This window comes from Peromyscus maniculatus, chromosome 3 (assembly GCF_049852395.1).
Source record: "Peromyscus maniculatus bairdii isolate BWxNUB_F1_BW_parent chromosome 3, HU_Pman_BW_mat_3.1, whole genome shotgun sequence".
NCBI classification, from domain to species: Eukaryota; Metazoa; Chordata; class Mammalia; order Rodentia; family Cricetidae; genus Peromyscus; species Peromyscus maniculatus.
This window is the reverse complement of record NC_134854.1, coordinates 129,139,972-129,212,060: the sequence shown is the minus strand read 5'-3', so window position 1 is coordinate 129,212,060 and position 72,089 is coordinate 129,139,972.

Sequence of the window (72,089 nt, the reverse complement as noted above, 5' to 3'; positions counted from 1 at the left end):
ACTCATAGGAGGATACTAGATGTGGAACAAGGATGACTGGACTGCTACTCACATCACCAGGGAGGCTACCTGGAAAACAGGACCCCAAGAAAGACACGGGGATCACCCATTGATGTAGAAATGGCTGAGATCTACATGAACAACCTGGACATGAGTGGGAGTAATGAAGGGCGAGGGTCGAGGGAAAGAGAGCCTGTGGGAGCGGGAGATCCCAGCTGGATCAAGAACAGAGGGAGAACAAGGAATAGGAGACCATGGTAAATGAAGACCACATGAGAAAAGGAAGAAACAAAGTGCTAGAGAGGCCCACAGAAATCCACAAAGATACCCCCACAATAGACTGCTGGCAACGGTCGAGAGACAGCCCGAACTGACCTACTCTGGTGATGGGATGGCCAAACACCCTAATAGTCATGCCAGAAACCCCATCCAACGACTGAAGAATCTGGATGCAGAGATCCATGGCTAGGTCCCGGGTGGAGCTCCGGGAGTCTAATTAGCGAGAAAGAGGAGGGTTTATATGAGCGAGAATTATTGAAACCAAGGTTGGATAACGCACAGGGACAAATAGCCAAATGAATGGAAACACATGAACTATGAACCAAAGGCTGAGGGGCCCCCAACTGGATCAGGTCCTCTGAATGGGTGAGACAGTTGATTGGCTTCATCTGTTTGGGAGGCATCTAGGCAGTGGTACCAGGTCCTGGGCTCATTGCATGAGTTGGCTGTTTGAAACCTGGGGCTTATGCAGGGACGCTTGGCTCAATCTGGGAGGAGGGGACTGGACCTGCCTGGACTGAGTCTACCAGGTTGATCTCAGTCCTTGGGGGGGGGGGAGGCTTTGCCCTGGAGGAGGTGGGAATGGGGGTGGGCTGGGGAGAAGGGGAGGGGGCAGGAGGGGGAAGAACAAGGGAATTCATGGCTGATATGTAGAACTGAATGGTATTATAAAATTAAAAAAATAAAAAAATAAAAATAAATAAATAAATAAATAAATAAATTTTGAAACCTTATTAAGTTCTTTGCCTAAGATAAAAAGCCAAGTCAAATAAAGTGTATCTGACTCCAAATACCATGCTGTTCTGAGTATAATGATTCTATTGGGACTTGAGGCTGAAGAACAAATATTTGCTAAATACCTATGTGCCGGACCACAATGTAGATGCTACATCTTGTTTTGATGCTTTTCATTCAGTGCAGCTAAAAAGGTTTTCGTTCCTAATAGTTTAGAATACTGTGCTAACCAGAGGCTCTGAGAACTATGTGGGGGAGGTAGGGTATCAACGCAAATTGCATCACTCTTCCATTTAGTGGTTCTCAACCTTCCTAATGCTGCAGACTTTTAATACAGTTCATCATGAATGTTGACCCCCAGACATAAAATTATTTTATTGCTTCTTCATAACTGTAATTTTGCTATTGTTAAGAATAGTAATGTAAATATCTGATCTACAGGATAGCTGATAAGTGACCCCCAAAGTGATTGCTACCCACAGGTTGAGAACCACTGCTCTAGATTGAAATGTTTTTGTATATGGCACAAAAAATTGGGGGTGTTAAATTTGAGAAGGTGCAAAGAAGTTGAAAATTCACTTCCATTTGGTCAAAGGAACCAGAAATTATGCTTACACTACTGGAAATAAAATTTCATTACTGGCTTCCTTTGTCTAGCCTCAGTCCAGTATTGAAGTAATGGGGGTCTATAGGGTCTCTTTATAGACAAGTCATCACCATCAATGAACAGGACAATTTATATTATAAAATTGTAAAACTAGTTTAGAGATTCTCCATCCCTGAGAAAAGAAAATGTTCCATCACTAAATTGGAATAATTGCTGGGTTTTGCAGTTTCCAGGAAAAATCTAACTTAATAGATAAAATTTTCATAATTTTAAGCTTTTCTTTGCCAAATTTTTGCAGCTTTTTTGCACCTGCTACTGCTTGTCTACTGGTGAGTGCTAGTTGGTAACAGACAAAATGACTGAGCAGCGAGCAAAAGTTACGGCAAACAGCCAATCACTTGATTCAATGGTGTGGCTTTTCATGGCTGTGTTTTTGTGTTTATGATTTTATATTGTGACATAGAATAGAGCCACTGTTTCTGTCTAAAATCAGCCATAGAATTAACTGTATCAATGTTTTATAATGCTCTATGAATACTAGAATAACTTTCAAGTGTTCTATCTGTAGGCATTCTCTTTCAAGACCATGGAGAAGTGCTACTTAGTGGCCTGTTCAGACTGCTTTCTTATAGCACCCAGGGCCACCAGCCCAGGAGTTGTATGGCCCACAGTAGTCTGGGCAACCCCCAAATCAATCATCAACCAAGAAAATGCACTAACAGCTTGCCCATAGGGCAATCTAGTGGGAACATTTGCTGAATCAAGATTCCATTTAGAAAAATGACTATAGCCTGTATCAAGTAGCCAGCCCATACCTAAATGGAATTTAGTATTTGCCAAGTAGCTATTGAGTCTTTATGCTATTCCCTATCCTGAGATTTATTCCTCCTTAGACATAAGCTTTTGCTGACCTTCTAGATGCAAAGAGGTTCCTCAGCAGGACTTGACTTCATGAATTTGTAACACAAACCATAAGTTTCTTCCCTGATAGAGAATCAGGTAATAATGAGCCCAGTCATGACCTCTAACTTTAAGTTAGCCACTGGCTAAGCGAGGGAGACCTCCACACTAAGAACACTCTAGTTAATGAGCTCCTAATTATTCAGTCCAGTGGGCTCACTAGTCTCCTATGCTTTTTGTAGTTTCTAGATCATTTAGTATTTATTAAGCTTTCCCATCCCTAATTTCTAACCTACTGATATCTTCCTACTTTTAAGACCATTAGTTTTGTCACTGGCTCCTTATAGTCCCTTCATGGGGTAGGACATTCTCATCTCACTTTTCCTGCTCTCCTTGTGTGGTCTCATCTAGTGTATGCCCTGTCTATTTCTGTTCTCTATGCCCTGTATCCTAGTGCTCCAAAAACCACATCAGCAGCCCAACATCCCCTCTGAGCTCCAAGCCAATTTCTATATTTACCCACTAGATGTCTCTACCTGAATGTCCCAAAGTGAACAGGTCCTACTTGAATATGTCTCAGTGAACCTCCTGTCTTAGTTCGTTTTGTATTTCTCTAGAGATCCATGATCAAGGCAACTCTTAGAAGAAAGTGTTTATTGAGGCTTACAGGTTCAGGGGCTCAGTTCATGACCATCATGGCCTGGAGCATGGCAGCAGGCGGGAAGGCATGTGCTGGAGTAGTAGCTAAAAGCTTATATTCAAAAATAAGAGGCAGAGAGAGCTACTTGGAAATGGGGTGAGCTTTTGAAACCCCAAAGCTTGTCCCCAATTACACACCTTCTCCAAGGCCACTCCTCCTAATCCTCCCCAAACAATTCTATCAACTGACACCGAGTATTCAAATATATGAACCTATGGGGGCCATTCTCATTCAAATCATTATACCTACCTCTTTTTAAACTCTTCTTCCTCCTGTGTCTTTATTGATGGTGACAAAAATGTTAATGATGATGTTATTAATGACTAGTAATAAGAAGGAGAAAAAAACAAAACAAAAAAGGAGAAGGAAGATAAAATATTTGTGTATATATGTATGTATATGCAGTTCTAAATGCTTTATATGCTAAATCGTTCAGTTCTGATATCACTTATGTTTTCGGGGTACAGTTACTATAGTGCTCTTACATATAAATAATAGAGGCAAAGAGAGCTTGAGTGACTTACTAAAAATTACATGTCACGACACAAGCTCATGGCTCTCAATTCACTGGTATACTATTTCTATCTCAAAAAAAAAAAAAATGGTACCACTACCCATACAGTTAACTGCAAATGAGTCTAGATAACTAACTCCTCCTCATTATCCAACTGGCCAGCAATAGAAACCTTTATACACTTGGGAAAAATGTCTTCAAGGAGAGGAAAAAAGGTCTTTCTGTTTTGCTAAAGTTATGCAACATGGAAAATGAAAGCATTTAGTTTTGTTTTTTGTTTGTTTGGTTGGTTTTTTATCCCAGGTTGGGATTTCTAGTCCTATTTCTTAATGTCATAAAACTTTTGTTCTGTGCTAGAATAACCCAGATGGCTTGAGGACAGTGGTTCAGTATACATTTGAATTCTGAACTTGAACTTACACGGGGTAAGATACACTGGTCTCATTCTACGGAACATTTTTTTCTTTAACATGGAACACAGAACAGAGGCTAGAGCCCTCTGTAGTCATTAAATCAATTTCAGGTAGGCTCAGGATCACAATACAGATAGCTTTGCCTTACTAATAAATACTCTTTGTCATGGATAATGAATTCCACTATGAACCTATTAAGGCAAGTTTTCTTCTGAAAGAAGTGAATAGTATTTGATGTCTTCTATATTTTTCAAGACTGAATATTGAAAACATGTTATAGATAGAATTTTGCTAAATAAATGTTACAGCTATGCAGACAGAATGAAGTTTGTTTGACACCCATTTTTGGGAAGGGATTATTTCATGAAGACTCCCCTAGTATTTAAAGAATAAAAACTAAAATGTCTATTCTCTATTATGTATTGAACAACTTCTTGTTCAAGAAATAGTTTTGTTGTATCAGGCATGGATATGGATACTAAGAATTTAGCTGAGATGGACATGAAACTCACCCTTGAAAAGCAAGGAAATTGTAAATTGATAATTTACACAAAGTAATCAGACACATCAAATTAATGATAGATCATAAAAATACTATAAAGAAAACCTAAACTATACATGATATGATCTAAAATACAGTTCAGAATGTGTCCCTAAAGATGATCAATAAAGATCCACAAATGGAGCCCCAAGGGCAAAGAAAAAGTTAGAAGTACCAATCCCATGCATCCACCTACTTTACCTTCTGTCCTAGGAAGAAGGAGGAACATGTGTCTTCCTTCTGTTGTGTCTCTTCCTGAGGTCACCTTCTTTGCTCCATCTACCAAGCAAAACATATTTGTGAGTGGAGGGAGGTGTTACATCATTGTATATGGCCACATGTGTTTGCATGGACATGTACATTTATAGGCACAAGCATGTAGAAGCCGGATGTCAATGGTGCCTTGCAGGTAGATAACCTTGCCTTTCTCAATCACGGTCCACATTTTTTAGATAGGTACTCTAACTGAACCTGGAGCTTGTCAATTTAGCCAGACTGTCTGACTAAGATGACCCCAAGGATCCTTCTGTCTTTGCCTTCCCAGTTCTATGATATGCACACACCACTAGACCCTGCTCTTAAAAACCAATGTAGGTTCTGGGGGATTGAACTCAGGTCCTCGTGTTAACAATGCAAGCAGTTTACTAACTGAGCCATCTCATCTCTTCCAGCCTCAGAATGCTCTATTGAGCAAAAGATAAAGTCATCCCCAAATCTGAACCAAGAAGCTCAGATGGTGAGGGTTCTATGACACCAAGTAGCAACCTTCTCTGAATACTCACCTTGCCCCCTCCTACCTCATGGAGGCTCCTTCTACATAATGGGAAAGATGGGTGTGAAGAAGTCTATCTCTTCAGATTTTATGAGCTGAAAACAAGTTGTCTCTCCCACAAGTAATGTCTCGGGACCAAATCTGTTGTTCTGATTTTGGTCATTTTCTTGTATCTGAACAAGTCATCATTTTGAGGCAGATGAGTTCTACTCTATTGTATGCCCAGTCAAGGTATATTGGCATGAGAGCAAAGATGTGATGATCAACAGCCGACAAAAACTACATACACAGGTAGATGGGTTTCCCAAAAGACAGGTAGGATTACAACGAGGAAGAATGTTAGAATACAAGCAAAATCCACCACAGCATCAGTTGTATGTTAATGTTCTGCACTGAATTCTGGGGCGAGACCAGACAGGACTCCCTACCACGAGGGATGGTTAGTCCAGACTCCAGGGTCATCTCTTGGTACCTGCCACTTCAGTTGTGCCTAGATTGCTTTTATAGAGTTTTCACTATATACACTTCTCCCTTACTTTCTCTCCTTTTTCCCTTCTGGAATCATTTTTTGTAACAGGAGAATGACAGACATTTGATGAACTGCAAATGGGTAACATCATCTAAGCTGTGGTCCAAGAACAACTAAATTAAGTACCACAATACAGCCCATCAAATATTTAAAATGCTGCATTCAAATGAAAGGTTTATTGTTCCAAAAGTACTAATGATACAACCATACTTGTTGCAAATTGCTGTTTTATGCAAAGGCTTTGGAATACCAGCTGCTATGTTTCTGAACTATTCATACACACACACACACACACACACACACACACACACACACACACACGTGTGTGTGTGTGTGTGTGTGTGTGTGTGTGTGTAAAACTTTATTCTTTTTGTCTTTGACCCAGATATTTCAATCAAAGATTTATTCTATTGTAAATTCCAATGACTTTCCTCCTGCCAATTTGGCTGACAAAATCCTCAGAGGGGACATGGGGGAAAAAAAGGCTTAGATTAAGTTTCTTTGGGACCCAGATATATTATTGATCTAAAGAGAGAAGTTATTTGAATTTTCTTCAAGATCCAGGTATGTGAGAGAATGGCAAGCATTTGTGATTTGTGCTGGTCAGATAAAGCTAAACATAAATCCTATTAGTTACATGCAGGGTTAATTCTGTTTTTATAAGAATGAGCTCAGTAGTTTGATCACTAACAGTAAAACAGTACTGATCCAGCGACTGGTATCAGGAATCAAGGAAAAACACCACAATACAGATGTACTACATGAGTGATATACACAGAAATTTCCCTGTGTTTTACCCTGTGCTCTGAGAGGCCTCGGTACCTGAGTGCTGTAGAGATAAAGATTCTGAAGTGTCCTGCTTGCCACGTGCTTTAGTGCATTGGGAAAAAATAAGAACACTGCTCTCCATCACAGAAATTATCTTCCAAATACTAGCAGAAGCAACTGGAATAGTTGAGGATGCTATAAACACGGGGCTTCAATAACTATAAAGATGACAAGGTGACAGAAAAGATGTTCCCATGTGTGCTTGTGCTAAATAGAGGCACCCAAGGCCTACCCAAATCATATGAGGAAAGGGCTTGGTTGACCAGAGGAGACATGATATATGAGGCTCACCCAACAGAGTAGAAATGGACCATTCCCTTGTAGATCCTCCCAGACTCTACCTCTAAGGCATCCTCATGACAATCCAATCCTCTTGTTACTGAGGATAAGACATACCTACTTATCATTTATCAAAGGAATCAGTTGAGTATCTAGACTTCACGGTACTTGTCCCAAGGTACACCAGCAGAACATCTTCCCCAGAGAGCAAACATAACATAATCCAGGAGTGTCTGAGGGACAGGTACACACTGGAGTGACTAATTCTCAGTCAAGAAGGAAGGCAGGCTCCATCTGGCAAACAGATGGAATCCTCCCTGTTAGCACAAAACATAAATTAAATCTCTGTATCCGCCAAAACAGAAAGTTGACATTGATTTTTGTGGTTTGCTTTCCTCCTTAAAGAAAAAAAAAAGCCATTTGTTTATGAAGTAAAACTTCATGACAAATTTTTGCTACACATTATGATTATAACACCTAATTTCCTAATTAAACATGCTAATTGTGAGTAGTTACCTTGCGTAACTGCAAAGCACAGAAGTATAATTATGTAATAAAAAAGCATTTGTGAAAGTTCCGTGGGAAGGGAAGCTGGCAGAGGAGACAGGTGCTTAGTGAAGATGAGTGAGCACCACTGAGGGCCCCACTGGGTCTTATTTGACACTGAGTAACAATTAGAACTTGGCGGTGAGCTTGGGTTTCTCAACTTTTAAGTCTGAACAAAGTTCTTCTGTAACTGGGGCATGGTGACAGAGCCACTAGGTACTGCAAGGGAAGGGAACACTTCTTTATAGACCAAAAGGATCCTACTTACTTCCTGGTTGAGATTAGGATGAGCCAAAGCCTTACACATGGACCCCATCACCATCCTCTGAAAGAATCCCAATGACTCTAACATCCTGTTTTTTTGTAAAACAGAATCACAAGCAAGAAGCAGTTTGGGGAGATGATAGGCCAGTAGAATAGAGTTCTATAATAGAGAGCTGCCAGGGGAAGAAATAAGGACAATGGTAGAAATGCTATTAAGCCTGAACTTAAGAACTTGATGAATTGGTCTAGGAACTCATTGGGATATGCAAAAAGGGATTTTGAAGATATGTTCCTAAAGCATTTGGGTGAGGCTCCCTTACTGTTTTCAAGAGGCATGGATAAGGCTGGGCAATCCTTTAGCACATCTTTTGATGTCCAGATTGTTCTGCTCATCATGCACTTTTACATGGGTTTGGGACAACATGAGGTCCACATATGTGCTTAAGCTCTGCACTGATCTTATCCATATTTACTCCTGATCTTTTGTTTCCTCAAAGCTTCTCTATATGTATGACTTACTCAGCTTCAGTGTGTGGTTACACAGATAGAATAAAGGCATATATAAACCTGGGCATTTACATTCTAGCTTCTTTTCCCACAAACCATGATTACCATCATTCCTTCTCAGATGCTTGATGCTTTATAAGCCTTCAGGCTCAAACACTCTCTGTGAATCTTCTGGTTTTTACTCTCTCCACTCACCATCACTATATCTGTTAATTGAGGATTTATGTTTCTAACCAGTAGGCTAAAGTGCAAGAAAAGTTAAAACTTAAGCTTCAGTTTATAAATGAAAATGATAAGAAGGTTCAACCAACATCATATGAACAAACTGAGGTAGTGCCAATGTAATATTGCATAATTACGTTCCCATTATTCCCTGCAAGAATATTCCTGCCAGTGAAACATCCATTCAAAATATTAGCCATGAGCACAAAACTGCCAAGATCCACTCGTTTTCCTCATCTCATGGTGTATGCATAGCTGAAACTGTAGCCTACTAGCAATGAATTAAGTCTCATCACATACAGATGTCAGAAGGATTCATGGGTGACATGAGAGAGACACTTTGATGGTACTGTGTCAAGATTCTGCTCCTGGTTGCTGCATTCCCTGAGAGGCAAGACATAGCTGAGCTTGACATCCGCTCAGATTGCTGGCACAATAGCAGGGACTTGTGTATTTACACAGGGAGGGAACTCACAAGCGCTGTGATTTATTTTCCTGGAATGAAACATAGCAAAAACTTCCCTAACCTCCACATAACCAAGCAGCACCCAAGATAACACAAAGAAACAAATAAACCACCAATGGCCTACCAGGCCTTGTTGGCAGCATGAGCTGACCAAAAGCAATTTCTTGAGAGAAAATAGATTTATGTCTGGAGAGTTCATTTCGGTTCATACGACAAAATGAAGGAGCATAAAATGAGGCTTATGCAATGTGGAAAAAAAAGATATTTATGATACCACCATTCTTAGCTCACAGTAGGAGATCCAGAAAGATTGGCTAGATGAGTATGTTTTTTATAAGCAAATGTCTGTTAGTTAATGTTTTAAATTTTCTCTCCAACTTTGTGATTATCATAATCCCATGTTTTACAAAAAGAGGAAAATGCTTGTGTGTTGAAGGGTGCACTGTGGAGACCAGACACTGGTGACAAGTGTCTTCCTCGGTGACCTCCTTATTTTTTGAGGCAGGGTCCCTCACTGAACCCAGGTCTCTTGGGTTTAGCTAGTCTGAGTAGCCTGTAAGGCCCTAGGGACCCTTCTGTCTTTACCCACCTAGTGTTGGAATTACAAGGTCATGCTACTATTCATGTGCTTAGTTCATTTTTTAACATGGGTGCTGGGGATCCAATTGCAGGTCCTCATTAGTACATAGGAAACAGTTAACTGATGGAGTCATCTCTCCAACCCTGAAAATGCTTCTTTATATGCTGCAATGTAGAAAGCCAATCTTTTTTTTTTTGAAAGATAATATTTTTTTATTATTATTATTTTACAACACCATTCAGTTCAACATAATAGCCACAGAATCCCCTGTTCTCCCCCTCTCGCCCACCCCTCCCCCCAGCCCACCCCCCATTCCCACCTCCTCTAGATCAAGGTCTCCCCCGAGGACCGGGGTTGACCTGGTAGACTCAGTCCAGGCAGGTCCATTCCCCCCTCCCAGACCGAGCCAAGTGTCCCTGCATAAGTCCCAGGATTCAAACAGCCAACTCATGCAACGAGCCCAGGACCTGGCACCAATGCACAGCTGCCTCCCAAACAGATCAAGCCAAATGACTGTCTCACCCGTTCAGGGGGCCTGATCCAGTTGGGGGCCCCTCAGCCTTTGGTTCATAGATCCTGTGCTTCCATTCATTTGGTTATTTGTCCCGGTGCTTTATCCAACCTTGGCTTCAACAATTCTCGCTCATATAAACCCTCTCCTTTCTCACTAATTAGACTCCCAGTGCTCCACCAGGGGCCCAGCCGTGGATGTCTGCCTTCAGATTCCTCAGTCCTTGGATGGGGTTTATGGCACCACTATCTGGGTGTCTGGCCATCCCATCACCAGAGTAGGTCAGTTCCTAGAAAGCCAATCTTGAAGATTTTTTTTTCATTTAAAAAACCTGGAGTAAGACCTGTAGTAGAACACTTGCCTAATATATATAAGGCTCTGAGTTTAGTTTGCACCACTGCAAAATATAAAAACAAAAATCACTCTTATTTTCAAATAATTTTAGACAGAAAATTTGCAAAAATACAATTCATATGCCCTTGACCCAGTTTTCTTTTATGTTAACATCCTGCAGAACCATAAGCAACCATCAAACCAGAGATCTCAAGCTTCTACACTACTCCTTATTGACATTCCTCTGGATTTATGCTAATGTTCTTGTTCTGCCTCAGGATCTAATAATGTAAGATAACTTCTTGGATTCAGTTGTCATGTCTTGTTAGAGTCTTCCAATCTGTAAAAATTTCTTCTTTCCTTTCCTTCAAAACATGCACACACTGGACTACAGCATTCCTTCTTACCTGAGGGAGTACATTCCAAGATGTTCTACAGATGTCTGAAACCACTAACATCTTTATGTTCATCTTACATACACATGCCTATGATAAGCTTTCTTTATAAATTAGGCACACTAAGTGGTAACAACCATCCTTAATAATGAAATAGAACAGTAATAGTAATATACCATAATTGAAGTATTTAAGACTTGTGAATTTTGTGATTTCTAGAATATTACATTTAATATTTTTGAACTGTGGCTGCCCCTGAGTAATTGAATCGAGAAATAGCTCTACCACAGACAAGGGAGGACACTGTCATCGTAAGTTGCTGTATAGAAAGCCTCTCCCTGACCAATTTGTGTTTATCAGATATTTGCTAATTCTTAAATTGAAGAGGTACCACATCAGAAGGGACCATGGAGGTACCACATCCATTTCCTGATGTCTGATCAAGTATACATGTTGCCTTCCAGTGATGTCAACCTCCATCATTTAAGTAAGGTGGTATTTGCCAGGGTTTTCCACTACAGTATCACTATTTTCCCTTTGAGATGATCAAATCTTTGGGGGAGACTTTTGAAATTATACAAACATTGCTTCTACTTTCAAGTTTAAACTTGCTCTCACTAATTTTAGCATCCATCGGGTTTCTAGCTGGTGGCAAACAGCTGTGTGTACTCTAAATATGACTTGCTATTTCTCTCCTTACTTTCATACCCATTAATTGGAATTCTTCTCCAAAGAGGAACTGACATTCTTGTTTGTGTACACATGCTCATGTGTGCATGTGTACATGTGTGCCTGTATGTGTAGAGAGCAGAAGACAGTCTCATCGGTTGTTCCTCAGAACACCTGCCACCCTTTTTATTAGACGATTCTCTCATTGGCCTGGAACTTATTAAGCCGGCAAAGCAGGCTGACATTGAATCCCAGAGATCTGCCTGTTTCCTCTCCCCCAGCACTGGTCTTACGAGTGCATATCACTGTGTACAGGGGTTTTATTTGTTTGTTTGTTTTTTTCTTTAAATGTGGGGTCTGGGAGACGAAAGTCAAGTTTTCTTGTTCATGAGACAAACACTTTACCAACTGAGGCATCTCCTCAGTCCATATTTCTCCACTTTTCTTCATGTTTTCAGTGTGTCAGTTAGGACTAATAGATACATACTCTGCTGCCTGGCTGATGGCCTAATAGTGTCTCCTATGATTGTTTATTATTTGCTAGAGAGGATCCTACTTTAGCCTCTCTTATCCAGGTGGTCCCTGTGCTCTCAGGGTTTCAACATTCTTTTTTATTTGTTTGTTTGTTTTAGGTGGTGAATACCTCTTTACTCCCTGGCACTTCAAAACTGTCCAGGCTCATCCTGAATTTTTCCTGTCTGGGTCCTGGGATCAGGTGATTTGCCAGTGTGCCCTCTGTTGGAAAACAATGTTTAGAATGATACCCTGAAGTGTCCCAAACTTTTTAAAATTTTTCTTTACTGAATCATTGCATCAGTACATCTCCAACTCTCTAACACCCACCTCCGCTCACTTGTCAAGTCAAACCAGACTTTGAGCCCCAAGCACCAATCACACATTGACATGTAGTCCTGCTTTAGGGGAGTAATTCTTTTAATTAGCTATCATTAACAAATGGATAACAAGCTGTCAAATTAGATGCTAGCCTTAGCCCCCAGCCGGTCCTTGACAGGCACTGACAATCCACCTTTGCTAACTCAGATGGAGATACTAGGGGAGGGCAAATGTAAGGAGGAAGGAGAGTCTGATGGGGGAGACTAGAGTGCCCTGGAGCAAGTGTAAGGAGGAAGGAGGGTCTGATTGGTGGGGGGCTAGAGCGCCTTGGGACAGGTGTAAAGAGGAAGGAGAGTCTGATGGAGGAGGCTAGAGTGCCCTGGAGCAAGGATAAGGAGGAAGGAAGGTCTGATGGGGGAGGCTAGAGTGCACTAGGGCCTTGAGACAGGTACTCAGGAGTGTGAGAAAAACAGTAATTTCTAGCAGAAGGGATGTTTGTTACAAGCACTGAGAGACACACACTACTTACCTCCCCACAAGAGCATCATCCCAGCTCTTCTACTTTCTATCACCCCTTTACTCCACTCGACCAGGTTCTACACCTCAGTTAGATTTGTGTTATTTGATCTTCCACTAGAAAACTGGGATGCTAGAGTCACTACAAGTGCCTTTGAATCCTGTTTTCCCCAAAGGTTGTACAATACTTGCTCAGAGAGTTCACCGCCCAGAACCTGTTTCCTGAGTTGAGAAGAGAAGTAGAAGTAGATGCTACATCACAAATGTCGTATTGTCAGTGCAAAGCACTCAGCATCACTCTAGGACCTGGTAGATATTCACAAAATGACCACTCATGGTGCTTCAGCTGCAACTAAAAGTAATACAAAAGGCTCAAATAAATGTCAGCTGTTATTGGACCTGTCGTTGGGACTTTTCCTCTGACTTCCATTGAACTGGCAAGTGTCACAGGAATCAGTATACAGCCTACAAAGGGGGAGAGGTCCTGGTATTTTGTCAAACTGATGGTCTCACAATAAGATGGAGAATTCCTCTCCAGTTATTAATTACCAGGCATATTTGACATAGCTAATCAACTTTGCATGGGGTGCTAAGATAATGAAATTTCCTCTAATCTGTCTTTATGAAACCAGCAACAGTAATGGCATAGGGAAAATTCAATCTCTGTTAGTGTGATTAAGTAGGATATTAATTACTTTTAAGGCTGTAGGCACCTCTGGGACCATGTTTAGGCTTGTATCACCTGCAATTAGACTCACAGAAAACTGAGACTAAAACTAATCTTTGTGGAGATTTAGCTTAATAAATTTGATTTGCACAAAAGAGAACCAAAGAAAAGAAAGCTTTTTTTTTAATAAACAAAGTATCTCCTCACAGATAGTTAGCTTTCATTGCTCAGAAGCAAAAATTTTGTCTCAATGATTCTATTCAATTTTTAAACTTAAAAAATTATTTAAATTTTATTATAAAGAACTACTAAATAAAAAAAATCACAAACAAAGTTAACCAGACCCAAAGTATCTACATCTCAGTGAGCTTCTATGCATTTAGAGTAGCCATTCTAAAGCTATGGAGCTTCACATTCGATTTTATAATTTCACTATTAAGTATTTTATGCATTTATCCACCATCAACAAAAAATACTCATGACAAAGTCAAAGCAGAAAAGCCAACCAGCTTTGTACCTGCCCCCAGGACTCGTGCTCACTGTTTTAAAAAGATTAATTTATTTTTACTTTATGTGTATGACTGTTTTGCCTGAATGTATGTTTCTGTGTCATATAAATGTCTGACTCCCTCAGAGGCCAGAAGAGGATGTCCAATACGCTGGAACTAAAGTTACTGCCTATGGATGCTGAAAAGGAAGCAAATACTGTTAACTATGGAGTCATATCCCCAGCTCCGATGACTATATCCTTCAGCCAGCTTCTGGATTGGATCCCAGGCACCAGCTGGCTGTGTAGTAAAAAGAAGTCAAGAAAAACTATAGAGAGTCAAAAGAAAAAAAAATAGGAAAGAAAAGAAAAACTGTGTGTAGGTGTGTATGTCTGCATGTTCACACATGCTACAGTGTGCATGTGAAGGTCAGAGGGCAGCTTTAAGTATTGGTGTTCACTTGACATCTTTTCTGAGAGAAGGACTTTGGTTTTGCTGCTGTGTACACCACACTAGCTGGCTTGAGTGCTTCCGGGGGCTCTCCCGTCTCCATCTCCCACCTCACGGCAGGAGGGTCAGGGTTACAGCCATGTGCTGCTGCATCTGGCTTTCCGTGGGTTTTGACAATTTGTACTCAGATCCTCACACTTGTGCAGCAAGCACCTTACTCACTCAACCCTTTCCACAGATACAAGAAAGATTTCCTAACCATGGTAACAACATCCTTTGAGCTTTCAGAAACACTGACACATCTTACCATCTCCAGTCACTCTGGATGACCACCGGGAGAAGAGAGTTTTAGCTCTAGGTTCTGCATCAAAAGTGCTTGGATCCTTTAGTAGCAATCAAGGAAGTCTTTGTAAAAGAAGTGATGTCAAAGCTGGGAGGTGAACAACAGTAGACTTTACTCACAGATCCAGAACAACAAGGGTAGAGACTCTACGTGACCAAATCTACTAGTTCTATTTATTGGGGTGCTCCTTATCACTCTCCCTAGTTGTCCCTTGACTTTGTATATTGAACTCTGCAAGAAGAAGCACATGGAGGAGACACTTTCAAGGACTTACCACATGGCTAATGAGCAAGAATAGTATACATTTTGTGGTTACAACTTTAACTAATAGGCAGAAGGGGAATTCAAATTTTATCTCCTAGTGACCATAAAACAGCATCGCCATACTGTAATGATTAGCATAATCATTAAAAAACAGTTTAGTTAAATTTAAGGAAACCTAGACACATGAAGATACAGTGTCTTCATCAAAGCAAGTCAAGTCTAGATAAAACAAACCTCCTAAATTGACTCTGATGCTTCAAAATAAAATCCTTGAAGCACCAATTACCACGGACTCTGAAAAGCAATTATTATCAGCCTCTGCTTTTCCACCATGAATTCTAATTTAATTACATCGTCTAGGTTTAAAATGGAACGCTGTACTGTGAGATAGGGAGAAAGGATTGCAGGTTCAGAGGGAAATGGTGAGTTCTTAAAGAACATACTGAGGGGAGTTAGTCATGGTCATTCTGTTTCCAAGGGAGCAGGATTATGAATTCATCAGTTGTTAGTGGTCATTAGCACAAAGGAATTCTAGTCTTTGTTTGGGGAAATATGCACCTAGGAAGACTGGAAAGAGGAAAGACCTGAGTCTTTATGTTTAGCGTCCTTCCTTCTCAGCTCCTTGGTGCTTTCCTGGGAGCTTGTCCTGTTCCCAGCTAGATCAAGTTTACAGATTTGTTTTATCGATTGTGAATATTTAGCCACTATGTTTGGCTTCAGTGCCTGTTGATGAAGTGGCCATTCACACAGTTTCTCAAGACCTTTTCACGTCTGTAACGCTCGAGTACAAAAGTGGATGCGTTTGTCTCTGGCAGGAAGCCAAGCTGTATTGACTTTTTACAGAAAAGGCCTTTCCTGTCATTCTCATACCGTGTCATTTATCTGGCAGCACAAAGATTCCTTGTGTTTCTAAACATGCTGTCCCTATGGATGGGGCTGACAGATTGACCAGGACTTGTCCCAGTGGTAAGCATCCTGTGTTCATAGGTCTTCTGGCTTATTTTACAAGATGAGAAAATCCATGGGAACAATTTTTAAAAGAACTCCCTCGGGGTCACCAAGATGTCAGGAAGAGCAGGGGCTAGAATTGGGGCCACCTGCTTTCCACTTCCACCGAGGCAGGGAATATTCCATTATATTCTATGGCAATGCGGCCCATTGCATTCTGAACTCAGCATTTGCCATTGACATGTAAAATCAGGATTATCTCCATCTCACAGCATTTGTTTATTTCTGTAATTACTCATTATTTCCTCATCTGTGCACTTAATAACCTTGGTCATTCTCTGCTTTCTCCAAGTCTCCATAACAATGAATCAAATGAACTTTGTGAATATTCTTTTTCATTTAAAAAAAAATTAAATATAATTACATAATTTTCTCTCTTCCCTTTCTTTCCCCCCAACTCCTTCTCTTTCTCTCTGCTCTGTCCCTCTTGAACTCATGGCCTCTTTTTTTGTTGTTGTTTATCTTCCTTCTCAGCTTGCTTAGTGTGACTCGTATGTATTTTAAGTGCTGACCACTTGGGATTGGATAAAAATCATGAGGCTCATCTCTGGGGAAGATTATTCCTTCTACTGTCAGCATTCCTTAGCTGTTCATCTACGAGTAGGGCCCTGTGACATCTGCCACCCCCTCCAGGTTAATATGTTATTGGTGATGTATTTCTTCAGTTCTGGGTTGGGCAGCCATATTTTTGAAGTATCATGGGTCTTTGAAGCTTTCCTGTTATTTTGGGGAGACAGCAGATTTGGAATATTCTTTAAGATATGTTTCACTGAATGTTTTCTGGACTCTATTAAATGTGTTAAGTGACAACATATCACCTACACTTAGGCTTTTTTTTTTTTTTTTTTTTTTTGGTTTTTCGAGACAGGGTTTCTCTGTGTAGCTTTGCGCCTTTCCTGGATCTCGCTCTGTAAACCAGGCTGGCCTCAAACTCACAGAGATCCGCCTGCCTCTGCCTCCCGAGTGCTGGGGTTAAAGGCGTGCGCCGCCACCCAGCTACACTAAGGCTTTAAGCAGTTACTCTTGTTTAGTAACACTCAGGAGAAGGCTAAAAGACACTGAAGTGTCATTAAGGAATCTTTCCTGAACTGCAGGAACTTAGCACTCAAAGAAGGAAAGGGGTTCCCATGGGTATCATCTTAGGGGGCAGTGCCTTTCCTGTGGACTCATTGTCCTAAAAAGCATTAGGAATATGCTGCACATGGTGATATATGCCTGTGATAAGAAGTGGAGGCACATGAATTGAAGCTTCAAGGACAACCTGGACTACATAACACATTCCAAAGCACACAGAAAACTTGTACAGCTGAAATAAGTGATTTGTGTGTACCACTTATTAGCTGCTTATACTGAATGCAGATGATAGGATGATTAAATAAGAAAGAGTAGATCAGCTGGGCAGAGGTGGCACACCCCTTTAATCCCAGCACTCAGAAGGCAGAGCCAGGTGGATCTCTGTGAGTTCCAGACCAGCCTGGTCTACAGAGTGAGATCCTGGACAGGCACCAAAACTATGCAGAGAAACTTTGTTCCAAAAAACCAAAAAAGAAAAGAAAAGAGGAAAAAAAAGAAAGAATAGATCAAATTAGGATGGATAGTGAATTCTCTTTTATGGAACTACATGGAAAACTGAGGTACAAGAAACTTCCTAAATCAAAGCACATAGCCATCTCTGAGCCTCCTAAGAGCCAGGCAAAGGGAGAAATGCAGTATAATGCAGTGCTAGTGAGCTCATGGCTGTGCAAAGGAGAGTTCAGATTTTTTTCCCAGAGCATAGAATTTGCAGTGATTTTAATGAGAAGTTATGTGTTGGACAACACTAGAGCTGTATCTATCCTGGTGGCCTTTGGAAAGATATAAAAGGAGTGTTTGTGTTGTTAATCTAGTCTATGTCAAGTATATAGACCAAAGCAGTAAACTCTGAGCCCTTCATATTCCTCATTTCACTGTGAATCATAACTAAAAGAGAAGCAGAGGCAGAAAGGGACATCTTGTGGGTGGAATGCCACCTACAGAGGAGCCTGTGTCGCATAGATAAGAGTGTTCCAAGGGAATCAGTTGCCAGACTTTGGAATTGGGCAGCTGCTACATCGCCACAACTAATGATCCTTCTGGGGATCTTGTCCAGGGGGCTTTGTGTAGCCCTTCACCATGGCTGCCACAGGAGTGGACTGCAGCATGCAGGACCATCTCAACGGTGTCAGCATAAAAACCCAGCTATGCTTCCTCTTTGTGGAAAATAGTGTGACTTGTCAAAATGTCATAGAATATTTCCTAAAGTTATAAAACAATAAAACAAAAGCAACAAAATGACTTCTTTACAGGTCCATACTTCTATGGAGGCCACAGAAGATGGTTTGGGTTTTGTCGTTGATGATTTTGATGATGTTTTGTGAGACAGGGTCACATGTAAGCCCAGGCTCCTCAAACTCTCCACGCAGTCATGGAGGACCTTGAACTTCTAATCTTGCTTCCATCTCCCAAATTCTGGAATTATAAACCTGCCCCCACCATCCTTAGTTTTATGAGCTGCTAGGGAATGGATCTAGGGCTTCCACATGTTTGGCAAGCTCCACTAATTGAGCTACATAAGAAGTCCCGATTTATTGTTGTTAGTTGTTGTTGTAGAGGAAAAGGCTATTAAAAATAGAATCCCTGAACTTGGATATGGTTATACGTGCCTTCAATCCCAGCACTCAAGAGGCAGAGCTTGGATATGCTTATATTTGCCTTCAATCCCAGCACTCAAGAGGCAGGGGCATCTCTGTAAGTTTGAGACCTGCCTAGTCTATACAGTAAGTTCTAGGTCAGTTAGAGCTACATAGTGAGACCCTATCTCAAACTAAATAAATAAATCACATACCATGGCTTGAAATTTATCTGACATTCTTCGAACGGTAATGAAGAACTTTAAAAAGAAGTAAGATCATCTTCTCAAAGAAGGAGCTGCCTAAGTGATGTGAATTAGGGGATTTTAAGAAAATTTGTGTCCACCAAGACAACTAGGTCTTATGTAATTTTATCATACCATAGCGACTTGCTATGTTTTTTTAGATTCTATATTGTAAGTCAGAGCCTGTCACACCAACATTATCAGACATCAATAGCATCACCTCCCAAGAAGGAAACAGGCTTAGAGACAGTAGGCAATTTGTTTGTGCTGCCTTGAGCTTGGGAAAAGAGAAATGTCAGTCCCTCAGTGAGAGGATTTCAGTCCACTCCATGACTCACATTGCCAACTGCTCCTGTCCCTAATTCTCAGACCAGGCTTGAAATCATTGAAGTCCAAAGGGATCCTCAGGAGATTACTCCTCTTTTTCAAATTTGATACTTGAATTAATAACAAAATATGTTTAGTCTCTGTGCCTCAATGCTTTCTGTTTCTTCTTTTTCTTTGTAATGCTAAGGCTATAACCCAGGGCCTATGTGTGCTGGACAAGTGTTATACCACGTGAGCTCCATTGCCAGCTCTTACCTTTCCTCTTTCTATTGATCTTTAGAAAATCACTCCTCTGCTCTTGCATCTCATCCAAAGACCAAGGTTCTCTGTCAGTTTCACCTAGAAACAGTGAGGATTTTTCATTACAATGCACTACTGGTATCTAGCCCTGAATTCTACTACTTCACTATGCACTGGACTGAATGAAGAACTGCATGGCTGAATGTGGGATGCTGTCAGAACCTTTGGAGGCCTGATGGAAGATAGTATGCCTGTAACAATGGAGATAAAAATCTTGCTCCTGTCATCCTTCCCTGAATCCCTAGTAACTTAACAGCTGCTCTATTACTACATCTTGGTGTACTCAGATGTTCCCAGAGACTCAGCCTCCTCAGCAGTTTGGTTACTGAAAGGATCAGTTTGGACTCAGGACCCCCAAGACCAAGTTCTGAGCACAAAGGAGATGTGTTTGCTCCAGAGGGGAAAGGGCATGGAATAAAAGACAAAGACAGGAGATAGAAGACAAGAGAGAAGGGGAAGGGAACAAGGGAGAGGTGGCAGGGATATTTTGTCCCAGAGCAGAGGGAAAAGGACTGCCTCTGGATAGAGAGGAAACAGATGTGACACATAAGAAAATGGAGGCTTATGAAGGTAAAATGGGAAAACTCCATGTTAGGATGAGATGGGCATATTAATTAGGTGAGCCAAAGGGGAATTTTGGTTGCTGGACTGTAGATGTAACCAACCGTCTTATTAAATAAGAAACACAGAAACAATGTAAAAGAGAAAGCCGAGAAGTCAGAGCTCAGAGCTAAAATCTCACCCTTCTTCCTGCTGTCCCAGCTTCGCGAAAAGAGACCTACTTCCTGTCGGTTCGTTTTTTTATAGTATGTTGTTCTGCCTTCTCATTGGTTGTAAACCCAAACACATGACTGCCTTGTCACTGTCTGAATGTACAGCCCCCTAGGTCTTAAAGGCATATGTCTCCAATGCTGACTGTATCCCTGAACACACAGAGATCTTATGGGATTAAAGGCGTGTGCCACCACCGCCACACTCTTGCTATGGCTCTAATAACTCTGACCCTGAACACACAGATATCTATGGGATTAAAGGCGTGTGCCACCACCGCCACACTCTTGCTATGGCTCTAATAGCTCTGACCCCCAGACAACTTTATTTATTAACATACAATCAAAATAATAATTCAGTACAATTAGATTACCACCACACTGGACTTCAATACTTTGATAGCTGGACCTTGGTACTCAGTCTCAGGAGGAGGAAGTGGCCAAGTAAGGGAATTGACCTTGGGAGCTAGCTTTAGGAATGTCATCTAATGGTTTTTAGCAAGGCAGAGGGAGTGGGGAGAGGCAAGGCCTGCCAGAGCTGTGTTTCCCACGCTTGATCCAACTATAGTCCCTTCAGTGAGTGACAAGAATTTCTGGGGGCATTCAATACACACACAATATCCTCAGCCCAGATAGGGGGACAGACTGGAGATGTGATTCTAAACAGTCTTATTAAATAAGAAACACAGAGCCAAATGCAGAGCTGAAAGCCCAGAGATCGAGCAGCAGCCAGGAGCTAAGACCACCTTCTTACCACTTGCTGTCCCTGGCATCCTTCCCCTGAGAAAGAGACCTACTTCCTGTGTATCTGTCTTTTTATTGACTTTCTGTTCTGCCTTCTCATTGGTTTTAAACCCAACCACATGACCTCCTTGTCACTGCCTGTCTATATAGACCTCCCAGTCTTCTATGGTTGGTATTGAGATTAAAGGCGTGTGTCTCCATGCTGGTGGTGTCCTTGAGCACACAGAGATCTGCCTGTCATGTGATCAGGATTAAGGGCATGTGCTACCACTGCCAGACTTCTGCTATGGCTTGCTATTAGCTCTGACCCCCAGGCAACTTTATTTATTAACATACAAATAAAATCACATTTCAGCACAAACAAAATATCACCATAACAGACCAAAGTATAAATACCACCAAAGTCTAACCTGGTAAATCATGAGTTTTATTGGGGTTACCTCAGGAGTATGGGTGAGGGGTTACTTTCAAGAGCAGAAATGACTCAAAGACAGCTGAATCACCAAAGCCCACCTGGCATAGGTGACAGCTTTCAAAGCTGGGAATCTGGAGTATATTGCACAGCCTGTGGCCAGCTAAACAAGTTGGAAAGTGCCCTTTCCAGGTGCCTCGATTGGTCTAAACATCTTTTGAGCAGCTCAGCTGGTTTCTGCTTCTTCCAGGTACCAGGTCTGTTCTCAGAGTCTTCCTTGCAACTGAACTTGTCTGAATCTTCTCTGGGGCTCAGCTTCCTTCCTCTGAGGGGGACTCTCAGCTTTTATTATTTACTCTGGCAGGGCTTTGTAAATTTGGTCAGTTTCAGGGACTTCCTGAAGCTGTTTTGAGTTGTTTACTTTTCTGCTTATGGAGCTTCCTAAAGCTGTCTTTTAGCTGTTTGTCTTCCTGGTTAAGGAGCTTCCTACTGAATGAAATGTTTCAATATTGGAGAAAAATGTTACATAATAATTGGGTAGTAAGCATTTGTCTATATTTCTCCAATGATATTGTGTACTAACCAACTTATAGAATCATTAGCTCTTCTACCCACTGTCCCTATATGTGGGCTTTGTACTCTGGAGTAACTTGCATCACTTCCCTAAGACCTAAGAATTCTTCATTAACAATGATAATATTAACAGGGAGGATTCCATTGGCCACTGAGGATCCTTCTATCCTGTTCTCACCTGCACAAAAGAGACTACACTAATGTAGGTGGTTATAAAAGTTTCCCCAAACTACATAACAATGTGAAAATTCTGAAGGCTGAAGGCTTCCAAAATCATACATCCCATAGAATCCCCTCTAAATGGGACCAAATCTGGAATAGATAGAGCCTTGAACATCTCTTGCATCTACAACTAAGGACACTTTCCACCTTCTTTTCTTCAGCTGTTACATCCAAACATCATTTATCTTGCTATATTTATTTTGAAGTGTTAACAACATCTTTCTTTTCTATTGAGTGTTAGGGTCCCAGTGAAGTCCCACAAAAGACCATCATCTATGTATGCAATCAACCAGAGCGTTTATTACCTTGAGAAAGTTTCCAGTATACTGGCGCTGTCCATCTCACACAAAGTCAAAATGGTGACCACCCTGAGAGGAGTCCACAGGCTCCTTTTAAGCACAGCCAAGGGGAGGTCTAAGAGCAGTTAGGTCATTTTAGATATGATTGGCTTAAGCAGGTGGCAATCATATTGGTACATTCTAATTGGCTAGGTCTAATCAGGAATTGGCCAGGGCTACAGGTTTCCATTTTGGGCAGGCCTGGACAAGTCCCAGGCTTTGTTCTTACTTGGTTATCACCTTGAGCTGGTACTGCATGTACCAGGTCTCCTTGTCCCTGATGTTGGTGGTGTTGGAGATTGATTATCCTTTTTTTCCGTGACTCTTCCTCAGAAACTGCTTGCTTGGTTCTAAAAAGCAGGGACTGAGGACTAGTTCTTAATGGAGTTATTAGGGCAGATTGTCATGATATTTGCCTGGTCTTCTCATGGAGTAGGCAGAAAGGAGAGGACAGAGAACATCAGGAACTCAGATCAGGAAGTAGGGGATCTTTACAGGGCACAGTAACCAGAAGGCATCCTTGTGTATTTTCCTCAGGGTTTCCAAGTTCAATACTGTACTTAACCATCTCTTGCAGGCCACAAGAATATATCATAGAGATTCAGCTGTGTATTAAAGCTAAACTTTGACCAGCCAATGGTCTGTCAAAAGGCAAAGCCATTTATTATGAATATTTGGTGTTATCCAGCCTTTAATTGTGAGACCAAAATGAGCCATCTTAGAAATAAGATCAAAATGCTTCACCCTAAAATTAAGGCCTAAGATTTCTCCTTTTAGGAATAAGCCATTAGTTACTGAAACCAGTCTGTTGATGTAACCAACCGTCTTATTAAATAAGAAACACAGAAACAATGTAAAAGAGAAAGCCGAGAGGTCAGAGCTCAGAGCTAAAATCTCACCCTTCCTCCTGCTGTCCCAGCTTCACGAAAAGAGACCTACTTCCTGTCGGTTCGTATTTTTAAAGTATGTTGTTCTGCCTTCTCATTGGTTGTAAACCCAAACACATGACTGCCTTGTCACTGTCTGAATGTACAGCCCCCTAGGTCTTAAAGGCATATGTCTCCAATGCTGGCTGTATCCCTGAACACACAGAGATCTTATGGGATTAAAGGCGTGTGCCACCACCGCCACACTCTTGCTATGGCTCTAATAGCTCTGACCCTGAACACACAGATATCTATGGGATTAAAGGCGTGTGCCACCACCGCCACACTCTTGCTATGGCTCTAATAGCTCTGACCCCCAGACAACTTTATTTATTAACATACAATCAAATTAATATTTCAGTACAAATCAAAATAATATTTCAATACAATTAGATTACCACCACATTTCCCCTTTTCTATTTTAATAAAAAGAAAAAAAGCAAAAGGTTATGACTAACAAAAGAAAAACTATATACAAAAGTACAATAACTATATACAATATATACAAGTAATAAATACCTAAACAGGTATTTGATGAATCAGAGAAAATAATTCCATTATCTATCCTATTTTGATAATTCCAAGATGTATCTAATGTACTTTCTATCCTAATTAATTTTCAACTATAACTAACTAATCTTCAACCATAACTAACTAATCTTCAACTCCCTCAGAGACCCAAGAAGGGAATAATATTAGCTAACAAAAATAAAAACAGGAAGTGCATGCAAGCAACTTCCAAAAAAATTTTGTGAGTTGACAGAAACAGCCAGCTGCCTGGGCAGTCACCTGAGGTTTCTCCGCAGTGTTGGGGCATCATCTTCAGCCTATAGGCTTAGTGTATCTGACAGACTCATTTGTGAAGTAGGATGTACACAAGGTCAACAGTTCAACCTCACATTGGGTGAGAGCAGTCCACGTACCAGAAACACCTGAATTCCACTAGTGTCTTGTCATGATTCAGGATTTTAAATTCTGGAAATTGTTGACAGTTTTTTAATTCAGCTGTCCATTCTTCTTGGCTGTGTATATATGGCTTCATTTCAGCATCCCCTTCTTCTCCACATCCCTCTATTAAATGCCAGTCTACTTTTGAGAGGCATGAGCTTTCAGCTGCTGTTCCATTGTACAACAGAATCCATCGGCCCTCTGCCTGTTAAGCTGCCTTTGAAGAAAAGGGCACCATACGTTTTCCGGATGCGAAGGCCACTTCAGGGATGGGGCCATATTGTCCTGGCCTCAGAAGATGCCTTTTGATAAAGCCATAACCACACTTGTTTTGGCAAGAATCAGTAGTCCCTTGTTTCGTGATCTGTCTGTCCATTTTGTCCTGTTGATTCGAGGATACTTTGTTGTCCAGTGGCTAACTTTTGCCAGAATGAAAGTTGACTCCATATGCAGTTTCTTCAATGCCCATATTTTCTCTAAAGTAGATTGGTACTGCCAGGAGCCGACATGTCTCAAAAAAGAAAAATTTTCTAAGTTATTAAAACATTTTAAATGCCATATTCTGTAGATCTCTGAAGGGTTTGAAGATGACCTGTCTAAAACATCTCTGCTCAATTTTTAAAACATATCCAATATGACTACAAGTTCTATGATAATGTCTAACTACTAGCTTTCATTTCTTTATATCCTAATAGTTGATAATAATAACATTCAAGGATCAGAAATTTGCATTACATTGTTAAATGGATGGAATAAATACAATTAGAAATATACATATAGCATTTTCTAACAATATCAGTTTCAAATTTGTGTACAATATAAAACAATTCAATCCAATGTAAAGCATTTAAAACTAGTAATTGTCTTTTTCTTTTCTTTCTTTCTCTTTTTTTTTTTAAACAAGAACTTTAAATCTAATCTCCTTTGCTTAGCCTTTTTCCTAACCCTTGACAATAACTTGTAACCAACCCCCCTAAATACTGAAAATTATCCCAGACCCAGAACCCATTAAAAAGACCAAAAAACCACCTGCCCCACACCACCTCTTTGGGAATGTGGGCGTCGTATTCTTAAAATTGCTTCCTGCTGGGTATGGGCGAAGTTTTCTTTATCCTGAAAGAAAAATTTTAGGTTAATTGTCAAATTCTAAGAGAGGTAACTATATCCTTCACTATCCAGTCTGTGTATAATGCCAAAGTTCAGGGTTTATCTCAAGTCCTTATTCAAGTAGTCTTTGAGACTGGATCATCTCAGCTAGTCATCTCAAAATTGCTCTGAGCACCTTGTAGTTCAAAGCTGATCTGTGGATGATGTTTGTCAGCTTAATGATATTATTATTGTCCACGTGGAATTGTTGTTGTTGTGGGGCCCCATCTTCTTTCTGGAGACTTCAGTTGATATTAGGCCTGGCCGTGATTTCCTGCAGAAAACTGATAAGAGACTCGAACACAAAAACATATATATGCAGCTAGCCTTTTTTCTAGAATTAGTTAGTACTCTATGTGATCATTCATATCTTAACAAAGTTTAAAATGTATATATATATATATTAATCTTGTAAATTTTGATATAAAATTTATACTTTGAGAAAAGTTTAAAGAATCAGAATAGAATCAAAGAGTTGAGATTAGTAATAGAATAGTCCCTTAATTAATTTTGCTTTTGTCCTGTACCATAGCAGAAGATGGCTCTTATTCTGGCATGATACAGGGAGTTTGCATTTTCCTTTTAACAACATACTTGATTTTAAAGAAGGAGAGAGCCATTCTCCAACTCCAAAGTCAGCTTTAAATTTTAATTGAACTGGGACTGTTAGAAGACCAATAGTGTTAAATCTTTAGAGAAAAGCAGAAACAAACATTTAGGAAGACATAAAATTTTTTTTTTAGATAATATATACCCATACACCGTTTCACTCTGTTTCTTGGGATAGATGATTTGTCCCTTTTCTTCAGTTGTCTCATTTGTCCAGTGTTCTTCAGATTCCTTAACCTTCATTCTCCTAAAAGACAAAAACAAAAACCTTTCCCCAAGACTAATTTTGGGGATATTTCCTTTTGACAAGTTATTATCTGATTAAATGAAAAGGCATGTTTTATTGATACAAGTTAGTTTAAATTGGATGTTCATGCTGGTTGATGAACTATCACCTCCTCTAATTAAGAGGTCTCTCTTGTTCAAATCGAACCTTTATCAATTTTGATGGTACCCACAGCTTATCTTCTCCTGTAGAAACAAAAGCAAAACCACGTCCCCAATGTAATACATACCCTGGTTTCCATTCTGAGGTCAGCACATCCTTAAAGTATATAGGCTGATTTAATTCTGTAGTTTTTTCTATTATCCAATGTCTCTCTGCAGCTGTTGTTCCTTTCTCATTGGCATTCAGAAAATTCAAAGTTAGAAGAGCATTATGCAGTCTATTTCTGGGGGTTTTTGTTACCCATTTCTGTTTATTTAGCATATCCTTTAGAGTTCTGTTTGATCTTTCTATAACTGCTTGACCTGTAGGATTATGTGGTATGCCTGTAATATGCTTTATATTGTAATAAGCAAAAAACTGTTTCATTTTAACAGAGACATATGATGGAGCATTGTCAGTTTTGATTTGTGCAGGTATACCCATGATGGCCATAACTTCTAGCAAATGAGTGATTACAGAATCAGCTTTTTCAGAACTCAAAGCAGTTGCCCATTGAAATCCTGAATAAGTATCGATAGTGTGGTGTACATATTTCAATTTTCCAAATTCTGCAAAGTGAAACACGTCCATCTGCCAGATTTCATTTCTCTGAGTACCCTTTGGGTTACATCCTGCTGGTAATGGCGTCTGATTGTAGAAGGAACAAGTAGGACATTTCTTTATTATTTCTTTGGCTTGTTGCCAGGTTATGGAAAAATCCTTTTTTAAACCTTTACTATTAACGTGATGTTTTTTATGAAATTCTGAGGCCTCCAGCACATTTCCTATCAATAATTTATCAATCTCTTCATTGCCTTGTGCTAGAGGGCCTGGCAGACCAGTATGGGATCGAATGTGAGTTATATATAAAGGATGATTCCTTTTCCTGATTGTATCTTGTAATTGAATAAATAGTGAAGTTAATTCTGAAGCATCAGGGATAAATTCTGCAGTCTCAATATGTAACACCACTCTTTCAGCATACTGAGAGTCAGTTACTATGTTGAGAGGTTCTGAAAAATCCATTAATACCAACAGAATAGCATACAATTCTGATTTTTGCACTGAATTATACGGACTTTGAACCACTTTACTTAAATTTTCTGATTTGTAACCTGCCTTTCCTTCTTTGTTGGCATCTGTATAAAATGTACGAACTCCAGATATGGGTTTTTGCCGTACAATTCGAGGCAAGATCCATTCAGCTCTCTTTATAAGATCAATTCTATTGCTTTTGGGATATTTGCTGTTAATTTCTCCCAAAAAATTACTGCAAGCTCTTTGCCAAGGTTCACTTTCTGTCCATAATTTTTCAATGTCCTCCTTAGTTAATGGTACGACAATTTCTGCTGGGTCTATGCCTGCTAATTGACGAAGTCTCAATTTTCCTTTGTAAATCAAGTCAGAGATTTTTTCCACATAAGTTTTTAATTTTTTATTTGGTTTATTTGGTAAAAATATCCATTCCAATATAATATCTTCCCTCTGCATTAATATTCCAGTAGGAGAACGCCTAGAAGGTAAAATAACCAAAATGCAATCCAGCTTTGGATCAATACGATTCACGTGTCCTTCATGCACTTTCTTTTCTACCAAGGCTAATTCTTTCTCAGCTTCAGGTGATAATTCTCTTGGACTATTTAAGTCCTTGTCACCTTCTAAGGTTTTGAACAAATTAGTCAGTTCATCATTTTTTACCCCAACAATAGTTCGTAGATGAGAAATATCTCCAAATAATCTTTGAAAGTCATTAAGAGTCTGTAGTCTATCTCTCCGAATTTGCACCTTTTGGGGTCTAATTTTTTGTAGCTCTATTTTATATCCTAAATAATTAATAGAATCTCCTCTTTGTATCTTTTCAGGAGCAATTTGTAATCCCCAGCGAGGCAAAATTTTCTTTACTTCTTCAAACATTATTTCTAAAGTATCTGCATTTGAGTCAGCTAGTAAAATATCGTCCATATAATGATAAATTATAGATTTAGGAAATTTTTTACGTATCACTTCCAATGGCTGTTGTACAAAATATTGGCACAGAGTTGGGCTATTCAACATTCCCTGTGGGAGGACCCTCCATTGAAATCTTTTAACCGGTTGAGAATTATTATAAGTAGGCACTGTAAAAGAAAATCTTTCTCTGTCTTTTTCTTGTAAGGGTATTGAAAAGAAACAGTCTTGCCGGGCGGTGGTGGCGCACGCCTTTAATCCCAGCACTCGGGAGGCAGAGCCAGGCGGATCTCTGTGAGTTCGAGGCCAGCCTGGGCTACCAAGTGAGCTCCAGGAAAGGCGCAAAGCTACGCAGAGAAACCCTGTCTCGAAAAAACCAAAAAAAAAAAAAAAAAAAAAAAAAAAAAAAAAAAAAAAAAAAAAGAAAAGAAACAGTCTTTTAAATCAATAACTATGAGAGGCCATCCTTTTGGTAACAGAGTAGGCAAAGGCATCCCAGATTGTAGAGAACCCATTGGCTGAATTACTTTGTTAATTGCCCTAAGGTCTGTTACCATTCTCCATTTACCAGATTTCTTTTTAATAACAAATACAGGAGAATTCCAAGGGCTGGTTGATTCTTCAATATGCTGAGCATTTAACTGTTCTTCTACCAGCTCTTCTAAAGCCTGGAGTTTCTCTGTTGTTAAAGGCCATTGCTGGACCCATACAGGCTTGTCTGTTAACCATTTTAAAGGTAGAGCTGTTGGTGTCTTTGGAAGATCATCAGTTATTGTGCCCTGTTCTTGTATAATATGGATGGCTGGTGACCACTCATTAGAACAATATCTTCTAATATTTCTCTCAGTAACATGTGCTAGTTTATGATTTGTTTCTGAGATTGGAGGGATGTTAATCTGAGTATTCCATTGTTGCAACAAGTCTCGACCCCACAGGTTCATAGTTATGTTAGCCACATATGGTTTTAATTTTCCTCTCTGTCCTTCTGGACCTATACATTCGAGCCATCTTGCACTCTGTTTCACCTGAGATAATGTCCCAATTCCTAACAGTTGAACGTTTACCTCCTGAAGAGGCCAAGTTGGATGCCAAAATTCTGGTGCAATTATGGTAACGTCCGCACCTGTGTCTACCAGACCAGACAACAAAACACCATTTATTTTTATCGTTAATTTTGGTCTTTGTTCATTAATAGAAGTTTGCCAAAAAATTTTCTTTATGTTTTCTCCTGAATTTTCTATTCTCTCTGTTTCATCATTCTGACCAGCATGATTTATTCCAATAGGCATTTGGTTATTTAATCGCTCTCCAGAGCAGGCATTTCCTCTATGGCTGCCGGAAAGGTTTGAACTGGATTTGCACTGGGGGCCTGCCTGAGGCCCCTCTGGGAGTTTCCCGAAGACTGAGGCAAAGGATTACCCTGTCTGTCCTTTGTTGATCTACATTCGTTGGTCCAGTGTTTTCCCTTACCACACCTTCTGCATACTCCAGAAGGAAGGGGCATTCTGTTGCCATTGTTCCTTGAAGAAACATTGTTTCTGGAAATGACCTGTCTACAGTCCCTTTTCAAATGTCCTTGCTTTCCACATCCAAAACATCTAACACTCCTCAAACCTTTTGAAATTACTTCTCCTACCCATGTATCATCATGCTCATCAGCTTCAACATTAATTGTTTCTCTAATCCAATCTTCCATAGGTGCAGATCTTGCCCTTAATGGCCTGATTATTCTTTTGCATGCTGCATTCGCATTCTCAAAGGCCAAAGATTCAATTATTGCCTTACCAGCTTCTGAATCCGAGACCGTTCTCTTTACTGCTGAAGCCAGTCTTTGTAAAAAATCTGTAAAAGACTCTTTTGGGCCTTGCTTCACCTTTGTAAATGACTCAGATTTTTTTCCTGGTTCCTCAACTTTGTCCCATGCATTCAAGGCTGCCGTTCGACATAAAATTAGGGTTTGGACATCATATAAACATTGTGCTTGTGCTGAAGCATATTGGCCTTCGCCCATAAGCTGATCCTGGCAAACTTGTACTCCTTTATCCCTCCATTGTTTTTCTATGTTTTTAGCCTCCTCCTTAAACCAAGTCAGAAATTGAAGTCTCTGGCTGGGTTCCAGAACACCTTGTGCGAGGTCCCGCCAGTCCTGTGGTACTATCCTATTATATGTTGACCAAGTGTTTAACATTTGCTTTACATATGGGGAATGCATGCCATAAGATACTATTGCCTCCTTAAACCTTTTTAAATCCAACATTTCAATTGGAGCCCAAGTATTTTGTGTAGCCATTTGATCAGGCATCTGCTGTACTGTTACAGGATAAATTAAGGGTGACTGTGTGAAAACAGGCTTTCTTTCTGCAACCTTATGATCCCGACTTGAAACAACTTCACTGTTAATTTCTTCTGTCTGAATTTTTACAGGTTTAACAAGTTCTTCTAACGCTGTTATCCTGGCACTTAAATTGACTATCTTTTTAAATATTAAAATGTGGATTATTATAGTGATGAGGTGCATAATTCCACCAATACTAATATTATATAGTTGTTCCATTGCCAGACTGCCTAAAATTTCGAACAAAAACCAATTTTCTTCCAGTGTACACATAAAACCCATTTGTTTTTTAATGTGGAAAAAAATTCTCTTTTAGATAGTTTCCTTTAAAATATCTGATATATTATGACTTACCAAATCTGCGTAGAACAGTAGAAATCCGAGGGGATTTTCAAAGCAGCCACCTAGTGTTCCAGGTGTAAATCCAGAGAGAGAGAGAGAGAGAGAGAGAGAGAGAGAGAGAGAGAGAGAGAGAAAAGAGAGAACGCACAAGAAAGCGTAGCCGGCTAAAGCTTAAATGCAGCCACGTGTTCCCTCTTGTGCCGATTCAAGGCTTGGGTCTGGCTTCCTTAAGCTCCGACCACGTGCGTTGGCTTTACAGGCAGGGCCCTGTTCCGCAGGGCAGGTCTGAGTTGTTTGTAGCACCGGCTTTAGGCAAGCTGCTCACAGACCTAGGCCCGGGCTAGAAGTTGCTACCCGGACTAGGACGCCAGCAGCTCGGACTAAGAAGCCGATCGCCGCCGGCCGCCGTGTGCCGCCGCTGCCGCCGCCGCCGCGGGCCGCCTGCCGCCCTTGCGGGAAAGCGGACCTGCCGCCAAGCCAAGCAGTTTTTAATGGATTCTTGTCACGTTGGGCGCCAGATGTTGATGTAACCAACCGTCTTATTAAATAAGAAACACAGAAACAATGTAAAAGAGAAAGCCGAGAGGTCAGAGCTCAGAGCTAAAATCTCACCCTTCCTCCTGCTGTCCCAGCTTCACGAAAAGAGACCTACTTCCTGTCGGTTCGTATTTTTAAAGTATGTTGTTCTGCCTTCTCATTGGTTGTAAACCCAAACACATGACTGCCTCGTCACTGTCTGAATGTACAGCCCCCTAGGTCTTAAAGGCATATGTCTCCAATGCTGGCTGTATCCCTGAACACACAGAGATCTTATGGGATTAAAGGCGTGTGCCACCACCGCCACACTCTTGCTATGGCTCTAATAGCTCTGACCCTGAACACACAGATATCTATGGGATTAAAGGCGTGTGCCACCACCGCCACACTCTTGCTATGGCTCTAATAGCTCTGACCCCCAGACAACTTTATTTATTAACATACAATCAAATTAATATTTCAGTACAAATCAAAATAATATTTCAATACAATTAGATTACCACCACACCAGTCAGTTCAGATTCCAGAAACCAGGAAGTGTAAAAGTACAGAGTCACAAGGTACTCACAAGGTAATGCCTGCCAAACTATGGAATGTCCTCTCCCTGGTTTCCAGGGTAACTGACCACAGAAATGCCCCCACCTGAGGGCAGCCAATGCGAAATGGTGGTGGGCAACCACTCCCTTAGAAGTAAGATTAAGCCATGATTTCTAGAAAGCCCCTAGAAGCGAGCCAATCAGAAATGTACCCGTACTAGCACCCCTAAATGATGTAACCTTGTGATTTTTTTTTCCTTTAAAAAGTGAGCTTGCAGACAGGTGGGCACTTCCTCCAGCCTCCACTGTGTTGGAACTGTTAGACGAAGTCCCTGCCTAGGCTTGTATTTGGATATCCCAAATTAAACCTTGCTTTTGCATTCCAGCTTGCTCGTCTTTGGTGGTCTCTCTGGGGGTCGCGATCTGGGCACAACATAATATTCCAGCTATCTTCTGCTATGAAATCCTTGTGTGCCCAGCCCAACTGGTAAACAGTTCAGCTCCCCAGACCTGCTGAACCTACTAAGTTACTAACTGCCCTGCTGAGCTTAGGAGACAAACTGGCAAGAGACACCTAGCTTTGTTTCTTGTGCTAATGAAGCTCAGACCATCCCCTGCCTTGAGGAGGCCTAGTGGTTCTCCAGAGCACTTTGAGAACAAAGGAGGCTTTTATATATCAAGGTGAGAGGTAGAATAACATTCCTGAGGAGGAAGAGAACTGCATGCCCAGAAAAAGAAAGGGCAGGCATTTCTGGAGAAAGAGACAGAACAGTGTGGCTAGAGAGAAGAGAGGATGACAGAGGTTCCCTAGAGGGTAAGCAGATCTCCTCAGGTAGAGTTTTCTGAGTGCCAGGAGTAGAGAGCAGCAGAGATGGAGAATGAGGATACAGAGGAGGAAGATGAGGTTGAAAGCATAGGAGTTTAGCGGGACTATGAGCTAGGGAGCTAGATGGAACTGCAGTTATGGAGACAGCATTTCATCCCAGAGAAATAAAGTGGGCGGATATAGAGCTTGGTATGTTTAGAGTTATTCCTGCCTTGAATGCCTGGTAGTGTTGTGCCCAGATCGTGACCCCCAGAGAGACCACCAAAGACGAGCATGCCGGAATGCAAAAGCAAGGTTTAATTCTGGATATCCAAAAGCAATACAAGCCTAGGCAGGGACTTCGTCCAATACATCCAACGCAGTGGAGGCTGGAGGAAGCGCCCACCTGTCTGCAAGCTCAGTTTTTAAAGGGAAAAGTCACAAGGTTACATCATTTAGGGGTGCTAGTACGGGTACAATTCTGATTGGCTCGCTTCTAGGGACTTCTAGAAATTACTTCTAAGGGAGTGGAAGCCCGCCACCATTTCTCATTGGCTGCCCTCAGGTGGGGGCATTTCTGTGGTCAGTTACCCTGGAAACCAGGGAGAGGACATTCCATAGTCTGGCAGGCATTACCTCGTGACTATCTTGTGGCTCTGTACTTTTACACTTCCTGGTTTCTGGAATCTGAACTGACTGGTCTCAGTAACTTCTGGCCTGTTCCAGTAACTTATGGCCTGTAGCTAAAAGGAGCAGTCTTAGGCCTTTAGTTTTGGGGTGAGAGCATTTTGGTCTTATTTTGGTTCCACAGGTAGAACTATAGCTGAGCTGATAGAATTTTGTCTTAGAGGAATAAAGTTAACAGACATAAAAACATAGTGTACATAGATTTTTTTTTTCCCCTCAGATCCCATGCCAGACTTAGCTGAGCCCCTGGACCCTGGGAACTCCATAACCGTCCATGTTAAGACTACTCAGTATTCTTTTCTAAGATTAGGACTGCAACTGTTCTTACATGTTGCTATAAGGGACCATAAAATCTTCTGGACCATCCTGGTTACTTGCAAACACTGAATTTATAATGGCAAAAAGTGAATCCATCGCATTTAGGAGACTGGGAGAAATGCTAAGGCACTCAAAAGAATGAGGTGTGGTCACATAACTGGGAGGGCTTCTTATCAGCTTTCGAGCACTCAGGATTCTGTGTCAGTATTTCCCAAGGTGGTGCGCCACAGAACACTGCCCCATAGGTAACTAATGTGATGCAAAGATCAGAGATGTTTTGTATCCAAGCATGTTCTGGATACAAGTATAAGAAACCTCAAGGCAGGTAGCAGGAATTTTTTTTTTTTTTATTACCATAGCTGGAGATTTTGTAGGCCATTTGATTGCTTCTTTTTATATCAATAATCATGGGTTGATAGTTTGATAACTGGTCTTATCTCAAGGTAGCTGGTAGAATATTTCAAAGTACTTGCTCTAGTATTTTTCATCCTTGCTTCTCTCAGCTCTGCAGGGCTATGGATAATTAAAACCTGTAAATAATGCAGGCATAAGAGAACAGCTAGTCATACCCATTGGCAAAATCCACTTCAGACTCATCCCTACTGAAATTAAATGCCAATCTCATTGAATGGACTTAGTGGTTTCATGTTGTTGTTTGGGGGGCCTGCCACCCAGCTCCCAAATAAACCACTCATGGAGACTTATTCTTACTTATGAATGCCTGGCCTTAGCTTGGCTTAGTTTCTAGGCAGCTTTCCTTAACTTATGTTATCTCAACTACCTTTTGTCTCTGGGCTTTTCCTTTTCTACTCCTGTATACGTTCCTTTGCTTCTTACTCGGTGGCTTGCTGTGTAGCTGGGTAGCTGGAGTCCTCCTTCTCTAGCTCCTAGATCTCTTTCTTTCTGCTTTCCATTTCTTTCTTCCCTCTCTCTATTCTGTCTGCCTGCCAGTCTCGCCTATCCTTTCCCCTGCCTTGCTATTGGCGAGTTCTTTAATAGGCCAATCAGGTGTTTTAGACAGGCACAGTAACACAGCTTCACAGAGTTAAACAAATTCAACATAAGCAAAAGTAACACGCCTTAAAAGAATATTCCCCAACAGTTTCATATTCAAAGCTAAAACGAACGATTCTGTGTTTTGGATAAGATTAGGGTATGTTAGGAGAAGGCACACCTTCTTGGTTCATTGTATAAAAAGCTGTTTCCAGTGATGTTTGTGGTCTTCATTCCTCCAGCCTTTCCAAATAGAGTACACTGAATGCTCATGAACAGTGGGTGTACTTCCTTGAAAAGAACTTTGGTGCACCAAGAAATAATCCTAAGAATTAACAAGTGGGACGCACGATGGAGGGAGGGTGAAAGGACTGTGATGACTAACACACACGCCTTTAATCCAGACCTTGCCGCTGTAAGGCACACCTTTAATCTGGGCCACATCTTCTGCTGAAAGAACAATAGAGGAAAAAAGTGGGGGTGTTCCTTCTTCACTGTTTGCCCTCGCCTTGTCCGCACTTCCATTTCTTCACTGGCATTGGAGTCTACTTTTGATTCCAGCACGTACAGAAGACCAGCTGAGATGCCCTTTCTCAAGGGTCTGAGTAGCTACTGGATTCTTGGACTTTTTATTCACAGCTGGCCACTGTTGGATTGCAGCCTGTAAGTCATTCCAATAAATACACATTCCATGTGTATGCATATATGAGGGAGAGAGATATTCTTTCTATAAGTTCTGTGACTCTAGAGAACCCTGATTAATACAGGGATTCTACTCCTTACTACCGAACTATTGCTACTGATAGATTTAGGTGTTATTGGGGGATCACTGCCTTCAGCTCAGTACTCACTGGTGACCTCACAAGGCTCCAGTGGATATTTACAACCAATGTCACACAGCAAAATAAAAGTCATAAATATAGGAAATAGACTGGTAGGGAGGAGAAAGGGGTTTGTAGATATGAGAGAAGTTGAGAGAATGGGAGCAGAGAATAGATTCCATTATATACATGTATGAAATTGTCAAAGAACAGACATAACAAAAACTACTTCTACACAACAAAGGAAACACTCTTCAGAATAAAGAGGCAGCCTGTGGAATTGGGGGAGGGGAATCTTTGCCAACTCTACATCCAACACTAGATTAATAACTGAAATCTGTAAAACATTCAAAGATGAAACAACAAAAAGCTCAGCCATCCTGTCAATAGATGGGCTAAATGAATTGAACAGAGACTTCTTAAAGGAAGAAACACAAATGCCCAGGGCATATTTATAGAATTACTCAACATCCTTAATGTGATGGCTATTCTTGGTTGTCAACTTGACTATATCTGGAATTAACTAAAACCAAAAAATTACTATATCTGGAATTAACTAATACCAAAAAATGGCTGGGTGCCCTTGTGAGGGATGTTTTGCTTAACTGGATCATTTGAAGTAGGAATATCCACTTCTAATCTGGATCTTTAAGCTGGGGAAAGACACACCTTTAATTCAGATTCTTGGAGCTGAGAGGATCCACCTCTAATTTGAGCCACACCTTCTGCTGGCTGCCTTTATAAGGGACATGGAAATAGGAAGTCTCTCTCTCTGTTTGCTTCCTCCTTCACTGGCCTTTGAGCCTACTGTAGGCAGAGTTTTCCTGTGCCAGCAGCCACTCTCAAATAACCACTCAGAGTCTTAATGTTAATTATAAATGCTTGGTCAATAGCTCAGGCTTATTTTTAACTAACTCTTACAACTTAAGTTAACTCATTTCTATTAATCTATATGCTGCCACATGGCTCGTGTCTTTACCTGTTCTCCAGCATGTCTTGCTCCCTCCATGTCTCCTGGAGACTCTTCTAACTCTGACCTTCACAGAATTCTCCTACTCTGGCTCTCCCCCAACCTCTTCCTGCCTAGCTGTAGGCCAACCAGCTCTTTATTAACAATGAGAGTAATACATATTTAATGTACAAAAATAGTTCCACAGCAGCCTACTTCTTTGGGATTTCAGCATATACTGAAGAATACCTGAGACACCCAGCCCTGTATACTGGAATCTTGGACCTTCTGTATATATATAAGCAGCCATTGTTGAATCAGCTGGACCATAGTCTATGAGTCATTCTAATAAACCCCTTTTCTATATGAGTATAGAGAGATTCTTTCTATAAATCTGTTATTCTAGAGAACTCTGACCAATAACTGCTTTGACAATCCATGCATCCCATTCAGAATAACTTTCAAATAGAAAACTGACAATAAATGCTAGATGGGAATGGAAACTTGTGTAGCTACTATGGAAACTTGTGTTGATGTTTCTTTTTTAAAAAAATATATATTTTTAAGTAGAGCAATCATATGATACAGCTCTACCCTCCTGGATGTATACCAAAAGGAATGTAACTCAGCAAACCACAGAGATATTTGCATATCTGTGTTTATTACTACATTATCCACAATAGCCAAGACACAGAACCAGCCTAGATGCCCATGACTTGCTGAGAGGATAGGGAAAATATGAAATATACACACAATGGAATTTGGTTTAGACAGAAGGAAGAATGAAATTATGATATTTGCAGGAAAATGGATAGTGCTGAACAGTACTACATTAAATGAAAAAATCTAATCCAAATTCAGAAAGACAAATATTACTTGTTTCCTCTCATGCATGGTATTTAGATTTAAGTGTGAGTGTGTGTGTGTGTGTGTGTGTGTGTGTGTGTGTGTGTGTGTGTGTGTGTGATAAAGTAGAGATGATGAGAGGGTAGAAGGGCTCAAAGGGAGGGAATGGGCAGAATGAAGTAGAAATGGAATATATGTGATATGGGCAACAAAGGGAACTGGGGTGAGGAAAGTGGGACAAATAAGAAACAACTATAATATTATTTGTATGAAATGTTATAATCAAAACTACTACTATATATGCTAACTAAAAACTAATTAAAGTAACACCAAGTAAAAGATCCACATAGACATTCAAAAAGCATGTTATGCATACATCAGATTTCTGTTTTATTTAGCCTCCTTTGCTTTGATTTTTTTTTTCTTAAGTAATCTCCCCTAATGCCCATCTGGGTTGTTCTTACAACTAGTATGGATTTCCAAGTCTTTTCTGTTACTGAAGGTACCAGGATGGGCTGAAGTCATTGGGCTAGGTAGGCAGGGTGATTGAGAGTCTTTCATACTACCTAGGTGTGGAATAGCAATCATCAATACTGCATTAACCAGCCAGGGTACATCAGGAGGATCAATGGAAGTGATCCTTCATACAGGAAAAAATTGCTTGCAGGTGCAAATAAGCATGAAATAGAATTCTGCTAATGAGTTTCCATTACCAGCTAAATGCATAATCAGATTATTTGGGCTTTCCTATGGCAGTGACAAATCAATTATTAGTCATAAATCCTATCATGTGCTTAGACCATCTTCGTATTGTCTGACTTGGTCTATAATGAGTAAGTGATTTGATTCTCCTAAAAGTGTGAGATTATTAGCACATAGGTAATGAAAAATCAAAAACAGCTGAATAGTCCCAAGGCAATAAGATCCAAGGCAGCTGAAACATTTTTCTTCAAGAACTTTCACTTAAAAAAAATAAGCAAAGACAAATTGCAATAATTTTTAATAAAAGTCTTAAATAATAGGACATTTATGTGCTCATACATGTTAACAAAAAAAAGCAAAAAAAAAAAAATCGAAAAGAAAGTGGACTGTAAATGAAACATAAACCAAAAACTTTAAAATCTGGATTAGTCAGATTTCTTACTACACAAAAATAATAAATAACTTTTAATTGATCACTGTGGTAATTTGAATGTAATTGGCTCGCATAATCTCATAGGGAATAGCAATATTAGGAGGTGTGGCTTTGTTGAAGTGGGTATGGCCTTGTTGGAGGAAGTCTGTTACTGTGGGGATGGGCTTAGAGGTTTCCTATGCTCAGGATACCATTTAGCATCTCAGATGATTTCCTGTTGCTGACAAGATGTAGAACTCTCAGCTCCTTCACCAGTACCACGTCTGCCTGCACATCATCATACTCTGCACCATGATGATAATGATCTGAACCTCTAAACTTTAAGCAAGCCACCCCAAATAAATGTCTTCCTTTATAAAAGTTTCCATGGTCATGGTGTCTCTTCACAGCAATAGAAACCCTAAGACAATAAAATTAAAATGTTCTCTTCAAATAGGTGTTGAGGAATAAAAGCTGTAAACTTGGAGAAAGTGTTTTAAAAGTACATATCCAATAAAGGGTTTCCATGGAAAAGAGAAAGACCCCTCAAACTTTATAATAAGAAAGCACATTTTTATTTGTTTGTTTGTTTGTTTTTGGGTTTTTCGAGACAAGGTTTCTCTGTGTAGCTTTGCGCCTTTCCTGGGACTCACTTGGTAGCCCAGGCTGGCCTCGAACTCCCAGAGATCCGCCTGCCTCTGCCTCCCGAGTGCTGGGATTAAAGGCGTGCGCCACCACCGCCTGGCTAAGAAAGCACATTTTTAAATAATTATTTTATTTTACTTATGTATATGTGTGTTTGTGTATGTGCACATGCACACAAGCACTCACAATTGCCAGAAGAGGGCGTTGGATCTCCTGGAGCTGGAATTGCAGGCAATTGTGAGCCACCTGATGTGAGTACTGAGAATCAAGCCTGGTCCTCTGTAACTACAGCAAGCATTTTTATGAGCCATCTCTCCAGCCCCCCCAAAACATAGTTTTTTTTTTTTTTTTTTTTTTTTTTTTTTTTTTTTTTTTTGGTTTTTCGAGACAGGGTTTCTCTGTGTAGCTTTGCGCCTTTCCTGGAGCTCACTTGGTAGCCCAGGCTGGCCTCGAACTCACAGAGATCCACCTGGCTCTGCCTCCCGAGTGCTGGGATTAAAGGCGTGCGCCACCACCGCCCGGCAAAACATAGTTTTTAATGGGTTATGTATCTGAACAAATGTATCAAACACCAAAAAGATATATGATGGCAAAGAAAAATATAGAGCATAATTATTAATTAGAAAAATACCAATTAAAACCATAGTGAGCCACTACTACATAGCCATTAGGATGACTATGTTTCATTTGACAGCATTTTGTGTTTATGAGATTATAGACTATTGTAGAAAGAATATAGACTTCTTCAGAGATGCCCATCTCATAAAATCCAGGTTGTTTTACTGTGTTATATGCAAGGAGATTGAAGATTGTCAGTGGAAATAAATTACCAGTCATCTAATTTTAAAGGATTATCTTTAATTACCCAAGTAGCTACTATAGTCAGAAATATCCTTTAAATTTGTAAGAGAGAGGCAGAAGAGTCAATGTGCTAGCTGGTTTTATATCAATTTGACAAAAGCTGGAGGCATCTGAAAGAATAGAACCTCAATTGAGAAAATGCCTCCATAAAATCCAGCCGTAGGGCATTTTCCTGTGATTGATGGGGAGGTCCCAGGCCCAGTGGGTGGTGCCATCCCTGGACTGATGATCCAATGGAAAAGCAGTCTGAGCAATGAGAAACAAGCCTGTAAGCAACACCCATCCATGGTCTCTACATGAGCTCCTGCCTCCAGGTTCCTGCCCTATTTGAGTTCCTGTGCTAATTTCCTTTGGTGAGCAGTGATGTGGAAGTATAAGCCAAATAAACCCTTCCCCCCCCCCCCCCGCAACTTGCTTTTGGTCATGATCTTTTAGCACAGCAATAGTAGCCTTACTAGGACAGTAAAAATCAAAGGGATGCTATACCACAAAGGCTCAGCTAGCCACAGTTGCCTCTGAAGACAGGAGGACCCACAGGCCGAGGAATGTAGGAGCCAAAGATCCTAATGAAGAAAGAAAATAAATTTCTGCTAGAGCCTTCAGAAGGAAATGTGTGATCTAAGCCCTTCATTTCAGTCTAGTAATGCCCATTTCATACGTGTGTCTTCCACACATATGAGGTTTGTGGGCTAACAACCATAGAAAACTAATCCACAGGCTAACTGGGAGTAGTGATTGATGTGCCAATAATTAGCAATTAAAAGTAGCAAATAAAAGCCCACACATTGGAATACTACTCAGCAATGAAAAAGAAATGAACTCCTACTAGTCCACACACATGATGATGAAAAAGTGACAAGACAGGAAGAAAGCAGACTTGGAAGTCTGTGTGCTGTGTAAGTTCAGTTGCGTGACTTGCTAGACTGAGTCAGAGGATACTTTAGGAGTTGCCCAGACCAGAGATTAAAGACGAGCACCAAGGGGCAGGAAACAACTGTTGGGGGTGATAGTACTGTAGCTTGTTTGTTGTATCATGTACTTTTCTGTTGCTGTTTATCAAATATCACAACCAAAAGCAAATGATGGGAGAAAGGGTTTATTTTCACCTATGGTTCCAGAGGTCTAGCGTGCATGCATAATGGTGGGCATAACACGGCAGCAGGCAGCAGGAGCAGAAAGCTGGCTGATCATGTTCCATTTGCAGGCAGGAAGCAGATCTCTCTGCACATGTGTATATCGGATGATAGGCTTGCGTACTTGGTCTGTTTTCTATTCTGCCACCTGGTGCAGCAGACCAGATGTTCAAACTCATGCCGACGATAGTCTTAGTCATTCATTAGATTTCAGAGTCTTTTCTGTGAAGTCCCTCTGATATTCCTTTTAAACATATAGGTTGGTGGCTGCTGTGGTTGTGACTGTGTATGTGTGTTGTGTCTCCCCTGGGTGAGAGAGGAAAAGTCTCTCACACAGCATGAGGGTGGAGAATCTAGACTCTATTCCTGTTTCCTTAATAGCAACATAGCTTGCCTCCTCTGATCTGATGTTGTACATTTAAGTAGTGATAATTTTGAATCTTACAGAGGTCAGCTGCTTTGCTCTAGTTGACAGTGCCAGCTCATGACTGAGACAACTCCTGGTCAAGTGTGACCTCCTCAGCACAAGGCCAAATAACAGTACACGGCCCCATTAACCAGCATTTCTTTTCAAGATTTTTCTCAACCCATCTAAGGTAGAGTGTAATAGAAAACCCAATATATCACATGAGCTTTCATCTCTTTGTGCCTTACTTTATAATTTTTAATATAAAGATTATTAAATTCAAAAGGCAGTCAGAATAGTTGTACACATCTGCAGTTCTGGCACTTAGACAGGGGCTGAAATTGGAGGACTGGTGGAATGAAAACAACCTGAGCTACGTACAAGACCTTATCCCAGGAAAATAAATAATAATAGTGATAATATATATCGGAGAAATTATTTTGTCCACTCCACGTAGTTAAAAGGATATTTATTTAATGGCGTAACTCACAAATTAAGTGAAAGGTAGGTCGCAGGGTCTGGGGAAGGTGTATCGCAATGCAGCGGTGTTCTCCGGAGCTCTGTACAGTCCACCTTCACCATTCAGCGTCCCGGCACAGAGAGCGCGCTGGCCCATCCAGCTCTCGGGTCTCCAGGCGCCTCTCCTGGCCCCACCTCGTAGGCGTGACAGTTGCCAGAGTCTCAGTGGGGCTTGGAACTTCCAGATCCAAGCTGGAATGGCTACCCACTACAAACATAAGCAAAAAGTCAAAATGAGAGGACTCTAATTAGAATAATTATTATTGTTACTTATTCTCAGGGATAGAGATGGCTCAGCATTTAAGAACACTTGCTGCTCTTGAAGTGGACTCAAGTTTGACTTCCACTACCCGTGTGGGTGGTTCATGTCTGCCTGTAACTCCAACTCCAGGGGATCCCTATAAGATGCACATGTACTTACAATTTAAAACAAAATAAAATAATGAATATAAAGCTTTTACTTGACTACTTCTTGCAAAATCTGGACTTTGATCATCTAATACCCATTGTATCCCCCCCTCCTCTTTTGAGACAGGGTCTCACTATGTAGCCCTGGCTGTCCTGGAATTCACAATATAGACCAGGCTGGCCTTGAACTCACAAAGAACTGCCTGCCTATGCCTCCTGAGTGCTGGAATTAAAGGTTTTTGGTACCATGCCCAGCAAGACCCTTTCTTTTCTTTTCTCTTCTTCTTCTTCATTTTTTGTTTTTGTTTTTGTTTTTGTTTTTCGAGACAGGGTTTCTCTGTGTAGCTTTGTGCCTTTCCTGGAACTCACTTGGTAGCCCAGGCTGGCCTTGAACTCACAGAGATCTGCCTGCCTCTGCCTCCTGAGTGCTGGGATTAAAGGCGTGTGCCACCACCGCCCAAGACCCTTTCTTTTTAACAGTGTTTATTACTTGTTTTAAAAGCCATGCACTGTGAATTAACGCTTGAAAGGCTTAGAATGGCATCGGCAACATTTCCTTTGCTCTCCCCCATCACTTTGCTGGTGCAGACTCTGTTTCCTTTTGGTTGGTATAGGATCTATGCATCTCATTTCATCTGAGAACAACATGGCAGACCTGCTGAAGAACAAAGGCCTCACTGATCTTCTTTCCTGGAACTCCCAGGAAAACACTATAGTGACCAATAAAAGCAATGCAGAATCACTCAGAATTCAAAGTGCTCAAGTATGTGTGGTGTAGACTTCATCAGACATAGTCTCACAGTAGACAGAAGCAAATGATCCTCACACTGCCTCAGTATAGAGAATAGGAGGCAGGCTTTGTGGTTTTAAGGAGCTTTCAATAGAAGTTGGTACAATGTGGCTTCCATTTATTAATTACAAGTCTGATTCTCTTAGCTATGCTACCTGCCAGTCCAGGTTGGCATGTTATTCACCAAGCACAGACTATGTAGTGAGTGACGATTCCCTTCATCATCCACTGAATTATTGACTCAATTGTTTGTATCTCTTAGCTTGTGTTTTCCTATATAACAGTACTGAGTGGTGATCACTGTTATTCTGGGTTTTGCCTTTTTATTTATAAAGTATGTGTTTGTGGGGATGGGAGTATGAATACATAGGAATGCTGGTGCCCATGGAAACCAGAGGTGTCAGAGCTCCCTCAAGATGGAGTTACAGGCAACCAACATGGATGCTGGGAACTGAACTTGGATACTCTACAAGAGTAATATACGCTCTTAACCACTGAACCATCTATTCAGCTATCTGCTCTTTAGATTTGAAAAGTGCTGAAGGCATTAAGTTGTACAAGGTCAGACATCCCTTAAGTCTGAATTTAAGTCTAGAGCTCTTCGTTCTGTATCCTGTGTTTCTTTCTCATGAGCACGATTGTCGTCAGAGACTTGGGTAATGCTGGCAAGATTACCACCCTTTTCACCCAACCCTGAACATTACTGTTCTTCAAGGCTGTCTGAAATGCAGACTTTTGTTGGGCAATGACATTAAAGATTCATTAACATCCAAATAATCCAATCAGAAAGTGCTTAGAGACTATCTAGTCTAACTCCTATTTTGTAGATTCGTTGCTTATTCAACACATGCTTTCTGTGAACCTGCTATGTGCTGGGCAATTCTGAGAGTCCTCAGAGCTCTGTGCCTTCAGGAGATTTCACTGCAGTGTAGTAAATGATAAGAATATAGGTCTTCCCTTGTCCCCAGAATGTACCCTGTCTGTCTACCCTGTCTCAAATCCATCTATGCTCTGTGATAGTTAATCTTGACACAAGCAAGAGTTATTTGGGAAGAAGAACTTCAATTGAGAGGATGCTTCCAACAGATTGCCTGTAGGCAAGTCTGTAGGGCATTTTCTTGATTAGTGATTGATGTAGGTGGGCTCTGAGCAGTTGGAATTGTACATAATTCAACATAAAACACTCTTCATTAGCACAAAAATTTACATTTTAATTTTTATTATTTGGAATTTTTATACAATGTATCTTGATTATATTCACTTAATTTATTTTGATTTCATGTATATGGGTGCTTTGTCTACTTCTGTGTAGTGTATGCATATGCTCCATGTTCATGCATTATATGTACCATGTGCATGCAATGCACATGGAGGCCAGAAGAGTATATCAAGAGGGCATCCTGGAACTGGGGTTAAGAGCCAGTTGTGAGCTGCCAAATAAATGTATGCCCGGAATTGAACCCAGGTCTTCTGCAAAAGCTCTTAACTACTGGACCATTTTTCCAGTCTATAAATTTACATTTTATGCGATGTTTTCAGAACGGGCTTTTATTCAATCTGAGAGTTTTTAAATTTGCAAATCTGGGTGATATGAGAAGTTATGGTTGCAGGATTTTAAACTGTGTGTATTTCCTCTCATCATCTCAACACCCACAGTGGAAACTCAGTTGAGAGCTCTGCTCTGGGAGGCTATCCTCTCCTCTCTTCTCTGAACCTGCTGTCTTTCTTACAGCGCTTTCCCCTCAAATTTACAGGAGAAGCTCTTTCCATGGCTTGTTGAGTTTACTTCAAAGAATTATTAAACACAAGGAGGAGTGTAAAAATCAAATTGAGGTGGCTCTCTGAAGCCAGGGCATTCTGTATCAAGGTGTGATAGCAGAGCTAAATCGAATAGCAACTGATAAGTTATGAATTGTGAGGCAGCAACAACAATTAAGAATAATGTAAAAATAGAAGAATCAACAGAAATCACGTAAAGAACTTAGTAATGTTCATCAGCAGGGCTGCTTTTGAGGCAGCTTTGGAGCTGGTTATGCTGTACAAGCACCAAAGCAGATGATGAGATGCAACATTCAGCTTAATGTGTAGGAGAAGTGATCATTGTGGAGTGAATCAGTTTCCTGAACTGTAATTCAGTGAATGTGGAGCATTTTATTAAATACTAAATTAAATTTAGGTTTATGGCTGCTGTTGATGCACTAGATGTAACTGACATTTTCACATCATCATTTTAAATTCCTTGCCTCAGATATTTTATTAAGAAAAAATAGACTGAGGGGGGAAGTTTAAAGCATATTTCCTATTTTTTTGCATTTTCTCATAATTATTTCAGTCTCTCCCCATTTATTCCTTATGCTAGTATCACAGAGGGAGCACAGCAAGTATAGAATATTGTATTATAGTATAGATAAGGCACACATAGAAAGACACTTTCTAATATTGATTATTTTTTGTTGTGGTTCAAATAAGAGTGGCCCCCATAGGCTCATATATTTGAATGCTTGGTCAGCAGGAGTGGAACTATTTGAAAAGAGTAGAAGGTGTGATCTTGTTGGAGTGTGGCCTTCTTGGAGGAAGTGTGTCACTGGGGTGGGCTTTGAGGTTTCAGAAGTCTAAGCCAGACCCAGTGGCTTTCTCTCTTCCTGCTGCTTGCAGATCAGGATGTAGACCTCTCAGATTCTTTTCCAGCACCATGACTGCATGCTACCAGGATGACAATGGACTAAAACTGTAAGCAAGCCCCAATTAAATGCATTCCTTTATAAGAGTTGCTGTGGTCATGTTGTCTCATCACAGCAAAATAACACTAAGACATTTTTGTATCAATGTACTGATTTATTAACATTAAAAAAAAAATCTCATGACCCATGGTTCAGGAAGCAAAAGAAATTGCCCAGAGAAAGAGTGTTGGGTGTCTGTTCCTTAAGGACGGTCTCCAGGAAAGGTGAACTGCATCTATACATGAATGGGTGATCAGGAAGATAGATGTAATGGTGACCAGAGAATAGGTACAGTCTCTGTGGTGATATGAAAGAAAATGGCCCACAGAGGGAATGGTATTATTAGAAGGTGTGGCTTTGTTGGAGTAGGTAAAGCCTTGTTGGAGGAAGTGTGTCACTGTGCGGAGGTGAGTTTTGAGGTTTCCTATGCTCAAACTATGCCCAATGTGACACACAATTGCTTCTGCTGCCTGCAGCTCAAGATATAGAACTCTCAGCTCCTTCTCCAGCACCCTGTCTGCCTGCACACTGCCATGTCCCACCTCTGACATGTAAGCTGACCCAATTAAATGTTTTCCTTTATAAGAATTGCTGTGGTCAGGGTGTCTCTTCACAGCAATAGAAACCCTAACTAAAACACATCCTAAAATTGTGCTACCAGCAGGGGCCTCAGCTTCAACACATTAGCATTTAGAAAACATCTCATATTCAAACCACAAGAGGTGATTTTTTTGGCCCTCCTAATGCAAAAGTTTGATGGCACTCCCTCCTAATATCATGGTAGCCTTAGCCCATGTTCTACTGATAGCCCCAGTGATTACTTCTCAAGAACACTAGAGTGTTGGGAGGAGCTTCATTCAATAGGTCAAGGTAGAGTTCCACCACCCACCCTCAAGGCGGGTCAGGATAACAAGTTTCCTGACTTCCTTGGAGTTGGTGGAAGCAGGATTGTCTCCATTATTTTTTATAATAAATTTTAACATTTCAGGTGATCCTCTGAGTGGAATCTATGGAGTAATACGTGTGAATCTTAGTGGATAAACATGGGAAAGGATACTGAGAATTTACTTGCTTTCTTCTGGGTTATATGCTGTTGCAATTCTGGAGGTTTTAGGATGAGTAAGTGGGGAGATGCTGAATGTCATAAAAAACACCCATGTAAGTGTGCTCATTTCCTAGGGTTGCTGTAATGTGTTACCACATACTCAGGGACCCAAAGTGGAGGAAGCCTATTCTCCCTGCCCTGGTTGTTTTTGTTTTTGTTTTGTTGTTGCTGCTGGTGGTTGCTTTTTGTCTACTTGACACAAACTGTAATTGTCTGGGAAGAAGAACCTCAGTTGAGAAAATACAATCATCAGATTACTTGTAAGCATGTCTGTAGGGCATTTTCTTGATTAATGACTGATGTGGAAGGGCCCTGCCTACTGTGGGTGGTGCTGCCCCCTAGGCAGGTGGGTCCTGAATTGTATAAGGAAGTAACTAACAAATCATGAGCAAGCAAGCCAGTATGCAGCATTCCCCCATGGCTCTGCTTCAGTTCCTGCCTTGAGTTCCTATCTCAGCTTCCCTCTGTGGACTGTAACTTGAGACATATAAGCCAAATAAACCCTTTCTTCCCCAAGTTGCTTTTTGGTCTGTGTTTTATCACAACATGAGAAAGCAGACTAAGACACTGTCCCATGCCTAGCTGCCACAATTATCAATGAACCTGTAAGCAGGGCCACATTCTCTATAGAGGCACTGGGGGAGAATTCATTTTTGCCTCTTTTAGCTTTAGGGTAACTTTTGGCATTCCTTAGAATCTACATCTACATCATTCTATTTTTTTCCTCTGTCTTTATATTAACTTTTCCTCCACTATCTGCCTTATATCTCTTTTATATGCATACATTTATAAAGACACTTGTCCAAATGAGACAGCATTCCACATTCCAGGGTGTATTTAGTTTGGGTTCTACAGGGAAATAGAATCGACACTATGGTAGAAAAAGTGAAGGAAGTGGGGGAAGGTAAGGGATCTGGGGAGTGTTGAAATTAAATGATTTCAAGGAATTGGTTTATGCAAGTAGAGGTTTAGATAGTCTAAAACATGAGAGAAGAGCAACACTGGGAAGATCTGCAGGTCAAATACAAAGTCTACCTTCTAGCAGATTCCTTCTTGCTCAGAGAACTCCAGCTCTTTTTTATATTAAATCCTTCAACAGCATAGGATGGTGCACACCCATATTATGGCAAATAATTGCCTGTACTCAAAACCTACACATTTAAATGTTAATTTCATCTAAAAAAAACAACTATGCAAAAGTATCTAGAATCATGTTTCATCAAATATCTGCACATTGTGGCCCAGACAGATTTGACACACGAAATTAACCATGACACGGGGATTAAATTTTAATGCATTTTGGGAGGCTTTATCAGCCTACCACAGCAAGTAATAAATTCCAGACACTATGCTACCCTTTTACATATATTAACTGATTTAATATTCACAATATGCTTGAGAGTAGGAGTGCTGTTATTCTCTGTGTTTGATGAATGAGGAAGGTGAAACAAAGATGATAAGGCATGTGACTAGAGTCACACAGCTGATTAGTGACAGAACTAGAATTTAGAAGAGCCTTAATCCAACTAAATTGCAAATAAGATTCATATTTCTGATAATTCTCCATCTTTATTGTCTTATTATAGGCAGCATTTGATACCAATGCCTAGATAATGATCGCTACTATAAAGGAAGGGTAGTTTCTGTACTGATTTCTCCTTTGTCCTCTTCTCTCTTTTCTTCGTGGTTGGCCTTGATTGCCTTGCACTGTGTTTTGAATTTTGAATACATACCTCAGCTTATGTCCTCTGTCTTCTTTTGGATTTGACATTTATTTGGAGCCTGTCTCATGCCAGGTTCTATTCTCAGGTCAGGTCTAAGTCCCATGCTGTATCTCAGTAGTCACAGCTTCCTCCAGAACCTACCTGCTCTGCCATTATCTCCCCTGAGCAGATGCTAGAAATTGGCTCCTAGTGCCTAAGAGGAAGTTTGTCCTCTGGCTCATGTCCAGGGGTTATAGAAAGAAGTACATGAGATATTTTAATACATACTGATTGTGGGAGAAGATAGCAGGCGTGTTAAAGCAGATGCAATCATCCAGGCTTCTCCTTATCTCAAAAGCTGGATATGGCCAAGAAATCCAACACAGCACAAAGATGAGCCAGGTGTACACAAAGGTACATAGAAAGCTTGAGCATCTTTGTGTTTGGCTCACTCTTAGGCTCTAAGCACAGCAGAGAGGCTCTCCATCTTCTAAAAGGGACACATTATGAAACCTGATTTCATGTCTGTCTTCCTTTCCTTAAGCAATTCACACTGACATTTTTATATGCTCAAATTTGAATAGCTAAATATTTTTTGTGTGTTTCTAATAATCACTGAAATTTAACAAGAATCATTTTTGTTTTTTTATTTCAATAGGATAGTTCTTTCAGTACATTCACACATTATACCTGATTCAAGTCTCCACCATCACTGTGAAACAGGCAGGAAGGGAATGGTTAATCCTCTGTAGATAAAGCAGCTCAGATATCCCTAAGGACACACGTGATAAGTTAGAATTTTCCCTTTTAATGTCTAGGTGTTCCCTTATGAAATGATCAGAGAGCATCATGTTAAGAAGTTCACACATCCTCCCACATTCTTCTGACCAGTATAAGCACCTGCCTCTCTACTTCATAAAAGTAAAATTTTCTGTAGTCATTAATGATTTTTCAATGTGGATAGTTCTTAACAGTTCCTTGAATAAAATAAGTTTATGGAAAATAACTACTAAATTGTCTGTTAAAATGTAATTATTATATGGATAGTGGAGGAGACTTGAGTTAAGTAGTAAAGCTGTTTTGTTTTCTTACTGTGCTTTCTTTATATACCTGCCCTCATGACAGACATTAAGCTATTTAGTAAGAGTGCTTCAACCATTTTGAAGTCAGAGATGCACATGAGTCTAAAATATAGCTGATTACCTGGAAAAGTGTGACTACATATAAAGCAGTGTTTTAGGGGTTCCGAAGTTAAGAGTGTGTACTGCTCTTGAAGAGAACCCAAGTTCAGTTCCGAGCACTCATGTTGGGCAGCTCATAACTGCCTGTAGTACTGACTCCAGGGGAGCCAACACCTTCCTCTGGAGTATGTGGGCACCTGCACTCACATGCACAAGTGCACATCTATACACATATTTACAAACTAAAAATAAATCCTTAAGATGGTGTTTCATTATGATTTTAGCTTTGTTAAAACTCTACTGAAGTGAGATTTACCAGAGTGTTTACAACATGGTTTATGGCGTGACATACCTTCATGTGGATATTTCTGTATGCAAATGCTGTCTGCCCTTTGGTGTTGAAGCACTTAATCATAACATTTGTAACCTTTGACAGGTTACTCTATCCCTCTAAGGGTTGTACTTGTTACCCAGAGAAATGAAATGTATAACTGCAATGCCACAGACAATGAGTGGTGGATAACCTCTGAGAAATGTGAGTTCAGCCTATCTAAAGTCAGGATACAATGCATACTGTCTGTTGGGAAAATCTCATTTACCTGAAATGGCTTAGACAGCAATAGAAAGGAGATATAAAATAATGCACATGAAAAACTACAAGAATCTTTTATATTGCTTTTTTCTTCTCCTATAACATAATATCACCAATTTAATGGCTTAAAATAAGATACAGTTCTAGAATTCAGAAATGAGTTTCACTGTGATAACAGTAGGGTGCCCCCAAGACTGAAGCTCTTCTAGAGGCTCTGGAGAAAATCCATTTCCTTACCTATTTCAGAGTCTAGAATGACTCATTCTCCCATCTTCAAAACCAGTCAGGAAGGGTTCCTCAAGCCTTTCTGGAATCAAATATCCCTCTGCTTCTTCCTTATAAGGACTCGGTGACATGGTTATTTTCATCCTCAAAACCAGATTAGCCTCAAGTTCTTAATTTAATTACCTTTGCAAAGTTATTTGTGCTGTGTAAGAGAACATAGAATGTTGGGAGATTAGCATGTGGGCCTCTTTGAAGCAGTGGTTATTATTAAGACTGCTAAAATTTATCTCTCATATAAGCGATGATAATATGGCAGTTCATGAACTTTATCCATTTAAAGAACTTAACTCAGAGCTCATTTTCTGTAAACTATTGGTATTACTGTAATAAACTTGGTTCCCTTTGTCCTAGTAGCCTACAGCCAGTTAGAAAGAGCCAATCATAGCCAGCCTAGGAAAGACCTGGAGATTCTAGAATGCTTTCTGCACACAGTTTGTTAGACAGAAGCTGGTTGCATTTCTTCCCTTTCCCCCCAGCTAGAGGGAATCTCAGAGAGATCTGCTAATGGCAGACAGAGAGAGATAAAGAGAGAGAGGGGAGAAAAGAAAAAACAAAAAAGGAAAAGAAAATGTAAGATTATAAATTCCAACCAATGTCTGTGTCGTTGTCTGGTTGATATAATCCGACGAAATGAATGCAGGAGAGTCTCATAGGATAAAAAGACTCTGGAGAGGGAATATGGATAAACGTCTACTTCATAGTTTCCTAAAGAGCTGTAGGGGAAAGAGCAAGGTCCTAGAGAAGGTCTTAGCATTTGGTGTCACTGCCTTCATCTGGCCTGACTTGAAGAAGTCAGAATGTGGAATGAGACTTATTCCCCAACAAGGTCGGAATTACCATACAGTTGCTTGGACTACATTGTGGGACCAGGGAAGGAATGTGGTGATATATTGTGTACCCCAATAAAGCTGGGGGTCAGAGGACAAAGCCAGGCACTATATTAAACATAGAGGTCAGGCAGTGGTAATACACCTTTAATCCTAGCATTCGGGAGGCAGAGGTCCATCCAGATCTCTGTGAGTTCAAGGCCGTACTGGGAACAGAGCCATGAATGGTGGCACATGCCTGTAATCCCAGCACTAGGAAGGAAGGAAGATGGGAAGGCACAGAAAGGTATATAGGGTGTGAGTAAACAGGAAGTCTCACTCTTGAAGTTGAGTATTTCATAGGGGTAAGAATGTGGCTGGCTTGTACTGGTCCTCTGCTCTTTTGACTTTCACTCCAATATCTGGCTCCAGGTTGTTTTTAATTGATAAGACTATTTAGCAATTTGTGTTACGAAAGGACCTCCATCTTGTGCAGATAGAGCCATTCTTCAGTTTGTTGAGGACAAGAACTGCCCAGTATGTTCGTTATTCTTCCCAAAGTGAAGAAATACTAGCAAAACTGTTTTAAATGAGGGAAACTATCTTTCTGTTTCATTTTCTATAGCTAGTTATAGATGCCTCTTTCTATTTTTGGGGGACCCGGTGACATCCAGAAAAGGTTAGATATCTTCTATTAAATGTTATGAAATGTAGGCACATCTTCCTGCATACTTTAATCATGCCTGAGTTACATAACAACCAATATAATGTAAATGCTAATTAAATATTTTTGATATTATGTTGCAAACAAACTAAGGATAGAAACAAAAGTCTACCCATGTCAGTAGAAACATTTAAAAAATATATTTTTCCAGCAAAGCTGGTCCAGTCCACAGTTTCAGAATCTAAAACTTGGCTTGGTGTCCAAATGTTATTAGGTATTGAAAACAGAAAAGAAATTAGAAGGGTGAAAATTTGCCTCATGGGATGGACTGAGTCTCCAAACCCTTAGAGAGACTTCCAAAGTCAAGGTGAGTTTCCTCATCCTTCCCTCCTCTCGTCACAAAACCATTCTGTATGTCTAGTGGCAATTGCGCTCTTCCCATTATTTTCCAATTTGTTTTAGATGAGGTTCGAGTATCAGATTGTCTTTCTCCGAGTTTGGGGAATAGAAAAACTAAACTTGAATACAAAATTGCCACTAAGTTCCTTGGAATAGCTTGGTAAAAGAAAACAATCGCTTGGTGAGGAAAGGCACAAGTCAGCAGTTCTCAAGAAAATAAAGTCGCAGCCTAGGTTATAAATTGTAAAGCCCTGGACAAACTTAGCAGCATGATGAAATTTTCTACACCATCATTTCCCATTGTTCTAAAATAACCACGCAGATATTCACTGGCCATTGGCCAGTGTTTGAATTCATACAGTTGATTTAATGAAATTGGTGCACCCTAGGAGGCATTTGCTCTTCTATTTTAAAATTTGTTTATTTGACTTTCAAGAAACTTTGAGATTTTAAAACTCAGAACCTATCTTAACCTGAGAATAAATCAGTACTGGATGAAATGCAGGGTCGCACAAATAAAACTCTCTTATGTCTCTGGGCTTGCAGCTTCTAGTTTGAATGACTAGAAGACTCACAGCTAAATAATAATTGCCTACTGCCAAACTAAGTGGACTAAATGAGGTTGTGGGTTCTGAAACCCTGCTCTGGAATTTATTTTTTCTTGGCCTGATGTAATGGTTCATACACAAGAGGTAGAGGCAGGAGATAAATTTTCAAAGCCAGCCTGGACTATGGAGAGATTTCAAGGCCAATCTGAGATACATAACAATACCTTGTCTCAAAAAAAGAAGAAGGAGGAGGAGAAAGAGAAGAAGAGGAGGAGAAGAAGGAGAAGAGAAAGAGGAGGAGGACTGGAGAGATGGCTCAGTGGTTAAGAGCGATGGCTGCTCTTCAGGTTCAGTCATCAGTGCCTAGCTCAGGAGGCTCACAGCTTTAGTTAACTCCAGCTTCTAGGAGATCTAGTGGCCCCCTCTGGCCTCCATAGGCACTGTGTATACCCACACACAGTTAAAAATAAGATATTTTAAAAATAAAACAAAATCACTTTTCTACAAAGTGGAGGCCATGAAGTATAAATGAATTGCTAGATTCATGTACCACAGCATCACTGGAATTTCTAGTTAGGTGGATTTTCCCTTTTGTTGCAACTTCTTACTTCGTGTGTGTGTGTGTGTGTGTGTGTGTGTGTGTGTGTGTGTGTGTGTGTGTGTAATGCATGTTCACGTGTGATTGGGGGTGTGCATGTACCATGGTTCATGTGAAAGTCAGAGTGCTAGCTGAGATATCTTTGCTGTCCTTCCACATTGTTGGCGACTGCTGGGTGCTCTGGAACAGGTGGGCTGTGAGCTTCCTGGGAGTCTCCTGTCACTGCCTCCCATCTCTCCACAGGCACACTGTGATCACAGACCACCCAACTCAGTCCTGCTTTACCTGGGTTCTGGGGATCTGAACGCAGATCCTCTGCTTGTGTTGGCAGTGACCATGTCACTTGGCTCAGTTTTGAAATGAACCTCGTACATCTGGGTCCAAGCAGTGACTCTTCAGAGGCATCAGCTTTAGCTTGAAAAGGAGCTAAAAACCATTCACTGCCTATTCTCCTGCAATTTTTATGTTTGAATTTATCCTTTATTTGTAATTGGAATTTTATTTTGAAAGTTCTTTCTCTAATGAGATACAGTGTCTTATATATCATTAGAAACACTGGAAATCAATATTCTGAACCTTGATTCTTACAAATGGAAAATACTCGGTCTAAAACTTTGGTCCATGCATGAAAATTATATTTTTAGACTAATTACAGGAATTCATTTTCTAGTCTGTTTCTTGTGAATATAAGCTTTAGAAAATAAACATCTATCATTGGAAAGATAATGCTCAGAGTTTCACAATAATGCTTATCCTTTGTGTAATAAGTAGTTCTAATTAGCACCAAACAGGGATGAATCAAGTATGACTATAAATTTATTGTTAGACAGAAATTAAGGAATATGCATTGTTTTTCACCCTAGAATTACTTGAGAACAGTCCTAGATACTCAGTGACTGTTTCTATTTTGGGTGGCACCTCATGAGTTACGTTTGACAGTTCTGTGCTTCCTCAATGCAAGGCTCTATAAGTATTGTGCAAAAATGCAGAATTTCACAAAGATTATGGAAGAGGTAGAAAATCAGCCCAATTCAACACAAAACTGTTGTCACTGAACCTAGTAGGGTCAGATGACTAACAACTAGGAGAGAAATAGATGGGAGTGGTATAAGGTAAGAAGAGAAAGATTTGAATACAAAAGAGGAGGAGAGGCATTTGGGGAAAAATGCAGCCTTCAAAGGCATTTTTGGAAGCAGTGTCCATCTTGGTTACGACACTGGGATATTGAAACATGAAATAAAGGACTGTGTATCTCTACCAGTCCAATTATCAGAAGAAAATTATGCTTGCCTCCAAATCAATCGCTGCTTGGGTTCTGCCGAGCACATTCTTACATTCTATGCAGTGGCATTTATAATTTAAATGTTGATAATTTTGGAATAAATTTTTATAATTTTCGTCTCATTTTTCAAGATAAATCTCCTGTCATGCATTTCCCTGCTTGCCATGAATTCTTGTTCCCTATTTTAATTGTGTTTGTTTTGAAATTTCTTTTCCAATGCTCATACCACCTTCTATAATAGGACATCTATCATTTCCAGTAATATGTTGGAAGAAATTTCTGAAGCCATCAAATTCACCACTTTTTTCCAAGTAAGAAAATAAAGACCAAATGAGATCGTTACCTGTCCTGAGGTTACAAACCACACATAACATTTTAATGGTGTGTAAAAAAATCACTCTGTGACCAAACAAAACAGATGACTCTTCTGAAGTTTTCTGATGGTGCTTCTGAATTTGAAGCCACTGCTTCTGATAAGAGCAGTAAGTTTCACACTCATGCACACGGCCTTGGTCATCCTCATGTTCTTGGGAAAGGATGTGAGAACAGGGATTCTGAATTCCTCCTCCACCACTTCCTCCCGATTGTCATTCTCTGTGTATCCCACCAATCTCTTCCAGCTCAGTGTTTACTTTTATTTTCTCTTTCACTTACTGTAATCTGTGGTGGATCAGCATGTAATTAATTCAAATTGCCAACATATCATTATAATAATCTTCCCAAGTACCCTGAAGAAGCTCTGATTGACACACTCACTGTGGGTGACACAGGGAACTGCCTGGCTGCGCTGGCTTTCTTCAAGCTTTGTGAATGAGAAAATGAAGCAAACTCTTATGGTTCTTCCCTCCTGCTTCACTTTCAACTCTTGTCCCTCCATGTAGAGTTCCAATCTTCCCATTCAGCCCGCACTGGTGAACCAGAGAAGGACTCCAAAAGTCTTCTCTCCAAATCTATGTGCTTTTTAAAAATTTGAATTGAGCATTCAAAAAAATGGGCTGCTTACTTATAAATCCAAATGTCTAGCTTCTATTGAAAAAAAGGGGGGGTGAAGGGCTTGTTACACCAGTGTGAAGAACAGAGTTAAAATCCCTATATAAGGACCATGTGGGCACGGTATCCTGCTAGTAATACTAGCTTTCTAGGAAGAGACAGGGTATTGCCAGAGCAAGCAGGAGAGACCCTGCCTCAATGAATAAGGTGGAAAGCAATGGAGGAAATCTGTTTTTAGCCTTGGGCAGCCTACACACACACACACACACACACACACACACACACACACACACACACACATACACACACACCCATGCTCACATGCACACACGTGTGTATATCTGCATACAAACATACAAATGTATATATCTGTGCCAATCACACACAGATACATGATTTAAAAAAAAAAAAAAAAAAAAGGCTAGATCTTGCCATTGCCTTTTCAACTCTGCCATGTAGCTAAGGCTTAGTAACAACCATGCCCTTTTTATCTGCTGTCTAGGCTGGAGTTTTCCCCAGTCTCATCAAGCCTCATAATTTCCTAAAAATACCTTTATCATCTGCTGCTTCATATTTGTGCTGATATCTTTCTTGAAGTGCAGTTAAACTGAAATATCTTGTATGTGGGTCTCAAAAGAAAGTACAAATAAGAGGATAGAAATGACTGCGTGTCTCTCAGAACAATGGGGAGTCTTCTTATGTTCATCTGTTTCAACAATTCACTCAAGGCACCTAATACTTGTCAACCCTTGGCTCAGCCTGCTGTTCCACCCTCATGGATTTTTGCAATATTTTAGGGTTCACTGAGAAATATAACCAATCAGAGATAGAAAGATTCAGTGAGAAAAGGAGGGACTAAGGAAAAATCTGGGGAGTAGATGTATCATAAACGATTGACGCCTGGAAATGTAGAGAGTCTAAGAATTCCCAAGATCCACCACCTGCAAACAGGTGTCCTAAGTCCCAACCTGAGCCCTAAGACCTGAGAACTGGAGACACAATGCTACAAACACAAGTCCCAGCTGTGGATACTGCTCTATATAAATAAAACACTGATTGGCCAGTGGCCAGGCAGGAAGTATATGTAGGACAAGGAGAGAGGAGAATTGGGGGAACAGGAAGAAGGAGGTCGGGACACTGCCAGCCACCACCAGGACAAGCAGCATGTAAAGACGCCGGTAAGCCACCAGCCACGTGGCAAGGTATAGATTTATAGAAATGGGTTAATTTAAGATATAAGAGCAGTTAGCAAGAAGCCTGCCACGGCCATGCAGTTTATAAGTAATATAAGCATCTGAATGATTTATTTATTTATTTATTTATTACATATACAGTGTTCTGCCTACATGCATGCCAGAAGAGGGCCCCAGATCTCATTACAGATGGTTGTGAGCCACCATGTGGTTGCTGGGAATTGAATTCAGGACCTCTGGAAGAGCAGCCGGTGCTCTTAACCTCTGAGCCATCTCTCCAGCCCCTGAGTGATTATTTTATACGTGGGTTGTGGGACTGTGGGGCTTGGTGAGACTTGGAGAGAAGCCCTCCAGCAACAAGTCCCAGCTTCACGGCTGACAGCCAGGGGTACAGACAGTACAGAGAACAGGCAAAGGGTGATATCCCAACTCCTGCAGTCAGATAGCACAAAAGAATGAATCTGATTGTCTTCTATTTCATTTTTGTCTGTGTCCCCAGTGAATTAGATGATGTCCACCCATATCAGTGACAGCCACGAACTCCATTCAATCCACCCATTCAAATGCTAATTTCTTCTAAATACACCTTAACAAACACTCCCAGGAAAGATGTCTACCCATCTGACTGCATCCTGTGGTGCAGTCCAGATGATGCACAAAATTAAATACCACTGTATTCCTATAGAAAAGCCAAAATTATTAATCTATATGTGAATTAATGTAGAAGAAAATCCATGTAAGCTTTGTACATTAAAATAATATATTGACAGATACATTATATCCACATTTGGAAATACAAGTGCACATCAGTAATCCTAAAACCAAAAGATTGTTTTACTAAAGATATAGATATCGCAGTCTTGTGCTTTTTTAACATAGGGAAGTTTTGGATCTGCTAAACTATACATGAAAAGATGATACACAGTCTCTCAAGGGTCTCTCTTGTTATTTTGTGCCTAAAAATTACCCTAAAACAATGAGAAAGTATCTCAATGGTAGAGTGCTTGCTTGCATACTCAGGGCCCTATATTGATCCCCATCATCACATGCATACACACACACACACACACACACACACACACACACACACACATCAACGCAAGCAAATGTACACACATAAATACATGTATGATTATCTGTATATGCTTACCTTCAGCTTCATTCCTCTTTTTCTAAGCTTTACACTAGCATCACGAGGAGACTCCAAGCCTTCTTAAACCGATTTAATCTTAATAGAAACGTTTTTCCTGCTTTATCTTGATAAGAGGAGCCTAATGCCTTTTTCCTCTCCCTCGTAAAGAAATCTGTAGAATGTGCAATTGTATTGATAGCTGGGCCCAGTTCAAATATTTGAGGGGATTTTTGTTATTGTTGTTTTTTAATATTCTGCTTTGTGACTATATTAAAAATCCCAAAGGTCAAAACCCTCATCAAAGCTCTAGTGAAATAATTTTTTAAAAAGCCAGTAACCACCAGAGCAAAAGCCGCGGCAAGAGAGTTAAAAGCTCTTTGGCATGTTTATCGCTGACCTTCATCTATTAACTTCAAGGAAAGGTAATGAAAATTAAGCTCCAGAGAGATGATATTATCTACTTCTTGATAAATCTGCTTAATGAATAAGTAATGAGCAAAATTCTTAAAGAAAATGAAACTCCTAGGGAGTCTTAGGGAAAAAATTTAACATTGCAATTTGGGGATTTGTTTACCTCATAACTAAGAGAATGATAATTAGCCTACAGTTTCTGAGCTAGGAGGCTTCTTCATCACTAAATAATTTACTACAAAGAAAAACTCCTACCATGGAAGTCTGCAATGACCAGCATGAATTCAGTATAAATTTCTAAAACATTGGCTGTGGTGATTTGAACGACAATGCTCCACATAGACTCATTGGTGTGAATGCTTGGTTCCCAGTTGGGAACTGTTTGGGAAGGATTAGCAAGTGTGGTCTTGTTCAGGAGGTGTGTCACAGGGGTGGGCAGGTGGGCTGTAAAGTTCCAAAAGGCCAAGCCATTCCTAGTCAGCTCTCCCTGCCTCCTGCTTGTGCGTCAGATGTAAACTCTTAGCTATTGCTCCAGTGCCATGCCTGCCCATGTGCTGCCATGCTACACAACAACATGGTCATGGTTTCCAACCCTCTGGAATGATGAGCCCCACAATAAGTGTTTTCTTTTATAAGTTACCTTGATCGTTGTGTTTTGTCATGGCAATAGAAAAGCAATTAAGACACGTGGTTTACCTGGTCCTTAGGACACTCTCTCATCACACTATCAAACAACACAGAACACACTAGGGGAAAGTGTATCATAGAACAGAACCGAGCAGAAGTGATAGACATCTCTTCATTCAAAATGATCTCTGGAGTGATGAGAATGATAGATGGCATTATCTCCACTGACAGAGTCTAGTTTGTATGTGAGAACCTGTTTATGCTTAGGGAGAACAGAGATTAAATGAGAATGCTAATTAACCCCATGCTTAAAATTTATTAAAATATCTTGTAACTCCCTTAAACATTGCTTACATAGGAAATGTGGAATTCTTTTCTTATTCACTAGTTTGTTATTAGTGTGTGTGTGTGTGTGTGTGTGTGTGTGTGTGTGTGTGCCATAAGGTTTGTGTGATGGTCAGAGTACAACTTTCAGGAATCTGTCCTCTAATTCCACCTTGTGTCCTTGGGATTCAACTCACTTTGCCAGACTTCTGTGGCAAGCTCTCCGGCCTGCTGAGTCATCTCATCGGCACCAGAAATGTGGAATTCTTCTAGAGCCCAAGACCCAGTCATACCCGACCTTCACATCTCTGCTTTAAACTGGTTTTCAACCATTCCCCTCAGGATAGAGTAAATCTTAAAGGCTAAGGGGATGCATTCAGTTTTTAATTCTATCTTTAATTGTGCAGCTATGGACAGAGTAATAAAATTTATTTTAAACTCAATTTCTTTGTCACCATAAAGGGGCCTGTTCACTATAGGTTTTAACAAAGATGAAGGGAAATCTGTGTTAAGAACTTGGGTCAGTGCCTGCCATGGAGTAGGCGTATGTAAGAGTAAAAGGAAGGCAGACTGGAGGTGTGCGGCTGTGATTTTCCCTCCATGGCTCCCGCTGTCAGCTAGTAAATGGCTCCCACGCTCATCAGTCGGAGCTCTGCTAAAATAAAGTCGCTCTGTGTAAACAGTGTCCCTGTGTGGTCATCAGACAATGCACAGGCAACGTTCTGTGTGCTAGATCACATAATAGACTCTGATGACATTGACACTTCACCTCCTTGCTATTTCTGGGCACCATTCCGATGTAATCTCAGAATATGTTAAAAGTAGAACCCCTGGAATGCTTGTGTTGGAAAGGATGGAACATCCTAGGGTTCATACACTGTAAAAGGAAGACACTACCCCTCTCCCACCTCTGGCTTCCAGCCTCAGAGACTGTGGGACTAATTCTCACTGTGATGCTTGCATAGAATTCAGGGTCCTTATTTTCTTCCATCCTATAGCTGCTGTGTCTGTTGTGGTGGTAATCTAATTGTATTGAAATATTATTTTGATTTGTACTGAAATATTAATTTGATTGTATGTTAATAAATAAAGTTGTCTGGGGGTCAGAGCTATTAGAGCCATAGCAAGAGTGTGGCGGTGGTGGCACACGCCTTTAATCCCATAGATATCTGTGTGTTCAGGGTCAGAGCTATTAGAGCCAGAGCAAGAGTGTGGCGGTGGCGGCACACGCCTTTAATCCCATAAGATCTCTGTGTGTTCAGGGATACAGCCAGCATTGGAGACATATGCCTTTAAGACCTAGGGGGCTGTACATTCAGACAGTGACGAGGCAGTCATGTGTTTGGGTTTACAACCAATGAGAAGGCAGAACAACATACTTTAAAAAAACGAACCGACAGGAGGTAGGTCTCTTTACGCGAAGCTGGAACAGCAGGAGGAAGGGTGAGATTTTAGCTCTGAGCTCTGACCTCTCGGCTTTCTCTTTTACATTGTTTCTGTGTTTCTTATTTAATAAGACGGTTGGTTACATCTACATCTGGCGCCCAACGTGACAAGAATCCATTAAAAACTGCTTGGCTTGGCGGCAGGTCCGCTTTCCCGCAAGGGCGGCAGGCGGCCCGCGGCGGCGGCAGCAGCGGCGGCAGCGGCGGCACGAGGCGGCCGGCGGCGATCGGCTTCTTAGTCCGAGCAGCAGCTTCTTAGCCTGGGTCTAGTTCTGCTTGACCTCAGGCGGGAATATCGGTGAGCTGCTTGCTTAAATCCTGCTTGCTTAAAGCCGGTGCTACAAACAACTCAGACCTGCCCTGCCGAACAGGGCCCTGCCTGTAAAGCCAACGCACGTGGTCAGAGTTTAAGGAAATCAGACCCAAGCCTTGACTCCGCACAAGAGGGAACACGTGGCTGCATTTAAACTTTAGCCAGCTACGCTTTCTTGTTCTCTCTCTCTCTCTCTCTCTCTCTCTCTCTCTCTCTCTCTCTTTCTCTTTGGATTTACACCTGGGACACTAGGTGGCTGCTTTGAAAATCCCCTCGGATTTCTACTGTTCTACGAAGATTTGGTAAGTCATAACATATCAGATATTTTAAAGGAAACTATCTAAAAGAGAATTTTTTTTCCACATTAAAAAACAAATGGGTTTTATGTGTGCATTGGAAGAAAATTGGTTTTTGTTCGAAATTTTAGGCAGTCTGGCAATGGAACAACTATATAATATTAGTATTGGTGGAATTATGCACCTTATCACTATAATAATCCACATTTTAATATTTAAAAAGATAGTCAATTTAAGTGCCAGGATAACAGCTTTAGAAGAACTTGTTAAACCTGTAAAAATTCAGACAGAAGAAATTAACAGTGAAGTTGTTTCAAGTCGGGATCATAAGGTTGCAGAAAGAAAGCCTGTTTTCACACAGTCACCCTTAATTTATCCTGTAACTGTACAGCAGATGCCTGATCAAATGGCTACACAAAATACTTGGGCTCCGATTGAAATGTTGGATTTAAAAAGGTTTAAGGAGGCAATAGTATCTTATGGCATGCATTCCCCATATGTAAAGCAAATGTTAAACACTTGGTCAACATATAATAGGATAGTACCACAGGACTGGCGGGACCTCGCACAAGGTGTTCTGGAACCCAGCCAGAGACTTCAATTTCTGACTTGGTTTAAGGAGGAGGCTAAAAACATAGAAAAACAATGGAGGGATAAAGGAGTACAAGTTTGCCAGGATCAGCTTATGGGCGAAGGCCAATATGCTTCAGCACAAGCACAATGTTTATATGATGTCCAAACCCTAATTTTATGTCGAACGGCAGCCTTGAATGCATGGGACAAAGTTGAGGAACCAGGAAAAAAATCTGAGTCATTTACAAAGGTGAAGCAAGGCCCAAAAGAGTCTTTTACAGATTTTTTACAAAGACTGGCTTCAGCAGTAAAGAGAATGGTCTCGGATTCAGAAGCTGGTAAGGCAATAATTGAATCTTTGGCCTTTGAGAATGCGAATGCAGCATGCAAAAGAATAATCAGGCCATTAAGGGCAAGATCTGCACCTATGGAGGATTGGATTAGAGAAACAATTAATGTTGAAGCTGATGAGCATGATGATACATGGGTAGGAGAAGTAATTTCAAAAGGTTTGAGGAGTGTTAGATGTTTTGGATGTGGAAAGCAAGGACATTTGAAAAGGGACTGTAGACAGGTCATTTCCAGAAACAATGTTTCTTCAAGGAACAATGGCAACAGAATGCCCCTTCCTTCTGGAGTATGCAGAAGGTGTGGTAAGGGAAAACACTGGACCAACGAATGTAGATCAACAAAGGACAGACAGGGTAATCCTTTGCCTCAGTCTTCGGGAAACTCCCAGAGGGGCCTCAGGCAGGCCCCCAGTGCAAATCCAGTTCAAACCTTTCCGGCAGCCATAGAGGAAATGCCTGCTCTGGAGAGCGATTAAATAACCAAATGCCTATTGGAATAAATCATGCTGGTCAGGATGATGAAACAGAGAGAATAGAAAATTCAGGAGAAAACATAAAGAAAATTTTTTGGCAAACTTCTATTAATGAACAAAGACCAAAATTAATGATAAAAATAAATGGTGTTTTGTTGTCTGGTCTGGTAGACACAGGTGCGGACGTTACCATAATTGCACCAGAATTTTGGCATCCAACTTGGCCTCTTCAGGAGGTAAACGTTCAACTGTTAGGAATTGGGACATTATCTCAGGTGAAACAGAGTGCAAGATGGCTCGAATGTATAGGTCCAGAAGGACAGAGAGGAAAATTAAAACCATATGTGGCTAACATAACTATGAACCTGTGGGGTCGAGACTTGTTGCAACAATGGAATACTCAGATTAACATCCCTCCAATCTCAGAAACAAATCATAAACTAGCACATGTTACTGAGAGAAATATTAGAAGATATTGTTCTAATGAGTGGTCACCAGCCATCCATATTATACAAGAACAGGGCACAATAACTGATGATCTTCCAAAGACACCAACAGCTCTACCTTTAAAATGGTTAACAGACAAGCCTGTATGGGTCCAGCAATGGCCTTTAACAACAGAGAAACTCCAGGCTTTAGAAGAGCTGGTAGAAGAACAGTTAAATGCTCAGCATATTGAAGAATCAACCAGCCCTTGGAATTCTCCTGTATTTGTTATTAAAAAGAAATCTGGTAAATGGAGAATGGTAACAGACCTTAGAGCAATTAACAAAGTAATTCAGCCAATGGGTTCTCTACAATCTGGGATGCCTTTGCCTACTCTGTTACCAAAAGGATGGCCTCTCATAGTTATTGATTTAAAAGACTGTTTCTTTTCAATACCCTTACAAGAAAAAGACAGAGAAAGATTTGCTTTTACAGTGCCTACTTATAATAATTCTCAACCGGTTAAAAGATTTCAATGGAGGGTCCTCCCACAGGGAATGTTGAATAGCCCAACTCTGTGCCAATATTTTGTACAACAGCCATTGGAAGTGATACGTAAAAAATTTCCTAAATCTATAATTTATCATTATATGGACGATATTTTACTAGCTGACTCAAATGCAGATACTTTAGAAATAATGTTTGAAGAAGTAAAGAAAATTTTGCCTCGCTGGGGATTACAAATTGCTCCTGAAAAGATACAAAGAGGAGATTCTATTAATTATTTAGGATATAAAATAGAGCTACAAAAAATTAGACCCCAAAAGGTGCAAATTCGGAGAGATAGACTACAGACTCTTAATGACTTTCAAAGATTATTTGGAGATATTTCTCATCTACGAACTATTGTTGGGGTAAAAAATGATGAACTGACTAATTTGTTCAAAACCTTAGAAGGTGACAAGGACTTAAATAGTCCAAGAGAATTATCAAGTGAAGCTGAGAAAGAATTAGCATTGGTAGAAAAGAAAGTGCATGAAGGACACGTGAATCGTATTGATCCAAAGCTGGATTGCATTTTGGTTATCTTACCTTCTAGGCGTTCTCCTACTGGAATATTAATGCAGAGGGAAGATATTATATTGGAATGGATATTTTTACCAAATAAACCAAATAAAAAATTAAAAACTTATGTGGAAAAAATCTCTGACTTGATTTACAAAGGAAAATTGAGACTTCGTCAATTAGCAGGCATAGACCCAGCAGAAATTGTCGTACCATTAACTAAGGAGGACATTGAAAAATTATGGACAGAAAGTGAACCTTGGCAAAGAGCTTGCAGTAATTTTTTGGGAGAAATTAACAGCAAATATCCCAAAAGCAATAGAATTGATCTTATAAAGAGAGCTGATTGGATCTTGCCTCGAATTGTACGGCAAAAACCCATATCTGGAGTTCGTACATTTTATACAGATGCCAACAAAGAAGGAAAGGCAGGTTACAAATCAGAAAATTTAAGTAAAGTGGTTCAAAGTCCGTATAATTCAGTGCAAAAATCAGAATTGTATGCTATTCTGTTGGTATTAATGGATTTTTCAGAACCTCTCAACATAGTAACTGACTCTCAGTATGCTGAAAGAGTGGTGTTACATATTGAGACTGCAGAATTTATCCCTGATGCTTCAGAATTAACTTCACTATTTATTCAATTACAAGATACAATCAGGAAAAGGAATCATCCTTTATATATAACTCACATTCGATCCCATACTGGTCTGCCAGGCCCTCTAGCACAAGGCAATGAAGAGATTGATAAATTATTGATAGGAAATGTGCTGGAGGCCTCAGAATTTCATAAAAAACATCACGTTAATAGTAAAGGTTTAAAAAAGGATTTTTCCATAACCTGGCAACAAGCCAAAGAAATAATAAAGAAATGTCCTACTTGTTCCTTCTACAATCAGACGCCATTACCAGCAGGATGTAACCCAAAGGGTACTCAGAGAAATGAAATCTGGCAGATGGACGTGTTTCACTTTGCAGAATTTGGAAAATTGAAATATGTACACCACACTATCGATACTTATTCAGGATTTCAATGGGCAACTGCTTTGAGTTCTGAAAAAGCTGATTCTGTAATCACTCATTTGCTAGAAGTTATGGCCATCATGGGTATACCTGCACAAATCAAAACTGACAATGCTTCATCATATGTCTCTGTTAAAATGAAACAGTTTTTTGCTTATTACAATATAAAGCATATTACAGGCATACCACATAATCCTACAGGTCAAGCAGTTATAGAAAGATCAAACAGAACTCTAAAGGATATGCTAAATAAACAGAAATGGGTAACAAAAACCCCCAGAAATAGACTGCATAATGCTCTTCTAACTTTGAATTTTCTGAATGCCAATGAGAAAGGAACAACAGCTGCAGAGAGACATTGGATAATAGAAAAAACTACAGAATTAAATCAGCCTATATACTTTAAGGATGTGCTGACCTCAGAATGGAAACCAGGGTATGTATTACATTGGGGACGTGGTTTTGCTTTTGTTTCTACAGGAGAAGATAAGCTGTGGGTACCATCAAAATTGATAAAGGTTCGATTTGAACAAGAGAGACCTCTTAATTAGAGGAGGTGATAGTTCATCAACCAGCATGAACATCCAATTTAAACTAACTTGTATCAATAAAACATGCCTTTTCATTTCATCAGATAATAACTTGCCAAAAAGGAACATCCCCAAAATTAGTCTTGGGGAAAAGTTTTTGTTTTTGTCTTTTAGGAGAATGAAGGTTAAGGAATCTGAAGAACACTGGACAAATGAGACAACTGAAGAAAAGGGACAAATCATCTATCCCAAGAAACAGAGTGAAACGGTGTATGGGTATATATTATCTAAAAAAAAAAAAAAATTTTATGTCTTCCTAAATGTTTGTTTCTGCTTTTCTCTAAAGATTTAACACTATTGGTCTTCTAACAGTCCCAGTTCAATTAAAATTTAAAGCTGACTTTGGAGTTGGAGAATGGCTCTCTCCTTCTTTAAAATCAAGCATGTTGTTAAAAGGAAAATGCAAACTCCCTGTATCATGCCAGAATAAGAGCCATCTTCTGCTATGGTACAGGACAAAAGCAAAATTAATTAAGGGACTATTCTATTACTAATCTCAACTCTTTGATTCTATTCTGATTCTTTAAACTTTTCTCAAAGTATAAATTTTATATCAAAATTTACAAGATTAATATATATATATATATACATTTTAAACTTTGTTAAGATATGAATGGTCACATAGAGTACTAACTAATTCTAGAAAAAAGGCTAGCTGCATATATATGTTTTTGTGTTCGAGTCTCTTATCAGTTTTCTGCAGGAAATCACGGCCAGGCCTAATATCAACTGAAGTCTCCAGAAAGAAGATGGGGCCCCACAACAACAACAATTCCACGTGGACAATAATAATATCATTAAGCTGACAAACATCATCCACAGATCAGCTTTGAACTACAAGGTGCTCAGAGCAATTTTGAGATGACTAGCTGAGATGATCCAGTCTCAAAGACTACTTGAATAAGGACTTGAGATAAACCCTGAACTTTGGCATTATACACAGACTGGATAGTGAAGGATATAGTTACCTCTCTTAGAATTTGACAATTAACCTAAAATTTTTCTTTCAGGATAAAGAAAACTTCGCCCATACCCAGCAGGAAGCAATTTTAAGAATACGACGCCCACATTCCCAAAGAGGTGGTGTGGGGCAGGTGGTTTTTTGGTCTTTTTAATGGGTTCTGGGTCTGGGATAATTTTCAGTATTTAGGGGGGTTGGTTACAAGTTATTGTCAAGGGTTAGGAAAAAGGCTAAGCAAAGGAGATTAGATTTAAGGTTCTTGTTTAAAAAAAAAAAAAAAAGAGAAAGAAAGAAAAGAAAAAGACAATTACTAGTTTTAAATACTTTACATTGGATTGAATTGTTTTATATTGTACACAAATTTGAAACTGATATTGTTAGAAAATGCTATATGTATATTTCTAATTGTATTTATTCCATCCATTTAACAATGTAATGCAAATTTCTGATCCTTGAATGTTATTATTATCAACTATTAGGATATAAAGAAATGAAAGCTAGTAGTTAGACATTATCATAGAACTTGTAGTCATATTAGATATGTTTTAAAAATTGAGCAGAGATGTTTTAGACAGGTCATCTTCAAACCCTTCAGAGATCTACAGAATATGGCATTTAAAATGTTTTAATAACTTAGAAAATTTTTCTTTTTTGAGACATGTCGGCTCCTGGCAGTACCAATCTACTTTAGAGAAAATATGGGCATTGAAGAAACTGCATATGGAGTCAACTTTCATTCTGGCAAAAGTTAGCCACTGGACAACAAAGTATCCTCGAATCAACAGGACAAAATGGACAGACAGATCACGAAACAAGGGACTACTGATTCTTGCCAAAACAAGTGTGGTTATGGCTTTATCAAAAGGCATCTTCTGAGGCCAGGACAATATGGCCCCATCCCTGAAGTGGCCTTCGCATCCGGAAAAGGTACGGTGCCCTTTTCTTCAAAGGCAGCTTAACAGGCAGAGGGCCGATGGATTCTGTTGTACAATGGAACAGCAGCTGAAAGCTCATGCCTCTCAAAAGTAGACTGGCATTTAATAGAGGGATGTGGAGAAGAAGGGGATGCTGAGATGAAGCCATATATACACAGCCAAGAAGAATGGACAGCTGAATTAAAAAACTGTCAACAATTTCCAGAATTTAAAATCCTGAATCATGACAGGACACTAGTGGAATTCAGGTGTTTCTGGTACGTGGACTGCTCTCACCCAATGTGAGGTTGAACTGTTGACCTTGTGTACATCCTACTTCACAAATGAGTCTGTCAGATACACTAAGCCTATAGGCTGAAGATGATGCCCCAACACTGCGGAGAAACCTCAGGTGACTGCCCAGGCAGCTGGCTGTTTCTGTCAACTCACAAAATTTTTTTGGAAGTTGCTTGCATGCACTTCCTGTTTTTATTTTTGTTAGCTAATATTATTCCCTTCTTGGGTCTCTGAGGGAGTTGAAGATTAGTTAGTTATGGTTGAAGATTAGTTAGTTATAGTTGAAAATTAATTAGGATAGAAAGTACATTAGATACATCTTGGAATTATCAAAATAGGATAGATAATGGAATTATTTTCTCTGATTCGTCAAATACCTGTTTAGGTATTTATTACTTGTATATATTGTATATAGTTATTGTACTTTTGTATATAGTTTTTCTTTTGTTAGTCATAACCTTTTGCTTTTTTTCTTTTTATTAAAATAGAAAAGGGGAAATGTGGTGGTAATCTAATTGTATTGAAATATTATTTTGATTTGTACTGAAATATTAATTTGATTGTATGTTAATAAATAAAGTTGTCTGGGGGTCAGAGCTATTAGAGCCATAGCAAGAGTGTGGCGGTGGTGGCACACGCCTTTAATCCCATAGATATCTGTGTGTTCAGGGTCAGAGCTATTAGAGCCAGAGCAAGAGTGTGGCGGTGGCGGCACACGCCTTTAATCCCATAAGATCTCTGTGTGTTCAGGGATACAGCCAGCATTGGAGACATATGCCTTTAAGACCTAGGGGGCTGTACATTCAGACAGTGACGAGGCAGTCATGTGTTTGGGTTTACAACCAATGAGAAGGCAGAACAACATACTTTAAAAAAACGAACCGACAGGAGGTAGGTCTCTTTACGCGAAGCTGGAACAGCAGGAGGAAGGGTGAGATTTTAGCTCTGAGCTCTGACCTCTCGGCTTTCTCTTTTACATTGTTTCTGTGTTTCTTATTTAATAAGACGGTTGGTTACATCTACAGTCTGTTATATCTAAAAAGTAGATTTGAGGCATTTCTGCCTATTTTTAGCCAGCTTGTTGCATACAATTCCATAATCTTCTTCCAGGGGTGTCTTTGCTTGAGATTTTCATGGCTTAATGTTTAAATCTGCAAGAAAGGTCCTAATAAAGAAAGTTAATGCTAGAGGCATGAGTGGAAACAATGGGAGTTGTTCTTGGATTCTCCTTCCAAAACTTTTCTTTTTCTTCTTTTTGGTTTTTTTCAAGACAAGGTATCTCTGTGTAGCTTCGCACCTTTCCTGGAACTCACTCTGTAGCCCAGGCTGGCCTTGAACTCACAGAGATCTGCCTGACTCTGTGACCCCCAAGTGCTTGGATTAAAGGCGTGCACCACCACCGCCAGGCCCAAAACTTTTCATAACCATATTTGTGTTAATATCACATATTACTTAAGGCTAGGTAGCATATAAAGAAAAGAGGGTTCTTTTAGCTTATAGATCTGATGGTTGGGAAGGCCAAACAGGGATGGCTCATATTCACTCAAGAATATGCTAGCCTCCCCCAAATACTTTCATCCTCTTAAAAACAACAACAACAACAAAAAAAAAAAAAAAAACCCTACCCTACACTGCATCAAATTTCAGGACTAGGACAAACTACATCCAAACCATACATAGCATCTGTGGACTAGAGTTCTCTGGACCAATTACACAGACAATACAGTTGCTCAGAATGTATGACTTCAGAGGCTTAGTGATTTTTCCCACATTCAAATGTGACCTCTGTCTTGGGAAGGTCATGGATCAGTGTGAGACCCAGCATACAAAGAGATTTATTATGCAAACAACACCGAATATATCTAACTCTAACTACTAAACTGTACTCTTAAAAATAAATAAAGTGGTTAAAAAATGGGATACATATCTAAACAGAGAATTCTCAACAAAAGAATTTCAAATGGCCAAGAAACACTTAAAGAAATGTTGAACATTCTTAGCCATCAGAAAAATGCAAGTCAAAGATTCCACCTTACATCTTTTGGAATGGCTAAGATCAAAAGCACAAGTGACAGCTCATGCTGAGAAAGATGTGAAGCAAAGGAACACTCCTCCATTGCTGTACAGTCACTTTGGAAATCAATATGGCAGTTTCTCAGAAAATTGGTAACCAGTCTACCTCAAGACCCAGCTGTATCACTCTATATATCCAAAGAATGCTCAGTCTACCACAAGGACACTTACTCAACTATGTTCATAACATCTTTATTTGTAACAGCCAGAACCTGGAAACAACCTCAACTAAAGAATGGATAACGAAAATGTGGTACATTTGCACAATGAAGTACTACTCAGCTGTTAAAAACAATGCAGGCAAATGGATGGAACTAGAAAAAAAATCATCTTGAGTGAGGTAACCTAGACCTGGACAGACAAACATGGTATATACTCACTTACAAGTGGGTAATAGCTATAAAATAAAGGATAACCATGCTACAACCCACAGACCCAGAGAGGCTAGGTAACAAGTAGGGCTCAGGTGAGATGCTTGGATCTCCCTGGGAAGGGGAAATAGAGTAGATTGCATGGGTGGACTGGGGGTGGGTGGGAATGGGAACAGGAGGGATCAGGTTGGGAATGAATGGAGCTGGACAGTACTGGAAGAGGTGACTGAAAAAGGAAGAAGTAGAAACCTTGTGCAAGGGAAACTCCCAGGAATCTACAAGAATGACCCCAGGTTAGACTCATCAGAATATCGATATGTAGCCTGAACTAGCCCATCTCCTATGACCAGGCAAGACTTCCAGTGGAGGTACTGGGACACCAAGCCAGCCACATAATCTTCGACCCACAGTCTGTCCTGACTATGAGATATGCTGGGGTAAGGGTGGCACAGAGATTGTGGGAGTGGTCAACCAATAACTAGTCCAGCCTGATATCCATGCCACCAGAGTAAGCCCAGCTCTGAAAAAACAGCAATGTAATGATACCTAATGAGATTCTGCTATACTCATAG